This window comes from Corvus kubaryi, unplaced genomic scaffold (assembly GCF_017639235.1).
Source record: "Corvus kubaryi isolate FWS band 111438036 unplaced genomic scaffold, C.kubaryi_AGA036_p1.0 130, whole genome shotgun sequence".
Lineage (NCBI taxonomy): Eukaryota > Metazoa > Chordata > Aves > Passeriformes > Corvidae > Corvus > Corvus kubaryi.
The window spans coordinates 1741717-1813805 of record NW_024580665.1 but is presented as its reverse complement, the minus strand read 5'-3'; positions in this window follow the sequence as shown (position 1 = coordinate 1813805).

Genomic DNA, 72089 nt, shown 5'->3' with positions numbered 1-72089 from the left:
CAACCAATGCCTACAGATGTTGGAAAACCTACAAATACAGAGGTAAAAAACCAGCAGCAGCCAACAGCCTCCTACTTTAGTCCTTTTAATTGAGTTAAGACCAGCCATATGCAAGAAAATCTGTTATTCTCCCATGAGCCAATTCCTGCCTGATTAACTTGCACACCTGCAATTCCAGTGGCTCTCCTGAGAGCACAGGGCTGAAACACAGCTCAAGGCTGTAAATGGAAGTTCCCATTTGTACAGAGAAAAACACTCATTGTCAGCTAATGCCAACACAGCTCCTGCTAGTGCCAGGGGGACCTCCTCCCCTCCAGGGAGCTCCAGGGTCCTGCACATAACAGCTAAGGGAGCAACAAAGCCTACTGCTTTTTTGTGGGAGGTTTTGTTTTCCCCACTTTCAGTTTCCATGCGCAGCTCGTGTTACCCAACTGAAGAGGTGCCAATTCACTGGCAGGGGAGAGGCAAGCCACACCCTTCCCAGGGTTTTTATAGCATTCAGACAGTTCTGGTACCTAGTCAGATAGTTTTTCCAGCTATTTTTGCAATCAGTAATAAAAGGGTCACATTGCTGCTGCTTTTCAAGTGCATAAATCCACTTAGTTCCACAAATATTGGTGACAAAAGCAAGCACATTTTTATTTTTTTCGAAACTGTGTCCAGTTCAGAGTAAGAAAGAGATTATGTAAACTGTTGTTAAAGGTTCTTCCGTCATTGTACTCATGCACCAAACAGTAGTACTTTCAACTTTGAAAAATTCAGTCCATTACTCTGAAAATTTCCAGACATCTGATACAATAGTACCTGCTCTTCCTTGCTACATGCCCAAAATCCTTTACATAGGAGTCCAATTACCAGTCTTTCACCAGTCATATGAATACAAAAAGTAGCTGTAGTTCCCAAAATAGAGATAATTTTGAGCCTTGTAAATTCAGCTTATTTGAAGAGATGTCTTGCTGGTCTGGTTAGCTGATTAAGGAATCCAGAAGTCCCTGAAACACTAGTGCACAGTAACCTTGGTAAAGCTTTGTCCCCTTATCACCAGTTAAAGAATTACACTGTACCTGGTCCTATAGTCTTCCTGTACCCAAGGTGGGGAAGCAAGCATGGGAACAGACTGCCCAGGGAAGTGGCAGAGTCACCATCCCTGGAGATATTTAAAGGATGTGTGGATGGGGCACTTGGGGACATGGTTCAGTGGTGAACATGGCACTGCTGGGTTAACAGCTGGACTCAACCATCTTAGAGGTCTTTTCCAACCTTAACAATTTTATGACCAGTCTGACCAAAACATTTCTAAGAGAAGTCCAAGAGAGCAGTTAAGAGGTGCCTATGTCCACATAAGATTTCACAACACTGGCCAAGGCCAGGGTGCTGCCATTTGCCACACACACACAGGCTACACCTGCCCTTGGAAACAGAACCAAGGAGCAAAGCACTGCCCAGGACTCTTCTTCCCTTGGAGATACAAGAAAGGCTTAAAGAAACCCTAATCAAAACTTTGCATATTTCCCTAGTATTAGAAACCATCACTTTGAAAATTGCATAGGGATAAGAAAACTGTAGTGGGCTGAAGAAGTCACACCCCGTGCAAGTATCTTAGCTCGGGTACAAATCCTACATAAGACACACCCCAATCCAGTGGCTTAGTGAGACCACACACTGCTGGAGGCTGGCAAGGGAGAGGGTGCCTGTTCCCTCCACTGCCATAGTCAGTTGTAAATATTCACTTGTAAGCACAGGCCAAGGGGGGATGCTACACCAGACAGCACCTTGGTCTCACCAATATATTTGTCTTTCTGGCTCTACACTCCCTTCAGCCTTAGAAAAGGGCTTCAAAGCAAGGTTTTGCAAAATAGATTAGCAACAAACACAGCACTCTCCTTGAATATGTGAAGAAACTTGCTTGTTTATGGAAAGCTACATCCTTGGTTTCACCTCTGCCAGGAATCAGAATCCAGGGTGGGAGATCATTTTTGGAGGGAAATGCTCCCCCACCACATTCCCTCCCTCTGCAGCTGTTGATGCACCTGCATGGGCAGCCTGGAGGGTCGGCCTCCCACACAACCCTGGCAGTGCAAGAGGGACTTTGCATAGGAGAAGTGAGCTTAAGAAAAAAGCACTACTAAAGCTCCCTGACAAAGAACTACAGCATGCTTGAAAACAGGACTCCTGGGTGCCTCTGAGTCCATTTGTGGGTTTTTTATAAAAGATTAAAAAAAAAAAAAAAACCTGTTGAGAACTTTTTCTATTAAAACCTGCTCAGCAGATATCAATTTAATTTGATGTTGCAACCAACTGCTTTTACAAACTGTAGGAAGAGACAAGTGTGAAAATTACAGTTATTTATATTCAGGCAAACAGCTGACAAGACTGCACAACAGCCCAGTAGCACAATAGCAATGGCTCAGAGTGAAACAAATTAGCCTGGCACTTAAAATTTTAAAAAATTTTCTCCTTCCTGGAATGCATCAATTGTCATCTCTTCCTCCATACCATACATTAACACAGCATCTTTGATTGCTTTTGTGCAACAAACTGTTCATATACTAAATGCAGAAAAATATTTAAATTAGTTATTTTATCTTCAGAGGGGGTTTTTTTGACATACATGCTGTAACTGAAATGCTGAATGAAGTATGTTACAATAAATTGAAGGGTGGGGAAGCTTTAAGCTGCCTTTGACAGGTAAATTGGGGGGAGGTTGTTTCTTTTTCATTATTTTTATATTTTAGGTAGTCTAGCTCACTTAGATCTCACTCTGCATTTCAGATAATGTTATTCCCTTGCCAAATTGTTTTGGTGCTGCATGATGAAATACTTGCAAATGTCATAAAATGCCTCTAACTTGTGGACTCTGTTATTTTTCTTCAAGTTCAAGTTCCTGAGAGATTCTCAAGTTTCAGTTTGTTTTAAGAATCCTTTCAACTTTGGTGGCTTCAGAAAAAGGAGTTAACCATTAAGCAGTCCGAAACTGGAAAACAATCTTAAAAACTTGAGCACTCCCTTAAAACCTAAGCAAATGTTATCAGTTTCTCAGTGCCCGATGCAGGAGTTTGCAGTATTATTACAAGTCTCAAAACATAGGAGAGTGCAGTGACTTTCTAAGCTTATCACAATAATAATATCATAATAATTACTAGAAAGTCTCATTCTTTGCAAAGTTATAGTTGTCATCTGCCACAAATTAGTCAATTATTTCTCAGTTTAGGGAAATGCTCACCTGCCATTTCCGTCTACTTTTGTTTCAACACAGGCCTCGGGGGATTTAATAAAATGAGGCAGCTCACAATAGTTGTTGAGATACAAAATGTATTTATTTTTTAGCTCCACACTGAAACTCAATACATTCAGGTTGAGTTGGTGGAGAACAAAATTGTGCAGCAGCATAGCTCTCTTCTGGGAAAGCAAGTAATTTTTCTAGATCTAAATCAACTTCTTGTCCTGAAAAAACATTATGAACGTGTTGGTATCTCTATTTCTCATAGCCTATACAAAACCCACAAAAACTAAAGAAACTGTGCATTATCTTCCTTCCTCCCTATTTTAGCAGGGATCCGAATATTTTTGGGTGTGACAATTAAAGCACACATGTTGGGGAAGATAGTACTTACTTGCTCTGAGACTGTACAAACAAAACCATTACTTAAATTGAGCTCAATTATTCCACTTTCATTTACTTTAAAAAAAAATTTAGCATGTGTTGGTCTTCTTCTATCCCAAAAGAAAAACAGAGATTTCTAACCTTGCACATCATCAAAATTAATTAAATATCATGCAAGATATCCCTGAGTACAGAATTATGCAGACTGGAAGGGACTTTCAAGTGCCTTTCAGTCCAGGACATACCTGAGGGGCAAATATGGACAGAAAGTACCTGCACCTTCCAATGCTCATGGACAAGCAAATGAAACAGGGTGATGGACAGGGAAGGGAAAATTAAACATAAAAAATTAACAGAGAGAAAAGCCTTTTTCTTGTCTTCAGAATGCAAATCCACCACGGCAGTATTGCATGAACCAGTCCCAAATGCATTTGAACTTCTCAGAAAAATGAGCCAGTCCTTTGATTAAGAAATGTTGATCACCATTACCTTCTGCAAGGTAATGGAATGCACAAGGTTTCAACCACCTCTGCTGGCACTGACACAGTAGGTTTGCTACTGACGACTGACTTTTCTTCTCAGGCAAGTTGTGACTGCCCACTAAAGGCCACAAAGTTTCTTATTAGCTGAGGAATTAGGCACTAGAAGACTTTTTGGAATTTATCATACTATCAAACCATCTATGAAATGTTTTCATGTAGCTCTACCAATTGCCTGATCCACTTAGTCCCCCCATTAATCCCTCTGATTTTGATATTACACAGTAAGTTATAAACATTTTTTCTTACTGAGGCTTAATGCACAAAACTATCAAGTACAAATGAAATAAACCAGTACAAATAAGCACATAAAACATATATTGAGCTTTAACTCAAACATATCTACACATGATTTAAAGTGAGCCATGCTCCCTCACTGCTCATGAATGGAGCAATTTTCCTTAAATTAAGCACTTTATCCTAATGAAAGCAGAGGAGAAGGAATATAAAAAGGTCATCTTTTTTATCTCATTTGATACCATAAACACCAATTATTTTTATTTTTCTTACTGAACAGCATTGTTACTTTAATGTTACTTGGATCCCTTAATATTTTGTTTCCACACTTTGAAGTGTTAAGATTTCCTTTGACAGCAGATTATTTTTTGATATGTAGTACTTGTTTGGGGGATAAGTAATATCCCTCACTGAGAATTTTTTGCTCTTAAATGGTTACAAGCATGTCAGCCTTAACTCCATCTCACCACAGGAGTTTCATGTAACTATGAGCAAAAGCACTCAGTGGAGTGCTCTGTTCTGATTTTTTTCTCACAGGATGATTTTGATTAAAGTACTTGTTACTGGATTTTGTAACCATCCACACTGGATGGGGTTTTTTGCATTGTCCATGTGTTTTCCAACTATAAAACATAGAGGCAATTTTTTTACAGATGACTAGCAAACCAGGCATCAGCTGGAAAGGTAACACATCTTCAAGTTCAGAGCACTAATGAGTCCCAAATGTCCTGCAACACCATTCTGCTTGTTAGTCTTACCATTAAACAGTCTTGCTGGAAAGCCTGAATATTTACTTCCAATTACCAACAGCACATGAAAAATATGCTCATACCCCTTTCATTATCTTCCAAGACACTGTTTCTCCACCAGCATCCCAAACGCAAGCTGAAGGATGGGGCAGACCTGAGGCAGAACACTTCTCATTGACCAGTCCAGAGCATGACAAAACATGGCACATTTCACCCTTGAAAACTGAAGGTTTGTAGGAAACCTGGTGTTAATCATTTGCAGATGACCTGACTCTGCAACCCTTGTGTCAGGAGAGGCTGAGACAGCTGAGCTCATTCAGCCTAGAAAGCAGCTGCTTCAGAGGGCCTGATGTCGGTCCCCCATCCTGACACTGAGGTTGTTAAAGACATGGAGCCAGGTTTTACAACACTGTGTGCCTTTAGCAATATCTGTGATTGCATCATTGATTACCTCCATAAAATTAATCAACTTCATAAGAATGTACCGAGTGTTCAACTGAAAACTGTACTTATAACCACCCCAGATAACCAGACATGGCACAGGCCATGCCTAAAGTGTACAAGGGACAAAAGCAGAGACAGCAGTATTTAACTGCAGGCAATTTAGAGGCAGAGAAACACGATGCCATCAAGCTCAGAGCAGTGATTAACCAGGTTTAAGCATCACCATGACTGCTGTCATCTTCCCTGGTGCACTTCAGCACCCTCTTTCCTCAGCTGAGCACAGCCAGGAGATATTTCTAATAAACAGTATAGACCAGGCCACATTACTGGGCAAGGGAGAGGGAAGAGAAAATGTGTTCTGCTCTGTGCCATTTGGTCTTAGCGCTAGAGAGTGGCCATCACCAATTTTATTCACCATTACACCTGATTTGCTTGCTGCCCTGGATCAAGGTTATCCACCAGCTCATCAGCCTTTAAGTTCTGAGCACTTCCTTCTCTACCCTATTTGTTATTACAACTTTTTCTGCAGACTGGAGGAAGAATTATTAAGAGTCCTATAAATTAATTCAGTGAGCACATAAGATTGTAACACAACAATATTTGGTTTCCTCCTTACTATGAAGTTGTATTGCTTGCTGCTAATCTTCTGCAAACCTTGCTCACCATCATCCAGTTAAATGCAAATCTCGGCTCACTTTTGCTTATAAAGAATTTGCATTTACAAGAACTTTGCTATCATTCCTATAGTGAAGTCTACATCATGATTTGCATTCAAGGCTCATAGGAACAGCATAACCTAGCTCTCGATGTCATTTTATCTCTTGAATCCAGCCTTCAACCTAACTCATGTTAGATGAAAACAAATCTTAAAATATTCCATCCAGTGCCAGCACAGCATCTTTAAGCAGCACCACATTTCTATCACACCTAATTTCTCTTTTCATTTAAGGTAGTACTGTCAGCAATCATTCAGAATTTTCCTTTATTCCATCCTTTTCAAAAAAAAAAAAAAAAAAACAACCACCAGCAAATTAAACAGAAGCAGAGTTGCCAGGAAAGAAGCAAAATAGCAAGTTTGCCAAATAAATCATTATGTACTTAATCAAATGAAAACTACTTAGCCAATTCTGAGAGAACCTCCATTTTATGCAAGCCAGGTCACATTATAGCAAATTAAAACCTCCATATGGCAACATTAATGCAGTTACATCTATGTGAAAGATGAAAAGAGAAATGACTATACAAATTAGAGATGGGTGAAGTAAAAAACTTGTACAGAACTCTCCAAAATGCATCTGAAGTCTCAATAAAGAGAAAAATATCTTGATGTTCCCAGTGCTTCTTCAACCCAAATAGTCTGAAAGCAGCACCAGCAACTGGTTTCACGCAGAGGTGGGCTCAGATGGCAAGCTTCCAGTTTGAATGTGGGTGTACTTGAATTCATAGCTTTAGCTTACATTAATAAGCATATTAACACTTAGACCTCCTGTCAGAAAAGGAAAAAGAAAATAACAGGCTGAGCTATTGCAGGAGAAACAGGAACAAAGAAAGAAAGAAAGAACAGCAAAACTAAACCAATCTCAAAGAATTTAAGGGATGGGTTGAGTTGAGCTCCAAGCAGGGATGATAGTTCTTGCCACCCTCACACAGACTGTCTTTTTGGAGAGCTTAATGATGTCTTTACTAATTTGAGAAAAATCACCACTGAACTGACTCTCAGACTGAATACTCAGAGGGCAGCAGCTTCATAAGCAAGTTGCCAGTTACCTAGCAGAAAAATATAAGCTGGAAAAATATCTTTTTACATTTTGCAACAATAAATTAAAGGCTTAAAATATTGAAAAGTGTTCCCCACACAAAATTGTATATCAAGGTAGAGAGGGAAAAAAAATAAAAGTTGATATTAACCTCCAAACTCAGATGAGGATTGATGGCACCTTTGATTCTAGCAAGGATTAGGAAAGGAAGTCATATTCTGTTAAGAATGGCCTTAAACTGACTTTCTGTTCAGGCAAGTGACAGCAGCACAAGTAGTCAGGAACAAAGTGTCACAGTTTGATTAATATGCAAACCTTTAGATCTTCTTTATCTTACATCCAAGGTTTCAGTTCACTCTGGGGTGGCTTCTATTAATTTATCTCCATTTGAAGTAAAACCAAATCACTGCTCATACACTGACACCTCTTTGCCTTTGAAAATTATACCTGATTCAGCAAGAGGTACAAATAAATGTGAGTACTATCCATACATTCAAAAAGTACATTTCTTCTCAGTTCTTGCAGAGTTCAGTTTCTTGCAGAGTTCTGGTGCTCTATCCCACTAATGATAGACTACTGTGTCACAGAAAGAAACAGATGAGCATCACACTGACGAGATATTTATGTGCATAGATGAAGCTATTCAATCCTTCTTTAGGAAGCCATGTCCACTATTGAAGTCCACCAGCTTGTCAAAGTTCTCATTCAATCCTCAACCAAGTTTTTTTCCAGTGTAAATTTGGACAAATGCATGTTTGTCAATCTCACAGTGCTCATCAATACTTGCCAGGTCGCTTCCACAGCTCTTTCCTCTTCTGAAGAGCACCTGATTTTTGTTCCTTAGGCAACTTCTGCATACATTGCACTGGAACCTCCTTGCTAAGTTATAACTTGCAGTTTTGTCTCATGTCACCCTCCCAGTAAGCCTAGCCTATCCATGATCCGCAACTGTCTAGAAAACTATTTTATATGGCAACATACAATCATTACGCAATATATGAAACTTCCATTCCATCAACAGTGAATTTCCAACTTGTTTAGTTATTTTATTCTTAATTTTTAATTGGTGTTAAGCATCTAGCACTGTTAGTAGCCTGTAAAATCTCAGGATCATTATCTTTCTTCTCCTCTCCACTTGCTTTCTTCTAATATCCTTTTACCTGCATCTGATGGCATTAACTGTACTCATCCAGCACAAGACATCAGGGAAAAAATATTTTACTTATATTCCACATCATTGACAATCTTCAGTCTAAGAGTTAGGCTAAGCCTTTAACAAAAGGCTACAAACACAGCACAAGATAAATAGCCATTTCTTATAAGCCTCTTTTCCCTGCAAGGTCCCTATTATCATTCTCCACCAGCAATAAATTTCTGTGAGAATTAAACATCTCTCACACCACCCCATTGATCAGTATAACAGTCAGATGCTGCTTAGTTCTGCCTCAAGGGAGAGTGTTGTATTTCCGAAGTCCTGCTATCACCAGCAGCTGGAAATCCCTACATTTCCAAGCAAGAGTGAACTTTCAGAAGAGCCACTCTACCTCAGAGCCATATTATTTTACACTATATTAAAAGGAGCAATAGGTGACCTTCTTTTCTCTCAGTGCCTTTTTCTCACCTTCCTATTACCTTGTGCATTTCACTATATTAAACATTATCAGACAGTTAATAGCCCAAGAAAGGCTTTTACCACTCAAGCACCAGAAAATCCAGACACACTCTCTCAGTATGGCAACCTCTCTCATGTTTTAGTACACTGAATTCAATAACTGACTTATCAGATCAGAGACCTTGGGGGTTTGTTCATCATCATCCTAAAAGTCCCATCTTTCTTCTCAAAGGTCAGAGGGAGGTGCCCAGGGTGGGAATTTCTGCCACTCAAATTTCATTTCATTTTTTGCCATTTTACACCATGAAGAAATCTTGGCAAATCCTTTTTGAACATGATTGGGTTTTCTTTGGGTTTTAATTTAGTTTTGGAGAACAGCTGTAGTCAGATACCCTCATTTCAAAGACTAGTGCAGATAATTAAAGAAAGGGCTCATTTACTCCTAAGTAGCTTGCAGAAAACTTTCTTCCTAATATGTGGCCTTCCCCTCCTTTCTTCCATAATCACTATTTGTCATTTGTTATATGTGCCTAATTAAATGTGGGATGCAAGTGATCATAGGTCTCAAATTTCAGCTTATCTTGGTATTTGTACAAGATGTTCTCATTTTATAAATTAACTGACCTAAAGGATGGAGGAGAATATAAATCTTCGCTGGTTAATGCTGCCTAATATAACTACAATAGTATTCACTCTATTAGAAGAGTATTTTCATTTCATAGCCATACTTCTAACACGTGTCATGGTTTTTTCCCAGAGTGGTAAAAAATAAGAGACATGTTTGCCTCCCAAGCCACCAGGTAAGCATAAAGTTAAAAGGATTAGAGTGAAAAAAATGCTAGCAAAATGAGATGAGAAACAGTATATCCATGGCCAACTGTTTTGCCTGTTAAATCTTGTCTGCAGGGTGAAGAAAAGGCAAGAAGAAAAAAGAATTTTCCTGTTGTTTGTCTCTTCTGTACAACTTCCCTGTATCAGTTATCAGATACCAAAAAGTTTCATATATAAAGGGCCACTTTTCCAAAATTTTCAACATTTCATTGAAATGGAGTGGGGGGAAACAAAAGATATTTAGTAACAGCAAATTATTTTTTAAAAGACTCTCTTTAGGAAAACATTGGCCTATAAAAGACAAGGAAGGCATTGGGGCTGCTTCCCTCAAGCCTCCACCTCTGGCAGCCAAGAAGCAGAGAATGGGCAGAATTAGATGATATTTTGTAAGTTGTTCTGTTAGACTTTGGCACCTATACTTGGTCCAAAAGGAAAAGACAAACCCAAGTGTGTCTTTTTTGGGATCCTGGGCTCTAGTTTCTGAGGCCTGAGAAGTGGGCTGTGCCTGCAGCACCAGCCTTGAAGTTTCTCTCTTGGCCAGCCTGAAGGAAGCATCTGTCACCCCCGTGAGGTGATCCATTGGTCTGGTGTCACGACAGATCCTGAAGAATGGCAAACCTGGAAAAACCAAGCCAGACACAAAAGGGAAATAGCCAAGTCTAGAGACATTCCCCCCAGGCTGATGAGCTGACTGGCTTTGGAAGGGCAGTAATTACTCACTGGCTGTCCCTGAAGATCCTCAGAGTTCCTGTGGTCTGGTGTATGGTTAGGAAGGGGGGGAAAGACCCCTCCATCCTGCAGCATAAATGTCAGGGCTGCAACTCCCACCCACTTAGTCACATGCTATTGTTTTATCAGACACAAGGTTATTTCATCAGGGCCAAAGCATGCTCTGGCTACTAGATAAAGTAACCCAGAGCTTTGCTGTACTTCCTGATAAACCCATAGGAAGTCTGTGCTGAGGTGTGGGAGCAGAGACCAGGTGTACTGTCTCTGGATCATCACCTATCCAACAACACCCTGGACTATACAAGGAGCTGGAACACTAACTCAGGGAAACACAATGTCTTAAATACGTTAGCTATAGAGGGTACACAGCAGGGAAGCAAATCAAATCAGAAATAGTTTTTTCCTCAAATTTCAGCTGAAACACTTGAAATAATTTTGAAAGATGATTCCCATTCGTATTTGTTTCACATTCAGATTTGCTTTTGAATTCTGCATACTGTGAAATACCTGGAGTTTCTAACACTGGATTTAGCAATTACAGACTTCATGGCAATAGATGCCAATATAAGCAAACAACAATCTGGGAACCAACACATCACACCTACTTTTGAATAATATGTGAAATACTATTTTTGTATCCTTTTTTTAAGTCAATGCTGAAGGTCTCAGAGGCTGTAATAATGGGTCAAAGACTTGCAAGTGCAATCCAGTAAAAGCTGTAATTGTTTTATAACTTAATAATACATTATAGCATTGAAGACTACTCAGAAGCTTTAACAAATACACAAAGTAGCTATCTACTTATTTAGTAGAGACACAAGAATTATTAGTCATTCCCTGAAGTTTTCCCTACCTTAAAATTTTCTTCTAAATGTTGTTCAGAGAGATGATTTTTATCCTTAAAATTCTATCTGATTTGGGATAGGCTCCTGGGGGACAAGAATGAATCTAATATGACCTGCTATAAGGGAAGAATATATTTAGAAATGCTATTAATTCTGCATCTTTCTGGCCTTATTTTACTCGTTTTTACTTATTAAGGCAGGAGGCAACACTGTCCATCCAGCCCCACAAGGACCTTGACATTTCATTCACTTTCTCCCCCTCTGAAATGCAGCAGCTGAAATGTAATTAAACTATAAGCAAGCTTTGAGTTTTTGTCTAAGCAAAAAAAAAAAAAGGGGGGGGGGGGGGAGCAGAGAAAAATACCACTGTGCATTCTTCTTCTCACCTTGCATTATCTCCTGCATTAGCAGAAAGGAAATCGTGTTTGAACCATGAACCTACCAGCTTTTAACAGGCAGACAGAGGTTATCAGACTGTATTAACTATATTATTTTAAAGGTGAAGTTTACATAACAGAACTATTCCTGCCAAAACTAGCAGAGGAGCTAGTGAACACTGTTGATTTTCAGCAAGATCTTTTCCCTGTTTTTAGCTGGCAAAAATAATTTCTGCTCTCTAGTTTGACTGACTTCTTTTGAACCCATTTGATGTAGAGACTTAAAATGACCATTTTATTCATTACCTTCATGCCCTGACAGCACAGACTGAGCTGAGTTGGGACAGCAGCAGTGTTGCATGGAAATCAGGACTCTAGGGGGGACAAAGAAGTGATCAATTTTGGTTTTATCTTTCTATCATAATCTGTGAAGACAGACAAGATATCTTTATGACTGAAATCTAATTTTCCCCTCTAAAAGTAATGTCACGCATTTCATCTAGCAAGAAAAACCATATGCCTGTTAATAGATCTTGTAAATCCTGGTTCAAAGGAAGAATTCATCAAGTAATTGCCCCAACATAGCTGCACTAAAAGGCCCAACTGTCCATTGGCAACTACTCAAAGGAAGAAAAAATTTTTGCCTAGATGCTTTGCCATTCAGATTCTGTCTGTAGTGTTTTTCTTATTGTTCCACCCACAGTTGTCAGTATAAATCTGCAGTAGCTCTAGCAGGAAGCTACAGCTAATAAAGAAATTCAATTACAGAGAATATCAGGAGTCCTCCTAAAACTTCGTCTTTCAGGACTGCTCCAAAATTCAGTTGCTGTGCAGAACATACTCCCATATTGATTCTCAAACAACAAAAAGAATCTTGTTGCTATGGTGTTGCAAGAGGAAGGCTAAATACAATTATCATATGTCAGTTTAAAGAAATATGACCTAAGGTTCTCCCAGACCACAGTGTTTCAATAGATCAGATCTTCACAGCTGCCTGTAGGAAGTGCAGACTAGTGAGAACAAAGAAGCACCTGAATAGAAGAAATTACACCTGTTCTGTCATTCCTCCAATGTTTAAATCCAATTAATTTAAGCAGTTTCATATCTTAGTTTAAGATGTTGAAATTCTTAGTAATTAAAAGATGCATTCAATCAACTCTCCCGGTCTGCAAGGAGAGATAAACATATTTAGATTCTGCTTTCCTGAATGTACAGTGAACACTGATGATAGGCACCATTCTCCAGACTTACTACCTGCTCCCAGAATGCTGGCGCCCAGACCCCACAGCAGGAATCCCAGACGGGTTATCACTAATCCAGGTCAAAATGCACACAGGACAACGGACAACGGAGAAGAGGAACAGAACATGGAAAAGCATGGGGAAGAAACCTGAGCATGAAAGGATACACTTGGCTTCTTACAGTAGGAATACTTGTTTTTTCAAAAAGAGGTGTCAACCAAAAAGGGAATTGATGCCAGGCAGGCATTGCTCTGCTCCTAAGCACTGATTTTCACAGACCTTCTGGCTGAGGAGAACAAACCACCTGGGCATAACTGGGATGCACAGCTGATGTGGTGCCACTATTTTCCTTTGCATATTTTAAGCATGTTTGCTTAAGCAAGATTTAGTTCTTTATTTCAGGCCTCTAAAATACAGTAAATCAATGGGAGACAAGAGATTAATATTAAAAATAGAAACCCCAAGCGTATTTAATACTCAAAATCAACAATAGTCTTATTCCTTTTCCCTTACATATAAATGTAAGAGCTACTGTGAGGTTTCACAACCTTTGACAATTTCCCATCTTCCTCAGTCTTTAGGCATCTTCCTCCTGCTTTATTAACTGGGAAAGAGTCCAGAAGTACTTTTTGTTGGGCACATTAAAAACTGAGCTATTAAAAGTATTAATTCAGAATTATTTAACTATGCAATCTTTTGGAAACAGTGTAAAACTTGGAAGTGCAAAGCAAATAAGGGAAAGATGGTCATCCAGGTTCATTTGATTTAAAACCGTTTCTTACCTCTCCAGAAGAAATTTATCATTCCAGTAATTTAATTTATTAGGGCAACACCTCTACTTGTAGAGTTTTTTCCCAAAAAAAATGCAGGAAGCACTCAGCATAAAAAAAAATTTATATTTCACTGGTAATGGCAACCCATAGCCTGAATCTACAATGACTTTATTAATTATACATTGTTCTCAATGCATAATTATGTAAAGTGTAACAAATTTGGTCTGATTTAGTTTTCCCTTATGTAGCAAGAGTACATCCATATTTAATAAGACCATTGTAGCAGAAGTGAAAGTCTAAACAATCTGCACTGTCCACAGTTATGAAGACAGTAAATTAGAGCTCCAGTGTGGGTCCTTTGAGGAAATGCAACAATTAAAAATTGCACCCAAAAATTACTTTTTTTAGTGGAGAACTAAAAATACTAAACATCACACTCCAACATTTTTGTTACAAAGCCATTTTTGTTACAAAGTGATATTTTCAAATTTACATCAACAACATTTATTATATCTTAGCTTTCACATAAAACACTGAAAACATAATATTGTTTCAATCTGCCTGCAGTAGGCCATTCATTTTTTAAAGTATTCTACCCAGTGTTTCCAAGCATTCTTTCTAACGGCACCCTTCTCCCTGGCATTTTAAACCACATCCAGATTTCTCCAGAACCTCTTTATTTAGACCTCAATTTGTCAGTTGTATAGCTTTAGTCACTGTTTTAGACAGAAAATCTAGAAGTCCAGCCCAGAGACAACAAAGGAACAGCTCTGTAGAAAGGAAGCCCAGGAGCACAGCAAGATGTTTGTGTAGGAAACATGCCAGGAATTTACACCACAAACATGCCAGAAGGTTGCAACAAGCTTAGATCTGAGGCAATGGGAAAAGAGAGGACTGCAACACAACTAAAATAAATTTCCAAACTAAGGCTTTTGTTTCTCCCTGTAATGCTCAAATATAAAAACCCTCAGACGTCCGTCTCCAAAAACTCCTGCTGCAGTTTGTGAGAAGAGTTTCTTACCCACATTAGTCTTATCAGTCTTTCTTATGAAGCAGTGTCAATCTGTATCTCATGCATGAAAAAAAGTAAACCTATTAAAAAGAAAAAACAAACATACACCATGGAGATAATAAAAAGGTACACATCCTTCTACAGCAGATGCACCATCAGGGAGTTTGAAAAACTTTCTGTTCTAACATCAAAAATTTGATTGAATTTTCCTAAGAACACTAAAAGTATAGTTTTAGAAGTGCAAAACTTTTGCAGTTCTTCCTCCAAAAGGTACTCGAAAGCCTGAAATACTCTATTCAGTCTAATACAGCCCTATATTTCTTAAAGCTTTGCCAACATCTCAGAAACCAGTTTTGAGAAAGTTCATAGCAGTTTTTATTTTCCATGATATCCAGTTTCCACCGACTTCCATTTTGAAAAAGCCCCAGAAGAGGAGCAGGACAGAGAAGGGCTCTGATGGTTGATTTCTACTGGGCTCACTGAGCAACAGCTGAGGTGGTCTAAGGTCCCACATGCAATATTCCTGTAAGACTTGGCTTTCTCTGGATCCCTTCCATCTTTTCTATATCCAATATCTTCATGAAAGCAAGTCTAGCAATAACAGACTGACGAGAATGTAAATCTGTTCATTTGATTAAACTCAGCCTGAGTACATCAAAACAAACCCAGAAATAACTCAGTCAGCTTCTGGTAAATGATGCTTTGAAGCCATATTCCACCCATGCTTTTCTCTGTCACTTTCCAAACTAAAAGTTTATTCCACTACTGCAGGAAAAGTAAAATCCACTGTAGATTTTCTTCCCTTAAGATATTTCTCATTTTAAGCACTGCTGAGTGCATGAAATTTGGCACAGGAAATATCAGAGTGCAAAATAGTCTTCAAGGCCCTCAACATAAAAATCAAATCTAATATGTATAGCTGAAAAAAAAAAGCTGGAGATGATGCATAAGGAAAACTCAGAAGAAACCTGGAAGCATCAAAAATATTAAATTAAAACCATTTATCTGAAGCAGAAGATAAGTTGAAGGAGTTTACAAAGGAGGGAAAGCCGACAGTGATGAATATAGCAATTTGGAAACTGAGAAAAAAAGAAAAGCATGAGGAGGAGAAGTTATGGAGGAGGGAAGCAGGGAGGACTAATAAAATGAGAGACTTCAGAGGGAAGAAAGGAAACTCTGGGTAGCCCGGTATGCATCAAATTGCTTTCCATGGAAGTAAAACAGAAATGAGCAACCTCATCCCTCTTCTGACTTAGTGACTTCACTAGAGCTAAAAGGATAAAACAGGCTGCAAAATATTAAGCGGAAGTCTCTGCTCCAAAACCCTCTCAAACCATCACATAAATAGCTCATCTCCCTCACAGAATTTTCAATTCTGTTATCTAAAGGCAGTTGACATATTTACAGCTTTGACACTGAGGAAGGCAACGATCTGGATTGTTCAGGAAAGCCACAGGCTTCCAGGGATGCTGAGGTTGCAGTGGAGTTTGAGATATCTTTCTCCTGTTTTCTCCTACTGCAGCATTTGACATACAGCATCTGAGACTTTTTGGTCTTTGTACTAAACATCCTCATTATTTTAATAGACATGGAAGCCATTTAATGATTGGCTTGCAGTGGCTTAGGAGACATTTAAGAAGAACAGATATTTCTGTGAAATTCTCTCATTTCAACATCTGCTCTATAGCTGCCTGTGATTGCAGCAGAATACATTCAACGACCCACGTGTTCCCTGGCTATCCTGTAGTTTCAATCATTTCTTTCCTGCTGCAAGGTAACAAGATACAAAAAATGTAGACCTAAGACAGCAAAGAAACAAGATGCACAAAGCACACATTAAAGAATTTCTTCATAGCCCAAGGTTCATTATTATCACAGGAAGTTTCACAAAATCAGAAATTAATTGCTTAACAGTGGCAATCACTGATAGAACAGATGTTAATGTTCATTACCATATTAAAAAACTGGCTAGGCAGTTAAACACGCCTGAAGCCATATGAACATTACCCCACAAAAGTAATTTTAATTCAACTAAAATGTTCTTGAGTACTTGTGTTGCATCTTTGGATTGCTGACAGCTGTGTCCAGCCTCCAGCCCATCTAATCAATACACCTTTTCCTGACGATCTATAGATGAGTTGGCTATTAACCCAAGATTCCTTGGAAAATGGCAAAAGCAAGGCACTGCTGCAAGTACTTAACTTTGCAAGAGGCTGAAGGACATCAAAGTGCTTTGCAAATTATTCAGGTTTCTAGAACTGCAGCTCTGGTTTTTGAATGGCCTTGAATAGCATGTTGCATTTGTTTCTTCATCCAACAGCTTCTCTGTCCTGCCTATCCCACACACTTCCCACAAAAGCCACCCACCCACCTTCTTTCATGCTGGCCCATACACACCACGTGTTCTATCTGAGAGTGAAAATAGAACCTTTTCATGCCACCAAACTGACCAAGGACACCTTCAAAAAAGCAAAGACAAGTGCAATCCAAACAGGCTGCCAAAACAAACCAGTGATGCTCTGGCCCCATGGTTTCACCAGCTGCTGGAGAAATCAGACACAGTCTGAGCTGGAAGCACAAGAACCTAGGTGTACAATTGTAAGAGAATACCACATTTTTCTTCCACTCTATATTCATAAATTAAACTAACTTTTTTCACCTCCCTCCTTACCTTTTTTTGTGCGGATTTCTTGGGAGTGGGGGGGTTGAGGGTAGGTTTTTTTTTTGTTTCTGTATCACGTACATTGTGCGCTCTTCTCTTTGAGGGGTTCAATGCTTATCTTTCATCCCTCTCTTATACACTGAGTCTTCTCATATTGTTCAATATTAACAGCAACGACCTGAAAAAACAAATGGCTAATGATTAACTTTTAGCTATATCATCTCAGTAAAAAAATTTTTTGCCAGACCAGATAATGGAGCTGGTGATTATCCAGCACTTGAGAAGCGGCACTGTGGGATGAGCCACCTCAGTCCAGGTCCCAGTGAACAAAAGGCTCCTCTGCAACTGCCATGAACAAGTCACCATGACAGAAACTTTAGAAGGTTTTGAGACAGCAGTGAATTCAATCCAACTATTACATTCCTACATAAAACATGGGAACAATCAGGAGAATTTTAACCCATCCATCTTCTCACAGCCAAGCACAGACTGCAGGCACCTCTGTATTTAAAGTGAAAAGATCAGCATATGAAACTTACGGAAATGTTTTCCTTCCTTTTGTACCAAGGGAATTAATACAATAACTTGGACCTCAAGCACATTCCTAACTCACCAGACACTTCAACCACTTGCTGCTTCCTGCAAACACTGCTGGCTGGGGAAAAACATGTTCTTTCCCTTCCAGCCAAGTTAGTGCTGCACTTTGAATCCTTGGCCAAGCAAAGAGTTGATGCAGGGTCAACATCAAGATGCCAATTAGCGCATTTTACCATGGCAGCCACTACATCTTCCAAAGAACCTAGGGACATTTTTACATCTTTTCCGGGAATTGAGTTGTTAGCCAACCCCGTGCCTTCACATTCCTCTCAAGAAAAACTAAATATTCTTCCACACCAGAGATGCAAAAGGGTGGAATCAGTAATGGGTCACAAAGCTATTTTAATGCTGAGGTGGAACAAAAATTAGAAATTACCAGAGAGCAAATTAAGTCCTTGTTGGAAATTAACTCATTAATGAAAAAACACACACAGTTTGTTGCTGTTATTTTGCTTTTTGGAGGATTTGCAACATTCTTGATGCAACCCACTTGTGACTGACAGACACCTACACATGACTTGTACCTTTAAGAGGAGGAAGAATTGCAACAATCTAGTAAAAAGCAGAGCAACGTGTTACTCTTTCCAATAGATATTCCACCAGGGACATTGCAAAGGATGATCTTAAAGTAGACTGTCACCAATCATTTGAGCAACTTGTTTTCTAGTTCACAACGGTTCATAAAGCCCTAGGTCTAGAATGGAAGACAGTATCTGGGAAAAGACAGGTATCCACTTACATCTTCATGATGAAGGTACAGCACCGGGCTGAATGGCTTCAGTGAAAATAAAATAGAAATCTTCCTCCCAAGTTTTCTTAAAATCATTGAAAACATTCTGGCTTGGGGCCTCCAAGCCAAGACAAACTTAAGGGCAAGCACCTTCTCTCTGCTTTGAACCTGAGGCAGCTCCACCAGGAATTCCTGTGCTCAGCTACAGACATGCAGAGCCTCTGTTCAGCTCACAGGGATTCCTGCAGTCTTGTGCTTTCCTTGGGGTAGTGCAAAAATGCATTCTGACAGTTCAAGCATACAATAAAAGGGAAGTACAAGGATGAGAAGATGTTATCATCTAATCAATCAGCAAATGGACTTTTCCATAGTGCCTCCTGTAAACTCATCTTCCAGTGTTCAGTAGGATGTAGAGAAACATCTCAAGAATCTTACAGGCAGCAAGAACTAGCAGCTATTGTTAAGCATCTACTAAATTCTGTAATGTTTTCCTATAAGGGTTATACTGTTTTGAGCTGAGTGGCTTGAATTTAATTTCATCAGTCAGCCTGAGGCCAGGGGAGTGCAGGAGTGATCTGTCTATTATGTGTCTTGAAGTCATTATAAGAACCATTATCAATTTTTGAGGCAGTTTTATTTAATGGCATCCATCACAGCTCTGCATCCCCTCATTGGTTCTGCCTCAGCACAGCCCTCTCTCAGGCAGGATAACCAAGCTGTCAGACTCCAAAGGGCACTGGAAACATGTGCCCTGCAGCAGCACCTCAAAGGTCAAGGTTTAAAATTAGGTTTTGCTGTTTCACTTCATATGAGCAATTTTGGACTAATAGTTGTCCCATCTCTTATTAGCTCTGAGTGGTAAGTCATACTGTGAAAGCCCTCCAAGGCACACCTAACAGTGGTTTCATTTATTACTACTAACATCTTCAGCCATTCTCCTTGAGCCAGCACAAGAATATTATTTATGTTACAGTTAGGAAGTAGACAGACACTGCATTTTGATTGGTTTCATGTATTGTATTTCTAGGATTCAGAATTTGCACTCAGCCAAGTGGCTGAATACCTCTGGGACTCGTTACTAAATACAGAGTGATCTAGACAAATGTTACTGTTCTAATCATTTGTACTTCTCAAAGGCACCAGCCATGCAACCGCAGAGCAACAGTTTCAAGGTAGATGTAAAAGACTTTTCATGCTTATCAATTTGCATATTGGAAACAGCAATACTCTTCCTTACAGTTAACAAATGAGATGCTCAATTTACTGCTGATGTTTTTATGGGTTGGCATTTGTAATTCACTACATTCAAATCAAAATGTAAAGGATGGCCTTATGAGGTCTAGCAGAGAGGTTTCCAGCACTATATATATCAGCAGTAATATCTTTCCACCCTAAATAACCACTGTCACTTGCAACAGTAGGCTCAATTCTGACTTCATCCAGATGCGTGGGAGTTTATGCATGAGCTCCTGATTATGCCTAGATTTTTCACTTCAAGCATAGAATGTGTGCACCTCCATATCATCAGATAGTGGCAGTCCTCGTAATTATCTTGTCTCCTTCAATTTTTCTTAGGCTTTCCAAAGATTATTCTCCCTCTCAGAAATTATTACACCCAAGAAAATGATATTCATTAAATACAGTGAGGCAATGCTAATATCAAGGACAAGGAAGGAAAATGGGTTGAGCTTTTATCCTTTTCGTTCAAGAAAGCTGAATGAAATTATTTTTATTGTAATCCTGGAATGGGAAAAGATCAGTCTCAAGTTTTAAATTCTATAAATCTCCAAAGCACTATTTTTTTCCACAGACTTCTTAAGCTTATCTTTAAGATTTCAAATTTCTTCACTGAATGAAAATTTATCTGTGTCTTCCAAAAAATATGATTCCTGGGCTAAACAAGTACCTATGTAATACCCACTCAATGCATTCAAATATCCAGTGAGATAATTCATACTTCTCCCCTTTGCCATTTGCATTTAAATAGCCTGGCATTTTGCTGGGGAGAAAACTTCATTTAAAAGGCTATAACCTGTATTAGTTATACTTTTGTGAACAGAAAATTAGAATTACTAAAATAATTATACAAAAGCTCTTGAGAAGCCAACAGACACCAACAACAAAGGCCAAAGCTGAGCTAATGCAAAGGTCTTTGACTCCCGAAGATCTACCCAGTATTATCTGCAACTTTGGAAGTGATGTTATTCCTCTGTAAGTCCAGTAGCTGTATTAAACTGATAACACATGTCTATATATCTTAGGGAAAAGCAATAAACCCTGCTGTGAAACACTATTTCCGTAGTATCTTGGAGGAAAGATAACTTTTTACACAAACTCATTTTTCATTTTCACAGCATTGTCTTCTCTTTCAAACAGGATATAACATGATTCCACAGACAACTTCAAAAATGAGTGTTTATCCAAGCTCACTTTTTACACAAAAGTTGCCCATCTCAAGAAATTAATAAAAACAGAAATGCATTCTATTTCCCCAGAAAATGAAAGACAACACTGAGATCTGCAGAGCTAAACTATTTAAAGTTCTTTTCAAGGCAGAAACATCACCTCCTATGGGTGAAGAGTCTAGCTGAAAAATAGCATTTTTACAAACAGTCATTTTTATTCTCACTTTTTCCTTAGAAAAAAGTAATTTGTAATGCTAACTGCATCATAAGACCTTAGGAATGGTGATTTCCCACTTTTTCCCACAGCAGTTGTCTTTCCACCATTGCTCAAACACAACTTTCTTACTGTATTTTCTCCACCTTCTCTAGAAATATTTAGAAAAAGCTTTATATATGGGTTGTAATGGTGCAAAGACAAAGGCAGCAGCTTCCACAATGCAGGGAACTCTTCATGGCAGATGAGACCCTCCAGCCTTCTTAATGCTATAAGCATCACTGAGGTCCACAAGGACAACTGCTTACCGTACTTCTGCAACTTCTTTTTTATTTAATTTCCCATCAAAGATGTTTTTGAAGTATTAACACTACTGTAATGAGATAATATGTTATTATAATCCTATTGAAACAGAATAACTCAGAAATTATTGCTGTCAGCAGTATAATTGCAGAGGTAATGCTACTCCTCTGTTGCTGGGATGGGAGGGAAGCAGAAGTGCTCAGCCCCACAGCCCATCCAAACTTCTGCTCCAGCAGAGAGGGACACACCAGATTTGGTTTGGGCTCCAACAAAAGCAGTAAATAAGGTCTTTTCTAGCCCAGCAATAATCACCTTCTGCTCAGCACTTGGAGTACTCACCAAAAGCAGGGTCTGTGGTACTGCCTGCACATAGGGCACATCCTTGGATTTGCTACAGAACTGTCTGGAGACTGGGAAGGCTGGGGGAGGTCTGTGTCCCTCAGACTGAATATCAGGACAATCCCACACAGTAAGTGAGGAAAAGGAAGAAGAGGAAGGAGTTCAAAGAAATTTCCAGAGTGAATATAGTGAGGTCCCAGGTTAACCACTTAGTTCTAATAAAGGGGGAGACTAGTGAACTGCATAAAGTCAAGACTTAAACAAGGGTTTCCTGAGTGTAAGGAGTGTCTGAGCTAAGTTTCTGCTGTGACTGGTTCAAGCCAGGGATTTGAATGTAGGCCTGGCACAATCCAGTAAGTAATGTAATCCAGTTATCAGTGCCTGATAGGGACAGGACTCCTTTGGAGCTGTGCTACTTTTATAAATAAATGTTTATTGAAGGCAAGATACAAAGATAAGTCATGACTTAGAACCAGTTTATGACAGATTACAAGGTTCAGTGTCCTTTCCACGAAGTTTTAATTTACTTGCATGAAGAAGAGCTGCAGCTGCAGAGGTTGAGTCCAAACCCTTAGAGTCCTAGAGCACAGCCTTCCTTTCTTTTTACCAAGAGTCTTAATCAAAAAGATATCACCAAAAAAAACTAATAAAAAGGTATCTAGAGGAAAAATTGATAGCAAGCTCACAACCTTCACAAAATGCAAAGAGATAGCTAGTTTACAGAGTGTAGATACAAAAATACTGCTAGCAAGGATTTTCTTGCTATTTTCTAAGTCCGTGAGAGACTTTTCTCTCTCACAGAAGGGGTAGCAGAGTTATGTAAACAACCAAACACCTGCAACCTCGAAAAGTCTTGTTTATAGAACAGTAGAAAAATATTTTGACAATGGATGTTTTAGGATTTTAGCCAATCACCCTAAGGGGTGGCTGATCCTTTGTCCAATTAGACTATGTAGAAAAAAGTCTATAAAAGAGTTTGTAAAATAATTAAATCAATCAATCTTGCTGCACAATTCCTGCCTGCTGGATCTTCTCTCCTCTTTCTCCCTATGGCTGCAGGACACAGTGATATACCCTAGGGCAAAGGCCTGCACTAATAACAGAGGGACAAAATAAAGCAGAGAGTTCCCAAAATCTCTCCAGATTTTTAGGAAGCTGGACATGTTACGATGATTGTAATTCTGAAAATTACTGTTAAAGTTTAACAACATTAGATACTGCTTTTTCTGAAGGCACTGCTGAAATAGAGTCCTGAGATTCATGGCATGACATACTCTGAAAATATACACATTTGCAAGCTACTCTATGTTCAAAACCTGGGTAAACCAAAGACAGAACCAATACTCTTATTTTACTATTTGAAATAGTTTTATTATTGTATCCAGGAGTTTTGCTTTAGTTATTCACTTTCAAGGACACACTGAAACTCAGCTGGTTGCTTTTCTCTTTTAAAATTGTAACACTTACGCAAATGGGGAGAGCTCTTAATACTGGGGATAAAAACTAATTTATGTTTTTCAGCCCATTTTCCAGGTCAACTTCTTTTAACCAGACCCAAAAGTCTTGGCTCAGTATTGTCCTTAGCCAGGTGCCACCAACCATCTGCACGTCCTGCCTGGATGCAGGCACACATAACAGGGCGGTCTGTCCTACATATACATTGAACAAGCATGGAAGGACCATCATGGACATAAATGGTACAGCCCTGCTGCAACAAGGGCTGCACCAAAACAAAATTCAACATTGACGTTAGGATGGAAAGTGGTCCTTGTTGCACTTGGGCAGATTGAATCACTTTACTGCCTTGGAGAAAAAATCATCCACTCTAATCTCTTGACTCAGACAGATTTATGTTCTGAGGACTTCAGATATACTGTATACATTAATGCATGTAATCTTCATTTCAGATAATTTATGTTTTACAAATCATGCTACTGGAACAGAAGTCCTCAGATACAAACTATAGTAAGAGAAATAATACCTTGGAGAAATAGAATTAACATACATAGAACAGTCTGTGACCAAACCCAGTAACATGAAGTCTTTATGCGCTAGGAACTGGTTCTAGCAGTCTTAAGGAATAAGGGCACTGGGAATCTGTGTAACACCTCAGTATATCTCTCACTTCTAATGTCTCACTACCCACGTTTTGAGCAGCTCTTCACTCCTCTTTAACCAGAGTCTGCGCTGTAGCAGCACTGTGCCATTACCAAGATGAGCTTTCCTGCTGCCTGCCTGAGTCCCCAGTTTTATTTTTTCCAAGTAAAATGGAGATGCAGAAAAGGTTATATCCATCTCTTTTTTAACACACTTCTTTTGCCAAGACCTTTCTTGCAGTCTGGAAAGTGAATGCAACAGACCCACAAGACAGGAAATAATGTGTGTAAACATGACCTGATGCAGGCCAGTAACCTTGCAGTTCAGAGAAACTAATTTCTAGCTCTTGACATATTCAAGTACTAAGCCTGCCTTAAAATTACTTACTTTCATACTACCTGGACTGGCAACCAACTGTTCCAAATGACAGCTTATCAGAGAGGCATTTTTCACCCTCTAGGTTGACTTTGCTTATAAACAAAACAAAAATCCCAACCTGCTGTATGAAGATAAACCTTATGCCTAAGGATCATGGAATGGTTTGGATTGGAAAGGAACTTTAAAGATCTAGTCCTACCCCCTGTAATCAGCAGGTACATCTTCAACTAGATCAGGTTGCTCAGAGTCCCACCCAACTTGACTTTGAATGTTTCCAGGAATGGGGCACCCGCAACCTCCCTATGAAACCTGTGGCAGTGTTTCACCACCCTTATCATAAAAATTTCTTCTTTATATCCAGTCTAAATCTAACCTCCTTTAGTATAAAACAATAACCTTTGTCCTATTACTACAAGCCCCACCTTTCTTATAAATCTACTTTAAGGCTGCTACAAGGTCTCCCCCAAGCCTTCTCTTCTCCAGGCCAAACAGCCCCAGATCTGTGTCTTCATAGGAGAGGTGTTCTATCCTTTGATCATTTTTGTGGCCTTCCTCTGGACCCACTCCAACAGGATAACACAATCTATTTAATTTTAAACCACACCTTTATCTCCAACAACTACAACAAAACTGTGTGCTGTAGAATGAAAAATAAGAACAACCTATCACAAAAAAAAAAGATAATTTGGCATGATAAAAGAGAAATATGTATAAATGCCAGCCAAGAGGCCATGCTAACAAATAGCTTTGAGACAAATTTGACGTAGTCATTAAAAAGGTATGAGGGGGGACACAGGTGGTTCCACAGACTTGCATGAAGAGCCACCTCTGTAAATCTTTGGCAATCCCTCTCTTCCCCAGAAACCAAGGATGCATGCAAAGTCTGCATATATATGAGACAGCAGTTCACCATGATTCCTGCAATGGAGACTAGAACTAGGAAAGTTAGCTCTGAGAAATCATCCATAAAACACTGCTGTACCTGCATGACTAACCCTAGCATCCCTTCCTTCCAGAGGGCAGAGGAAAACAACCTAATAAACATCCCCTGCAGCAGTGGTTAACCTTAACCCTAACTCAAGACAGAAACTTCACGGAGGGTGAGGGAAAGACAAAGTGTAATTTAGCAAAACAGTCAAAACCAACTATGACCACGGTTGAGTATATCAAATGGGTAAAATATACTCCACTTAAAAAGCACAGTGGTGTGTGGTGATGACAAAAAAAAATCTCCAATAGGCTTACAGATAAAATACCCTGCTGAAAAACCTGGTTACCAACTCAACAGCCTCTACTAGAAATATGTGATGGTCATAACACTCAGAATGCACAGACTCACACTGAAAAGGATAAAAAAAGCCCACAGCTCTTTCAAGTCTGCTTGAAAAATACACAACACAACATCCAGGTCTTTAAATTCAGCACCGTATCCCTTTTGCTGCCTCATGCAATACCTTACATAAAAACAGCACAGGGATACAATGAACAACCCCTCAGGCAGGGCAGGTGGAAGGGATAAAATACTACAAAAAAGCACATGTCACTTATTCAGGCTGCTGGGACTGAAAAGGAGACTAGCCTGTGACAGCAGCCTCGATGCCTGCAACACACTGGAGAGGCAGGATTATTTGAACAAGCACCTTTTTCTCTCAGAGAAAATAGCAGTCAATAAGCCTCGGGGGATGGGGCAGGTTTGAGAGAAAAAGAGCAAATCCCTGAGGAAAACAGAAAGGGACCTTTGTGCCTGTTCCCCTTCTCAAAAAAGAAACAAACAAACCCAAAACAAACAAACAAAAAAAACCATCAAACAACACCCACACCCACTAAAATACACCCCAATTCTTTTTATTTGAAAAACCTAAGCTATATTTTCTGGTAATGAGGACAGCTCATCTTCATTACAGGCAGTCAGTACCTAGAACTTGCTGAACCTGTGTGGTCCATCATCCATGACCTTATTCTCTTCATGAGCGTTTGGTGTCCAGACACACTGAGACTGGCAGAGGAGGGGGAGCCCAGTTTACCCCAAAACAGTTGGTGTCCAGGAGAAACTCCTACCCACACTTCTGGAAAAGCCAAAACCAGGAGACAGCCCCATCCAGACAGCTGCCACTCCTTCCCATCTAAGGTGTAGTGACAAACAGCAAGGAGGGTGTGGTGAAGCTGTTCAGGTCAGGGCTAAGAAACCAGCTGGAAGAGAAGCCTGTTGTGAGGGAGTGGTTCAGGGCTGCAGCTGATCATTAGCAGCACAGACCCCAAACAGCCAACAAGCTCCCATTTGGTATGAAATCTGTTGGCCCAGCACACATAGCACCAAGAAGGAACACTGGACGCACAGCTTCGCAAAGCAGACGTGGCTTCAGACTTCCAGAGCTACACTTGAAATGACAAAACATGAGAACGGCCAAATGGGGTCACATCAAATATTCCACCTTCCTTTGTCTTAAGAGGCATTATAAGCAGAGGTCACAGGGAAGCTAGAACAGGATAAAATTGACTAATGCCTCCCTCAGGTCTCTCTTAACCTTTCAGATCCCGGCCCAGGCATTTAGTAATACTCAGTGTTTTTTCTGTCTTCACCAGTGAACATGACTGTCTGGTCCAGACTCGAGGGATTGATGAGTTTGGTCACACCTAAAGGCTACTACCAACAGGACCTTCAGGTACTCTTATTCAAGAGCAAATCAGAGTTGAAAAACCTCACTGTGCCTTGCCACAGACAGCCAGAAGTAAAAGAATCGTCCCCTCTGTTTTATTTGGTCAGATGCAGGATTGCCTGTCTGAGGAGATACAGGATATCTCTTTCCAGGTCACCCACCTCTTCTAACATGATCCAGATTGGCCCTATGAGATTAAGGGATAGGGAATGCAAACCTCATTTACAGAGCCCTGCCAGCAGCAGCTGATGGTGACAGCCTGTGTCCCTGCTCTGTGATGCAGCTCCGCTCTCTCAGCCAGACTCTGAGCAGAGCACACCAGTGATTCAACTCTGATTCACCAGAGTTAGAACAGCTGGATCAAGAAGAGACCTCACTGGATGCTCACTCTTTTCTGTCGAGTCATTTCAGCAGTTTACAAGGTACAATCCAAGGGAAAAAGGCAGTTAAGCTATAATGCTAATTTGACAGAGAACACAAGACACTTGCTTTAGCCTCACCAAAGGCAGCAAATGCTTGCTTGGTTCAGTTTAACTGATAGCAGGTTCTACACGCTGCAGATAAAAATGACTTTCACGGACTTGGCTTAGCACCTAGAAAAAAGAGACATCTAAAAGTAGAAAGCTATTATTTGTGAAACAAAATTGCATCCTGTATTTATAAACTCTGTGCTATGTCCACACATCAATGAGTTTAGCAAAAAGCAGCCTTAGTTCCAAGTTTCTGCAACTTTGTTTTATTTACTTCTGCTCACAATGTTCTCATAACAATGTAAGCCCTAATTTTATCCTAAAGAATTAGGAACAAGGCTGAAATAATATTTGCTTTTGTTGCCTAACCTATACAATTGTCCTCCCCAGTAACAACTGTCACTAGAGATTTTGATGTCCTGTACCACTGCAAATATAGCAGGAGAAAACTCCCCTCCCGCACAGTGTTCACTTTTCCAATAAATTAAGCATCAAAGGCAATCCATGTACCAAGCAGAGTTTTTCACCTGCAGCAGCCTCCCACTGCTTGATCTGGAAAACTTCACATCCTAACCATAAACCTCCCACCTACAGTAGAGCAAAATATAAAGGAAATGAGTCAAGAACATTTCTCAGGCTTAAGAACTTAAAGATGAATTCACACATAGAGAAGAAATATAGAAAACTGCAGCCCAGCTTGCAGAAACATCACTAAATTCTGTATGGCATAATATTTGGTTAAGAGTGAAAGAAACTACTAAGGATGGAAATTTGTTCTCATAAAATGTGAAACAGACTTCTTACTTAATAATTATTGTGTAGCTACAAAATAGTAGTCCTGTCACAGGTAGAGTACCACTAAATACAAGGAAAAAAGTCTATAATGATCAGCTTAGTCATCAGCCCATCATAAACTGAAGCAGGGCAAATTCAGATTATAGACTAGAGCAAAAAAAAGGCCCACTGAACATTGTGTCAAATTAACAAAAAATAAAACCAAAAGAGAAGCTTTGTAAATGGTCAGAGCACAAGGAGACTACTGCAAGGGCTGATCCAAAAACTGTGTCACTAAGTCCATCATGAGGTAGGGAGAGACCAGATGGACCAACAGAAGATGTTCAATCAGATGGTCTCAAGTAATTATATAATCCATGGTTTAAAACATACCAGAAGTGATAGAGATCATCTTGCTTCTATTCCCATCTGTCCCTGGCTCACTCAGACAAAGCTTCAGAGCCTCTTTCCGAAGGGAAGTACTGCTGTTCCCAGGCATACAGAACGTACCAGGTAATAAACCTGCACGGCTTGAGCTCACCTCCACAAAACAGTTTGAAATGTCAGAATTCTTGAAATAGAAACTTTACAGATACCATCCCAAAAATTTGGGTTCTAACACCATTCCAGCCAAGGCAAACATGGATTTCGGGCACAACTGAAGGTCAGTGTAATTCTAACTAGCACACTCTGAAAAAAAGAGCAAATGAGTCACTAGAAGTGGTTGTTTCCAACAATTTCTTTTCAAAAAAAAAAAAATCATGGCTACAGTGATTCTCCTATAGTTTTCGTGGCAATTTTGTGCTCTACTCACATCCTCTATCATGTATCAGACACAGCCAGTGGTACTCTTACTAATAACCCAGATAACCTGGACTACCTACACTACTAACGGGCTGAAACTAACACCCATAAGCACAGCAGGGCTCTGACATACACAAGACAGTTTGCTTCCTGCCAGCCACAGACCACATAACCTGTTTCTCAGCTCGTCCTCAGCACACAGCCTCCCTTCCATAGACTTCAGCTGCTGGCATTCAGTGCAGAACATAAAATGTTACAGTCCTGTGGCCTAAGGAGCAAGTTGCTGGAAGGGAGAAGCAAAAGGAAAAAGACCAGAAAAGAAGCATCAGGATGACTGTCCTGCAAGGCTGCCTGCATCAACTGGGCTGGACAGAGAGCAGTCAGCTTTATACAAAATATTTGTATGTGGACAGTATGTGTAAAAGAATGACCACCCACATGGAGGCAGTTACCTTTTTTCTTATGTCCCCAAAGTCCCAGACCAGCAGGAATGCAGCCTGTAACCAGTCACCATGCAAGTGGGATATCTGAGGAGACTGTTGATGAACAGGAATTCTATTTTGAGGGAGGCCATCAGTTTTAAAGATGGGCATTGTTCATTGTACGCACCATCCAACAATACATCCCATACAGGTTTCTTTAATTTTTAAATAACTTGTGTTAAATATTGTGTTTGTTGTTTCCATCTCCTGCATTCAGAATTCCCTTCCCTTCAGCAGTTACTGTGGCCAGGCTATTTGCAATGCTACATGATCCCTTCCCCCAGCTTTCCTGTCCTACTTCCTTGCAGACTGAGCTCCCTCACCTGCAACTGAGCCTTCCACTATGATCAGCTTCATCGGGGATCCTGCCGCCTCGCTGCCTAATGAGCTTAGAGAAACCCTGAACATCTTTTCATGGTTTCACTTTAACAGATTATTTTTCCTTAACTGAGATGGGCAGAAGGCATTACCTCCCATAGCTGCCCTTCGGATGCCAAGGCTGAGCTGCTGACTTCAAAAGCAAGGTTGGGGTGGATCCCTCTCCCTTTCCATTTCTACGGTTTTGTTTGACATTTTGGAGTTCAGAGGGTTCTATATGCCAGCAAAAGAAATAATTTCTCACATGGCCAGCTGAGGGTTCCTAACAAGAACAACAAATTAGAAGTAGTAATGGATTACAAGAAGTAAACTGGGTTTTGCTCATCTGCAGCAATGCTCTGCCCCCAAGGGACAATTTTTATAAATACAATATTGTTGATATTCAAACGTTTCCCCTCAAATCCAGACTCTCACCTTTTTATCAGTGGCAGGTACTATTGTCAGTGTAAGTGAACCATCACAATAATCCAAGGGGGCAAAGAGCAGACTGGAATTGGAAACAGCTTGCACAGCAGCTCCAAAGCAGGCCTTATGTAATCTGCAAGTTTCCTATCCATCTTCATAAAATTCTGATTTTATACAGCAATAGTGTAAAGTCAGTTAAACACAAGAAAGATTTTATAGGTTTCCAAAGAGCTGATGTCATTTGGGAACAGTGTACTCCATTTATGCATTACATCTGAAAAAAACAGAGATACAAATCACAAAGAAACACAGTGAGTGTTTTACGAGTTCATAAATTTAAGGGTATGGATATGCAGGGACCAAAATTTGAATCTTTAAGCACCATAATTTATGAACGCAAAAAGATTCATTTTAACTTTTCAGTATTTTGAATGTGAGCAAAACATGCTGCAGCAGGAGCAAATACATGATGCACTAGAATAGCCCTAACTAAAAATATTTTATTATCATTGCTCCATCACACAAGTTCAAAGGCAGTGGCCTGAGCATGTAACAGTGCACATTACTAAGAGATGCTGTGAGAACAGACACACAGCACACGTGCAGTCCCTAACATATGCTCTAGTTTAGCTGATTATTCTGTAAATTTCTCTTTTCTCTTCCCCCTTTTGTTCTCCATCAAGAAGGAGCAGGAAGAATGAATGCACAACACAGGGTACCAATTCCCAGCTGGTGAAATGCAATGTTATGTTCTTCGTGACTGTACATTCTTCTGCTGCCTATCAACACAAGAGCTGCTCAAATGTGTAACAGCAGAAATTTAATCAGCATTCATCTGCAGCCAGGAAGAATGCAAGTACACAGAGCAGCAAAGATAATGTGCTTCCAAAAACAAATTTTAAAAAACAGACAACATGGACATAATTTAACTTTTTTTAACCCAAATTTTATCACTGCTCCCCAGCTGCATCTGCCCTGCAGCAAAGCATCTCTATGTGACAGCAGCTGAAAGCTATGTCAGCCATGCTTCAGTGGGGCAGAAAAGTACCTTCTGTTTAAAGAAGCAGGACTTGAGTCATCTTAACAGGCAAGATTTAACACTAAATTTCCCACCAGCTTCTGGGGTGACATACGTGACACTACACATGGAAATGTTGTCAATTATGGCTAAGGCTCAAATACCAAAAGTACTCAGAGGTACTTGAGATATGGCATATCACAGGATTCCAGACACACCTGTACCTGCACACTCATACACACAGAGAGAAGGCACCACCAGTGGTTTAGAGGAGATTCACACTATGGCCAGAACACAGATCCCTGGTTAAACAGAGCAAACACACCTAACATGAAGGTGTAATGACCACAGAAATTTCTCAGTGCATCAAGTGGATGCTTAGGTGCTCTGCTGGCTTTGGTTTAAACCCTAACCCAGTTTCAAACCTGAAGGCAATGAGAACACAGAAGACACACTCAAGGCCTGACCATGCACCAGAGCAAGGAATCAACCCTGTAAATCCCTCACCTTGGCCTTTGCCCCAATCCAGTTTCACTCATCCCGAGTGCTAATACTGCCTCATAAGCTTACTTTGAGAGAGGTCAAGAAGAAATAATGTGTAATCACAGAACCTATTGATCAGAATCCATCTTTATTCAGCACTGCACCACTTGGAGTCAGCAACACCTGGGCATAGCTCCAGATTTTCTGGGTCTGAACTGAACTTCACCACAACACACAGAAACATTCTTCCTATAGGTCTACAAGCTGAGGCACAGGGTATTCTCACATGCAGGCCTAATATCTATTTTGTAAACAAGAAAAGTGAGACACAGATGAGTTCATGCTTATCTCTCACCTCAGTGGTATCACAAGAAGCACTTTCAACCACGACTCCCAGCTCCTTGTTGTGGTCTTGCAGTGCAATAAAGTACAAGTTTCAAGCAAAGCCAGTTTCAAGTAAAGCAAAACACAGGGCCTTAGCTGGGACCAATTAGCAAAGGCTCACTAGCTCTGTAATGACCAGGGCTGGGCCACAACTGGCAATCCTCCCTATAAACAGAAGAATGTAGATATGATCTGGATAGTTCCAGCTATTTCCCATCCTTCTATCTTTGTCCCACATTGCTGCCAATTTTGCTCAGTTTTAGGAGGTGATTCACATTTTCCTTACTACCACTTTCATTGTAATGCCTTATTAATAGCACTTGGACAATCATAGTAGGTTTTCCAGAAGAAAGATTTCCATCAGGAGATCACCAAGCTTCAAACAGCAGTTTGCATAATCCCCTGTTTAGAGGTGGAAAAACAGATCCAGAAGAATAAAGTGACTCATGGACCATCCAGCAAACTAATAGCAAGACTAGATATAGAAACCTAATATTCCCAGTGCCCCGTACTGTGCTCTCCCAGTAAAGCAGCAGCTTGCTTTCTCTTCTCACAAATTAGACTACCCCCAGGATGCAATAAAGAGTTTTCTCTGAGTTCAAGCCTGTTCCAGTCACCACTGTAGCATGTTTTGGCCCGGGCCTCCGTTAAGTTTGAAAAAGCAATTCGCATAAGGAGTTTAAGAGCTCGCTTAGGACTGAAAATAAAGAAGCAATATGGACAAAATGCTAAAATAAACTACAGTTGGGATCTTAAGAGAAAGAACATACACACAGAAATAAATTTAAGGTGGAAGAAAACTTACCTATATATCACAAATATCAATGCATGCAATCATACCTACAGTTTATTTTAGCATTTGCCCAATGAAATAGGGCATGAACCATTAAAACAATTGCCCTTATTATTTCAAGGGCAATTCTGCTTTCCAGAGCAACATATTACAGAAATTTTGTGCAGCATATTCAAAGCTACTGTAGTTAAAATAAATTACATGTTTGGATTCAATTATGAGACCCTGATGAGTCATAGTCCTCATGTGGCAATTACTTAGGAAAAAAAAAAGTGTTGGAAGCCTCTAGCACCACAAAGAAAATTCAAAGGGAGGGTGAATTCAAGCATTTGAAATAAAATGAGAGGTGCATTAATCAGCAGGCTCAACCTCCCAAGGCAGGAAAAAAATTTATTGCTTGTCTCAGGCATCCTTCAATCTGACCTGCAAAGCAAGCAAATTTAAAGTAACATCCAGTGCCTTACTGAGGCTCACAGGCTGTGAGTCTTCACTATTTGCATTTCCCACACACATATAGACAAGTGTTTTAACCATATCAAGGTCATTCAATACCGAAACCATTAAATTAAGTTTTCTTCCAAAATGGGGACTCATTAACAAGACTAATTAAAGGATGACAAAACCTTCTGAATAGTTCCAATCCTCAGCAAAGGCTTATTCATGACTAGAGCATTCTTTAGAAATAAAGTTGAGTCAACTTACTAAAAGCTGTTTTAGTGTCTGTGTGAAAAGTCTCCTGACTGCCAACATTAGAACTGTATAAAAATGGTCAGATGTATGATTTTTCTATCCACACTTCCACCACATATTTTTAATTGATCTTCTGGACTCACTAGTTCCCTGGTTTGGGCAATTATCCATCAATGTTTGGAAGTCAGAATATATGGGGAAAAGGCAGGATGCTCCATTTTTTCCCCAGGGCCACTGGGATATTCACAGGGGCAGACTGGATTACAGGACTACTTACAGGAGCATTCACTAGGAGTTTATATTTCTGAACCAGATATGGTGTCAAAAACATGTTGAGTGGCTCTCAGTGCTAGAACAGAAACAAGCTAATTTCTCAGTGACTTGTACAGGTAAGCATAATTTAGACAGCACCAGACACACAAGCATTTTTTTGTGAGCTCATCAAAGATCTGAATCTCCCTTCCCAAGGATCTGATGGAACAGAAAGAATGTAAAAAGACTTGCATTTGTCTCCAGAGAGTCCACTGTTAGTCTTAGACCTCAGGAAGAGGTTTCTTAAATTCTATTTTCCGTCTCTATGTGAAATAGAAGCCATTCCCCTTCCTATCCACAGTTCCATTAAAGAAATGTCTCCCATGCATTTCCCCTCCTCTGAACCTCCCACCCATACTCACAACACTGAGATTTCCATCATGTGTTTGAAATGAGATTGAAAGTCCTGGACTGTTAAATCATTTCCAAGATGCAAAGAGCTAAGAAACTGTGATGCTTAGGAAAGCACTCAAGCTCTTGTAAGTTTCTTCCTTTTCAGAGCAAGAATGGACTATGGGATGCATTTACAAAGAACAAAGAAACCACAAAATCCCCTTCACATCAAGACTGTAAACAAGAATAACCAGCTCCCTCCTAGCTCAGGCATCTCGTTCAGACTTTGCCACGAGCCCCATGTCCCAGAGGGGCTCTCCCTCCACCTCCTCCCAGGCCTCTGCTCACCACTGAGCTTCCACATCCTTAGCTTTATCCAAGAGGCAGAACTCAGCCCCCAGGCTGCTGCACATCAGTCCTCTCAGTCTAATTGAATTAGCCTTGCCATATACACGTCCCCAGGCCTGAAACAGCAACTTCCCAGCATTTCCACCATCACATGTGGGGTGAAATCACCTCATCCATTCAGGCTGAAGCAGGAACGGCTATCACATCCATCTGCTCTAACCAGGCCTTTGAGGAGTGGCTACCATTAAGGCCTTTTGCCTCCAGACAGACAGACTATTGCTCATTGCTCCTCACTTGTCAGCAGAAAACATTGGTGGAACACCCATGTAGCTCACAAGAGCATTTCCACTGTGCCTAGGGAAGCTGAAAGGAGCTGGAAATGCTACATGACAACCTATGAAAGATTTCATGCTGCATTTCTCAGACCCATGTTGAGGGGATGGATGTGGTCTGTTTTCCATAATCATATGCTCCTATTGCCTTATCAAGAACACAGGGATAAATCAATTTAATTCTCAGAAATCACAGCTTTCAAAAGAAAATGTATCAGTAGAGTAATAGCAATGGGGTTCTTAAGTAATAAACCTGCCCATGAGCAGTGAAAATGCTGCAGAAAGGAAGCTAATCCAGAGCAGCAGGCACAGGGATATTAAAGAACAGCATGCCCAGACATTTGTAAGGCACAGCCCCATGGTAGCGATTTGGAAAAAGGTGCAAGTCTTCTAGGAAGAGATTTTTTCACCTGTTCTCCTTGAAGGGAGATGGTTCCAAGAATTAAAAGAGACTTCTTAGAACTCTGAAGAATCTAGAAAAACTTAACTCCAGACCACCTTCTAGCACATGAAAATTAAATTGATATATTTGCCACCCAGGATACTTTTTATACAATGCATGTCTCTGGAAGAGGCTCCTTTACTTCATCTTTTTCTTTTCTTCTGCTCTGCTGGATCTCTTCCAACCTCACATAAACCTCTCTCTCTGCCTGTCCCTAGACTTTAATTCTTCTGATGAACTTCTCTTTGCTTAACACTGACCTGTAACACTGACCTGTCTTTCTACCTTGGAGAAAAACATCCCATAGAGGTACAACACAAAGAAGAAGACAGGATAGTAATGGGCTGTCACTGTTAAATGTATTTACTCCATTCTCTATGCTTTACATCAAAAATTCACTCAAAATCCAAGTCATCAATCAATTCTCCATTATTGCAAAACATATTATAATCCACCTGCATGCTTTGCCAATTTTAAGATTAAAATTACACTGCCAAGACATTTTTATAGCTTTTAATTTTTTTTTCTAATCCATGTTTTAATACTTTCTCACTAGGCTTGAAAAGCAAATGTCTTTCCCTATTGATTCTGTTCTTTCCCTTTGGCAAACACCGATTTATTTTTTTCCTGTGTTACAAATAAATCAAGAATTAACATGTCTGTTCTGTTCCATGATAACAGTTTCTCAGTATCAACTCAGCCCACCCCCCCTCAGTTTGCAAAAAACTTCATTCATGACTCAGCACTACAAAAGGTGACTAAGCACCCCTTACAACACTACTTTTGCTACAAAGACTGAACAAACCAATCATCTGAGACAGTTTATAAAAAATATTACCTAGTGTTTGCTTCAGTTAAAATTGTGATTGTCTAAAAGACAAAGTCCTTTGAAAATCTGTGTGAGCTCCCAAGAAATGGCAATATGACCCAGGACAGCAGTTACCATCTGGTTTGCCAAGCCTCACTTGAGACTGTTCCAGGACCTTAAACATTAAAACCACACTGATCTCAAAAGCTGTGTGCAGCAGGAATGCATTGAACACAAGTGTGCACACATTCATGTATACACCTAGTTAGGGTTGGGTCAGGTCCCCACATCTAGAGTGATGAGCAGCCACCTAGTGCTGTGCTCATCTGAGTAAATCTCAGGATGTTTTAAGGACAATCCTAAAACAATCCTATGATGTTTTTTCTTGCTGTAGTTGCCCACAAGAAACAACAGAAGACTCTGGACAAGAAGAAAGGGAAAATGTAAAATTAGTATTGTCCCTCTTCTGTCATCCACTAGTTTGCCACCAATAATTTTCTACCTTTGTTAAGCAACTTGCTTTCGGGTTACATAGGGATCCACAGTACTCTGACATTGTGGGGATATAGCTAACAAGTGAGGAAGGAGGTGAAATTGGCCGGGTGTTTCTGAAAAGACATCAGGAATTTGCTAAAAAAGCAAGGTACTGTTTTGTCTTCAAGTAAATCTTCAAGCAATCTTCTGTACACCTAGGGAATCCAGGAAGGTAAGACTTGGCAGAAAAGTAGTAAGAAGAGAAAGCAGATATTAATGACAAGCAGGAAGGGTTCTCTCCAAAGCATCTCAAGAGGTAAATGTCCTTTACCACACACAACAGCAACAACTTCCCCTAAAAGGGGCCGAGGGTGCAAGTCTTGAAAAGAGTAATTATATCCTGAACAGCTGAAGAGATCTCTGTGGAAGTTAGAGTTGGGGAAGATCAGAGACAACATAGCAGGTGTGAACCCGCCACGAGCAACTATCAGAGCTGATCCCCTTTGGAAGCATATGGACAGATAGGTGGCAACAGGGTGGGTTGGGGGGAAAAAAGCACAGTGGGGTTTAAACAGGTACACAAACAGGCTAAGTCAAGCTCAGGGCAATGCAGTGGAGGAGAGGAGCTGGGAGACAGCCAGGAAGAAGGAAAAGACAGGAGCTGGGCAGGGATTTTTAAGTACTAAATTCTGGAATTGAGTGCGTAATGCAGCACTTTGATGAACAAATCTTCAGAGTTCTGGGAGTTTAGGGAAGACCAACTCCATCTACTTTCAGGTTAAACTTGAAGCCTATGGAAACCACAGGTCACGCCCATCTGACACTTTGAAACACATGTCTGAACTTTACCGGTTTCAACCTCAAAAACAGCCACAATCCTGTTAGAAATGTCTCAGAGACAGGCTCACTATCTACTGTCTCCCTCAAACTGTGGCTTGGTTCAACATGGGAAACAGATCACATCCATCTGTAACTGTGTAAAAAGTACAGTTGTCGCCTGGCTAAGCACAAAGAGATGATAATTCAAGAAGGGATGGCGGGGGGGCAAGTACTTTCACTGGTCACTTCATGAAACAATTTATCTTGAATAAATATGGTGCCAGACTGTCCAAAGCATGTCTGCCAGGGAGCCCAGAATTCTTTCAGAAGATATTAAACAAGCCAACCAAGATGTTTATACAACACTTCATACCTGAGGTAAGACTCAGAGCCAATATTAATGCTTTTCATATGATGAACAGGAAAACCCTCCACAACACAAATTGCTGGAGGGAATATAAACAGTGCCAGCAAAACTGGTCACTGGCTTGCCTGCTGTTAAGGAAGACATCCTCACACATTTTGTACCACACTTTACATCTCCCAGGAATTTCAGAGCATTTCACTCCCTGGGACAGCTAAGACTTTGAGATGTTTTACATCAGTATTTTCAGATTTTTGTTTTTTCTTTCTTACCTGCTCTTTCACCAAAACCAATGTACTTTTTATCACCCGTAGCAGTCCAGCTAGCGAATTCTTCACATAAGTTACTGCTGACAGGTATCACTAAGAAGCCAAGGAAGAAAAAGGTATGTGGGAAATAAGCATGAAGTCTTAGGCAAATATACCAAGGGCTAGTGGGAAAAAAAACCAAACAAACAAAAAAAAACACCACACCACACACACTAACATAACACCACACACTACTAGTTTGTGACCTTCACTTTAGATGCTGAGGATAAACACTGGTCAGTTACTGTCCCAATATTTCAACAAATCAAAGATATTCCTCATAACATAATACACCAAGCTTTACACCATCAGTCCACAGAGCAACGTCCACTTCTTTTAGGCATAAGTCCACTGCCTTTCCAACTGCCTTTCAGCTTCACAGCAAGCACATTCTCAACTCTGAAAGGTCACACTGTATGTGGAAGTGTTGAAATGAAAGGACTGTGCAAAGAATAAGGACACTGAAGCAGAAGTTTGGAAAAATGAGCAGAACAGCCATGGGGAAAAGCAGCAACAAAGCCTGAGATGAGTTGGGTGTCCGGGCAGACTCTGATCTTTCATCCCACAACATATTCATTCCCCAAGAAATGCCTGCTCTGACTGCAAAGACCACATAACCTTCCTCTAAATGACACCAGCCTAGTTTGGAGCCCTGTGTGAAAGCACAGTCCTTCTGCATATGTGTCTTTCTGGCACGATCACATACAAACCTACTTTTTGATGGCATTCCACTTGGACAGAGGTCTTAACATTTACTATATCACTCAAATTTCATGAAAGATAAACAATCCACTACAGGAAAAATGTATGTTAAAAAAAGGTGTTATGGTGAATAAAGAAGTTAAGAGAGCAGTATGAGCTCAGCCTTTACTAATTAAGAAACCTTCACGGGAAGATCTTGCTTTGAGTGTCCTAATTGCTGAAAAAGCATCTCTCAAAAACTTTGCAGTTATGAGACATGAGAAATTTTAACTTTTATTCACATTTTTTTGCTACTATGAACCCTCCGAAGCTCACTGTTAGTTATAAACTCACTTCAAGTTCTTCCCATGGCCAAAATACTCTCTTCAACTCATTCCCACTTTTCGTGAATTTTCTGATGTCTTATAAATCTCTACCTCACTACTGTAGCTTTAGAATAATTTAGTTAAAAGGCCAGTCATCCATGAGACACAAAGCCATAGGAAACGAGTTTTCATTAGTTCTGCTAGTCACAAAAGTACTTGTTTATTATTATAGAAGCAGCTGGAATGTATTTGGTTTCTGTACAATGTCTCTCAAATTTTACTCTCAAAACCAAGAACAGCTGGGACATAAGATTACTGACAGTTGCCTCTAACATTATTAGAAAAAGAATAGCATCAAAAGATAAAGCCCCAAACTGCTGAGGAAAAGCACACTAGGGGTAAGGCAAGAAATCTGCGAAAAAGCAGGCTGTAATTTTGCAATCTTTACTGGCACTCTAGAAAAAGAATACACATGTTAATGAAAGCAGGCAGGTGATGAGTGCCAGGGGCATGCTGTCAACAACAGAAAAATCCAGAGGAATCTCAGAGCAGAGCAAGGAAAATGCTATGAGAAAGTGTCCCAAGTTATCACTCATATCTTCAAAGTGGCTCCTTTTAATGTGGCTCTCCACAATGTGGATGTTGGAAGGTTGAGCTTTGCATGCAAGACTACCTGTCTACACTCTGCTATCCCTATGTGAAGCAGTCTGTTCTACAGTACAGCATAATAGAGTAAGACAAAAGACCTTTCCAACCCCCTTCCATCAGCAAGTTAACCAGGACAGAGAGCAAGCAGTAGCAAAACCTTATTACCAGACAGTCAGAAAATGTCTCTGCACAAACAAGCAAAGTCAGTACAGAAAATATCTCCTCAAGGGCCAGAGACAGCCTGCATGACTGAACAGGCTCTGTAGAAGGAAGGGTGATCCACTGTGAAGACACCAAGCTGGAGTTGCTTAATGCCCTGCTCCAACCCAGATTTCTGCAGAGCAGTGAATAAGTCATCTCAGCACACAGTCTTGAATTAAACAGACATCTAACTCCCTTTCAAGTCAACTGAAATGAAGGAGTTGAGTACTTCAGAAGTTGTCTCCATATTCAGATTGTCATCCGTGAAAGGGTCAGGTAATAAGGAGAGACAGCAGAAAGGTCCAAGACATTCACTCACAGCAATAAGTGACTGGGGCTTGCTGTACACTTGGGGCTCTGAGGTTTGGTGGAAGGACATTCCTAGCTTCCCTAGGAAAACAGACACAGAGAACAGTGGAAGAACCTCTAGAGCACAGAAATTAAGAAAAGCAAGGGTCAGCATTTAATGCTGACATGCATTTCTCTTTCACTATGGAAGATGTCCAAACTGAGAAATTCAGATCTGCCATATTCCCTGTTGGGGTCCCTCCCCTGCCGTGTAGCCCTGGGAGAGGGGCCCTGAGGGACAGACACGGGGATTCCCTGCCCCTGCTCAGCCTCGTTCCCAGTGGTTGGTTTGTGTTCCCTGCACGGGCAGAAGGACCCTTGGTCCCATGACTGGAACAGTTCCTCGGCAGAGCTCCGGCCATGCGGCTGGAGAAATAAACATCTCTGAAACAGCTATCAAGAATCTGTCTGTCCATATATATTTCCTTTCCACGGGACTCCTGGTGTGATATATGCATGTTGCAGGATCCCCACTGCAACAAATGGTGGGAATGCAGGCAGAACAATCCCCGATCCCTAAGCGACTGATTTGTGTGAGTAAACCCTGGAAACTTTGGATTCCTCTTCTTGGTTTTGCTTTGCTATTCCATATCTAAACTATGGAGGAACCGTGGGAAGACTCTTGGCTCTCAGAGCCGCATATGGACATTTATCTTAAAATGATTCTTGAACAACGATTTGTAAATTTTAGCTTGATTCAAGCTCAAAAAGAACTGAAACACTTCCTGGCATGGCTGTTTAAGAACTTTTTCTATGTTTCTTGGGATTTAATTATTACCAAGGGCTTTTGGAAAACCGTTTGGACGCAGTTAATACTGGAGTCAAAATATATGCCGATGGAAGAATATTTTCGTGAATATTATTTAGTTACCGAGACTGTTGAGCAATGTCAGCTGTGTCCTGGCGAAGGGAAGCCTGGCGCAGGGACTGTGCGGCCCAGGCCACGTGCACCGAGCGCTCTGCGAGCAGCAGCGAGGCAGTTCCCGCGCGCGGGTGGAGCCCGCCCGGCCCCACGCAGTGCGTGGTGGAGCGAGCCCCATGAACGCCTGACCGAGAGGGGCGGTGCGCGGGCAGCGGCTGGCGGCAGTGCCAGTGGAGCGGAGCCGCGCCCAGCCGAGACGCGCGCTAGAGCAGGGTGTGGGGGGGTCGTCGCTCGGGGGCCCGGCCGAGACGTGGGTGCAGCACCCGGCATCGGCAGCGAAGCTGCGACCAGAGGAGGCGACGCACGGAGAACTGAGCGGCATGGCCCGGCCCGGCCCGCGCAGCCCCGAACGTGACCCCGGGAAGAGCGCGCAGGCACGAGCAGCCCCGACAATTCCAACACGGGAGCGACCGAAAGAGAGGGCAAAGACGCAGCGAGACAGAAAACAGCAGCCACTCAGAAAAAGGAAAAGATCATAGTACCTAAGGTCTTTGGGATAGTAAAATGGTATAATGTTAAGCAAAATTATGGTTTTATAACAAGGTGTGACAACCAGCAAGACATATTCATGCATAGAACTGCTATTAAAAAGAATAACCCTGAAAAATGCATCCCAAGCTTGGGAGATGGAGAGGTGGTGCAGTTCAAAATTATACAAGGTAGAAAAGGGTTACAAGCATCGCAGGTCACTGGGCCTGATGGTGTTCCTGTAAAAGGCAGTATATATGCAAAAAATCGTAGTCATGTTAGACAATATCTCCATTGTAAGCCCCCCCTACAGTCTCCCTTTCCTAATCCCACCTTTCCCTTTTACCCTATGTCCTATTACCCCCAGTGTATTCCTAATCCGTTTTTTCATCCATGGTTTCCCTCACAAAACCATGCTTTTGCCAATTGTTTCCCCAAAAATCCCTTTCCAATGCTGAGTGGGGGATGAAAAGGGGGAGGGAAGAAGTTAAACCCTCTCCTGCCTCAGTTTCCCCACAAAGCATGCTCAGAGTTCTGTCTCCCTTCTGTCAACCCTAAGATGTTCCACAGAATCTGATTGGACATTTAAAGACTCAGGAGGGTGGCTTGTTTTGTCTTGAAATTGTTCTTGTTATGTTTATCCAGTTGTTTTCATTCTCCTTTTATTAAAATAAAACGGGTGAGGTGTTGGGGTCCCTCCCCCGCCGTGTAGCCCTGGGAGAGGGGCCCTGAGGGCACAGACACGGGGTTTCCCTGTCCCTGCTCAGCCTCGTTCCCGTTGGTTGGTTTGTGTTCCCTGCGCGGGCAGAAGGACCCTTGGTCCCGTGACTGGAACAGTTCCTCAGCAGAGCTCCGGCCACGCGGCTGGAGAAATAAACATCTCTGAAACAGCTATCAAGAATCTGCCTGTCCTATATATTTCCTTTCCACGGGACTCCTGGTGTGATATATGCATGTTGCAGGATCCCCACTGCAACAATTCCCTCTTCGGGAAGATGATGCTTCTCACAATGGACTCTGGCCACAAAGAGACAAGGGATTATTGCAGCTAAGACTTTTTTTTCCCAGGGACCTAAAGGTATGTAACAACCTTAGGTGCCTACAAAAGGCTAAGAAAACCCAAATCTAAAGGGAACTACTGATAAAATCTGTCAGGTAATATCACTGTTGTCACATAACTACTATGACCTAAATATCCTAGGGACAAACTAACCAAGTGTTACTCAGCCAAACCTGAACTTTGGCAAGGATACCACTAGCAAGGAAATCTTACATTTATAGAATATCTCAAGTTGGAATTGACCCATAAGGACTATCAAAGCAAATTCCTGCTCCTCACTGGATTTACCTAAAACCAAACCATGTGACTAAAAGTGCCATCCAGATGACCCTTGAACTCTTAACAGGCTTGGTGCTATGACCTCTTCCCTGGGCAATCTTCTAGTGACCAACCTCCCTCTCAGAGAAGAGCTTTTTTGTACCACATAATCTGGACTTCCCGATGCAGCTTCATTCCATTTCCTCTCACCAGAGAGCATCTCTGTCCTCCTCAAGAAAGTTGTAGACTGCAATGAAGTTGCCCCTCACCCTTCTCTTCTCCAGGCTGAACAAGCCAAGGACCTCAGCCACTCCTGAGAAGTCTTACCCCTGAGGCCCTTCACCATCTTGGTTGCCCTTCCCCTGATCACACTAATAGTATGATGCTCTTCTTATTTTAATGTAGCCAAAACTGTCCTCAGAATTTGAGGTGAGGCCACCCCAGTGCAGAGCAGGGCGGGACAATCCCCACCCTTGCCTGGCAGGCAATGTTGTACCTGATGCCCCCAGGACAAGGATGTCCCTCCTGGCTGCCAGGGCACTGCTGACTCATGTTCAACTTGCCATTGACCAGGACCCCCAGATCACTTTCCACAAGGCTGTCCTCCAGCCCCTTGCCCCCCAGTTTGTATGAATAACCAGGATTACCCCATCCTAGGACAAGATGGAATATTACAGCTGAGCCCATGTGAAGGAGGCAGGAACATGGAGGGAATCATACCATAGCTTCCTGGAGCTTTATGTTCTCTCCCAAATCACAGAAAACAGGCAGAAACACCACTATGTTTGTTGTTTGATGAGGTTAGGGGGGGTTGTTTAAGGAGAGTGAAGCTAACACATTACACTACATCTTGGTAGAATTGTCTGGACTTGGAAAACAGCCTAGGAAAAATGTTTATTCTCATTATAACTAGGAAGTAGAAGCTAATATTCATCCTCATCCAACAGAAGCTAATAGCCACAGTTCCTAAGCAGGGGTGCTGTTCCTCATACTGTTTTCCTCTCTGAACAACAAGTGCTGTTTTTCTCTGCCAAAGCAGTAGACCAATAAATTATTTTTACAGGACTACCCTACCAAATGAAAAAAAAAAAAAAAAAGCAACAAGGAAAGCCTTGGATGATAACATCTACAGCTCTCCTAAAAACCTGAGCAGCCTTGTGTCTACAGAGTCCCAACATCCCATACAAATGAATTTTCTATTCCTGTATCCCATGAGATAGAGGAAGCTATTGCTTTTGCAAATGAGAAATGAAGCAGTGACTTATTCCTAGACGGCTGGTGAGAGCTCATACCTGAAATGCATTTTGCTGCAGGGTAGTCTGGCAGGACTACAAAAAGCAGAAAAAAAAATAAAGTCATCATTTTGAAAAATCCACTGAGCTCACAACAGGGGCATGGAACAACTCAGCAGGCCTGAGCACAGCAGAGAGAATGAGGCAGACATGAAAAGGGAAGAACTAGGAGGGACAGTTGTTGGGACCAGGAGGAATTAAAGTTTACAGATACGGATTTTTGGACTTTTGCAGAACAGCAGCACTGGTTTTGCACAGAACTTGAGCATCCCTTGTTCAGTCTTCCACAATTTAAAGGAAAAGGGATTGTCCAAATATTCCTATCACTAAGCCATTTCTTCCTCTACTAATCACAGCCCTTGTCTCTCCAAGAGTTTAAGCATGAGAAATTAAGGCTAGAAACATTTAGCTCATCTTAAGACAGGAAAAGGATTCTAGGTACTAGTACAAGAATCCCTTTAACTATCAATAAACCAGACACCATTCAGGCAATAATAAATACTTCCAGTTACTACTGCCCGGCTCAAAGAACCACAAATCTCAGGTCAATGTTACACAGAGGAAAAGCAAGTTACCAAATTTAAAAAAAAAAACAGTCTGTCAAAGTTTGTCGTCTCTGGTTTGTTTTTCTGCATTCTCCTTCCTCTGCTTCAGAGAAAACCAACAAGACTGCAGTTAAATTCTGTGCATTCCAGACAAAGAGGAAACTTAATTGCAGTCTTCAGGAGACTGAATTCTATTGAATGAGATAATGAAGCATAACCAATAGCATTTCAGTGACAAGGCTCAGAAGGCAATTTGCTAAGATGCAGAGGTGTAGAGCAATCTCCTCAGCAGAGTGATTCACTGAAGCACCATAACTGGCAGAGACAATCAGTCAGATAGAAGAGTTTCACGGATGACAGTATGCTTGAAGCTTGTAAAAGACTCCAGCTCAGGTAAACTTAGAAAGATGTATCATCACTGAACAGGTAAGTAATAAAACATTATTGTTAAAATTAGCAACATACATGTACAGTATCTTTCCCATGAACATTGAAGCAAGAAGCTTTACTGTTAGCATAACCACTGAACTAGTCATGCAGTGTCTAAGTACCCCCTGCTGTCAGTAGTACCTGGATTCAACAAAACAGGATGCTGCTCAGTACAGAACTGTCCAACTCTAGCCCTGAATAAATGGATTCTTAAAATGCTTACTAACTCACTAAACAATACCTAGTACTATATCACTGGAAGCCTCATTTTCTACTGCTAGAAAAGACCAGCTGAACAGCTTTATTTTTCAGTGTATTTTTGGAATGTGCTTCTATGAGCTTAAATTATGGCCTTGAGTCATAAGCTCTGGGATTCATCTATTCAGCCCATGCTCAGGTATCTGGAATGCAAAAGGCTGGAAAAGAGAGATATGAGCTTTTGGTTCTTTACCAACTTAGTATGTCCTATATTCCACCAAGTATATTCTCCCTCCAAAAGCAATTTACAGAATAACTTACGCAATCTATAGAGATACCCCTTCATCTTACGTATTGCTGTAGAAACACCTCACATACTGGGAAATCCAAAATGAGCTCTGCAAAGATAGCTGATTTCCCACCAATTCTTTTATCATTGGTGAAGAAAATACAGTTCTTCATTCAACTTGGAGTCAGCTCCAAGTTGTGCGAATTTGGTGACTCTGTCACTCAGGAACACTTTTCTACTTAAATACCAGATGAACCAAATGTTTACAAACAAAACTGAGAGCAGAACCAGCACTGACAAACTTCTATAAGCATGAAAAGAACCAGTCAACCTACCACCTAGATGAGACAGCTGCTCCTTCAAGAATACCCACCACATTTAGGTTCATCTGTTCATCTGACACCGCCACCTCAAAAAAAAAAAAAAAAATTCCTAGGCTGAAAGTAGGATGGACTACAGGAAAAAGAATTCACATTCTTCTAGACAACTGTCTAGATAGACCCAGATAGTGTTGGGTCACATACCCCTCTCTTACTAAAGCAGAATGTGAAGAGGACAAGGGAGAAAGATATGACACTTCTGTCCTTCTCTGTGATGATTTTTTTCAGACACTTCCTGGTAGAAGACAACCTGACAGAGCAAAGTCTCAAACATGTACTCCTCAGATTGACAGGATCTGGAGAAGATTTAAATCAGGGAAGAAATTGTACAGCCTTGGTCCCAGACCTCAAACACAACGTCCATCATCCAGTAAAGACACCTATAAAATGGAATCTCACTGGATGTCAGGAAGAAAGGGCTTGGGATCCGTAGCAAAAGCCAATTAAACAACTTCCATCTCAAATCTCCAAGCATGTGAGATTCCATCCAGAAGAGAGTGTGTCTAACCACATCCAACTATGACAAAATACATGAAGCAAAATATTCAGTTACTCTAACTTCATGGTGCTAACAGGAAAGGGAACTAAAATCTACACTTCTAGATTCTGGTAACTCTGAATTACCATGTACAGAAGTTTATAGTCCATTCCTAACCAATTAAACAACAAAATAAAGACCTTAAACCAAGAACTACATATCACAATATTCCTGGGGTTTGGGGAGCTTCTGTTAGAGATCTTGTCTCGTTTAGCTGTACAGATGTAGTACAGAGTAGCTACACAGAGCAAAAGATGGGTAAAGACCACACGTTGTTGTCATTAGCAAATTCCCAAATAATTCAGTTTCTCCACTCTTTTTATACAGAGCTCCTTTCAAGACAGAACAGAGAGTTTCTGGACAGCATTATTTTATATGTTACAAAGCATTGGAGGTTTTTTAATGACATAGAAAAACAAGTTGCTGTCACTAACACTTTGCACATAACTATCATCACAGATTGTGCAATGCCATGTACTTGAAGTAGTATTTGTGGAGGACGGAAATGTGCCAAATTCTAGTGTCATGGAAGGAAAAATGACATTAACAAGGATTGAGGGTTTGTATCTTTGCACCCACATTTCAACCCCAAATGAACAGCATAAATACTTAACACGCTGCTGCCTTGGCACAGAAATCTACCTTTGCCCTGCAAGTGGCCACAGGCCAAAGTCAGCATTCAGAGGCACTCCAGCACTGGCATAAGCATGTTTCCACTGAAATCAATGGGAATTTCCTCACTGACCTAATGAGAGGAGACTGTAGCCAACACCAGGCCCATCTGTACTGAGTATAATCCATCATTCTAACAAAGTAGAAAATTCATTCATACACAAAACAAATGAATACTCAGCACAATTATACACGACATTGAGTCCAGTAGCATTATCAGCTCTATGACAGACATAAGTGGGAAAAACCAGCATTCTTACGGGTCTACACTAAGTCTGAACAGGCAAAAGGTACATTATTTATTACCAGTCTCTGAGCCACGCAGTCTCTTAACAGATGTTTTTAAGTTTTTTACTTTAGTGAAAATCTCAGCTATTGTTTATCTGTCATCCTCATCTACTAAAACACTAGTTTGTTTCCCCCAGCTCTGACTGAGAATGTTGCAACTTCTAATATCATTCTCTTAGCCCATTTTCTAGCTGGAAGATTCACCCCCCAACATACTCATTTTACAGAGAACTAAAGCATGATTTAATCTGTCAGATTCTTTGAAATAAATTAAGGAATTTCTGCATTCCCATAGGGTCAAAAGTCTTAAATTGATTAATTGCTGAGAGTATTCATAATAGGCAGAAGACTGGAGTATATTTACTTTGTTGTTCCATGTATTCTTTCCATAGGCATCCTCTTTTGCCACAGTCAGACTGCTGTGTCAACAGAAATTAGGATCTGTGTGGAAGTATCCATGTCCCACAATGAGTCTGAAATGAAAGGCAGCACATACATGTTTGCTTATATTGCTCGTCTTCTGCAGTGACCAGGTGCACCCTCTATTTTATCCTTCCATTCTGTTCACAAACACTATATTCAGTGCCATGTAATTGAGACAAAATTGTCACATATTAATATAAACCGAAGTGCTAATTTGAGATTTCACAGGGCAAGCACCAGAAAACAGCACTAAACCTGCAAACCTGCCCAAAACAATTATTTGCTTCTCTTTCCAGTGAAATTAATAAAACAGTTCATCAACAGTGTTCAGGGAGAAAATCCTCAGAAAGAGAAATAATCATTCTCCAATTTCAAATATTTTTTACTTAAACAGGTGGTAAAAAGCAAAGTCAAATCTGTCCACAGATCTCTAGAAAATTTCTCCTATAAGAGATGTCATGCAATACTTGCGAACTCCCACCATTTCACAGCCAATATCTGCTTCAGCAAGAAATTCTCAGCCATACAACCTCATAATTTCATCCTGGCTGAGTTCCCTGTGCTGTCCTTATCTCCAGCTGCTGAACCTGCCTCACCTTTTCAGAATCTATTTATATCACACGCCAGAAGGCAGCAGGGATTGTCAGCTCCCACCTGCATGGGACACAGCTCTGTAGAGACAGAGGACATGATTTTTGCAATGGGAAAATTGTTTGCTCCTTCCAGAAGCAAAAGCAACAGAAAACTTTCATGTTAAAGGGTAAACCAAAGCAAGGAGTAGTTGCTGATGTAAGGCAGTGATACACACAGGGGAATACTTTTGCTAAGAGCACTGCAATGAAACCTTAGGATAGTGAGAGTGCTGCAGAAAGCCTGCATGCCATGGCAAGGGCTGTGCCACAGACGGGCGCGCTGAGAGACCCACTGCAGAGCCACACACACAGAACAGGCTTTCCTCCTCTCCCTTCACACACAGGGGCTTGCCAGGGTGAAACATGTCTATGCCAGTCCTAGACAGCATCCCAGACACCATGAAAATCAAAACAGCAGCCATATGAAGCTGTCTGTACCTTTTACCTTTCCTCTCCCTACCTAAGCACAAAGTGATGAAGATCCATTTGTTATTATGTGCTTTAAGTAGTTTAATACATGCCAAGTAACTGGTTAAACACAGTAAGAAAATACATCTCATTAAAGCCTCAGTATCAATAATCAGAAAGTAGGAGTGAAAATTAACTACCATCAAGTATTCAGCAGATTACAGTCTCACTGCTTCAACATGACAAATACACATTGTTCAGTGTCACCCACTCCTCCTAAGGACTGCACAGTTTGCCCCAGCTGCCAGTATGATGGTAACATTTTCTTCTCAACTGTATGATCCATTTGCAGAACTGTTGCTTGACAAACAGGGTTGAAGAAGTTAAAATTATAGAGAAGTACTTATAGTATATATTTTGGCCTGTGGTGTGCAGTGAATTGATAAGTCATCTATTATGCTTAGTGATGGCCTTATCTTAGTGATGACATTCAAAATAAATGTAAAAATAATCCACTGTAAATACCAAAAAACCCCACTCTGCTTTTCAACAGCTTCACTTGGATAAAACCAAATTTCACAATTATGAAACTGACCCCAAGGCAGCAAGAGATCATAAATGCTTTTGTGTTATGCCAGGAGCATCCTTAAAGGACTCTCCGATCTGATGGCTTAAAAATGGCTTATTCCCATAGCAGGAATGCTCCTATGGGAAGAGCAGCAAGTCAAACACACTCAGGGGATGTGTGCCGGTTTGAGACAAATTTAGAGGAAAATATCCTCTGATAGAAGGCAGGTTACAACACCCCTCCCCCACCAGGTTCAGGAAAAAAACTATTCCTTGGAGGAAAGTGAAGGAAAAAACTATTTGTTTAACAAATACATGGGAAAAGAATAATGCTAAATAATAGAACCTCTCGCTGTGGAGAGAACCTGGTAAAATTCAAAGTCCTTCTGTAGGTGTGGCTGTTCTCTCTCCGGAACTGGGGCGTGGCCCCTCCAGGCCATGGCATGGGCCTCCCCGATGATGTTTTGGTGCTGTTGCACAGTTCCAGAAGAAAAGAAGTAGAAGCCAAAGTCCCAGGGAAACAAAGGAGTTTAACTCTCCATCTCTCTCTGAGAAAACGAGCCAAGAGCCGGGAAAAAAGCAGAAGATGCTTTCCTCTGCTCTGCTGCAGACGTAGCTATCTGCGTGTCCTCCAACACAAACTGCTTTGGGAAGTTCATCTGACTTTTTTTTTTTTTTTTCTTTTCTTTCTCTCACACCCAGTTTTAAAGACACAGAAAGGCACCGAATTCATTTCTAGGCATAGAGGGGCAATAGGGGATACACATCATAAAGTCACCCCAAGACGGGATGCAAGCAAAAATCCCCACAGGGGACTTTTCAGCATAGACAAAGAGTACAATGCATAATAGATGCTGTGTTAGCAAGTGAAACACCCTGTGCTAGCCAGCAAGATTATCCTCTCTAAATCATCCATCTGCAAAACACGCTTTGTCCCACTCAAGTCACACATCCCAATTTTGAAGTGGATGGTGAAGAACAGACCTTTGGCTGAGCAATGATCTGGGGGAAAACCCATGGAGGAGACACATCTTGGGCAGCAGGAAATAGCAGGCAGATACATGGTGGACAAAACAGCATTTTGCAAGTCACTGATGAACTCTGTAACAGCAAGAGAAACTCCTGACAGCTTTACTATATGGCACAGATCAGGAAAACCACTGTGCACTTGTGCACACCCTCCCTCACCTCACAGATCCAGCACTATGGATGGCAGGAGCTCAGCTCTCTTCCAGCACACTGCAGCTCCATTACTCTCAATTTGACCTAGGTATTCAAGAGTATTTAAATTGTTCTTAGATCCAGCTCTGATCTGATGCCAGGAAACTCTGTCAGGAAACAGTTTGGAAGTGTGGTGTGCTCAGTAATAAGGAAATCTACTTTTTTTTTTTTTTTTTTTTTTGCTATTGAGTCCAAACAGTAGCAGTTTAATCTTGAAATTCAAAACAGCAGCTTTCCTTCCCCAAAGAAAAAGGTAGGAAAGACCTCACTAGGGATGCCACTTCTTAGGGAATCAACACATACTAGTATTTTTCTCTCTTTCCTACTGTCAAACAACTTTGCTGCCCAATTTTAGTAGGAGTTACTGGAACATTCATTTTCCATTACTCAGTGTTTGTCTTCATGAGTTGCAATGTTAATAACAGTAACAAAAATAAACTGATGATCTCCCTATTGAAGTTGTATTTCACTAGAATCCATCAGAGTTTATGAATTTATGAGCTTCAATTGGCTACAAAAATATGGAAAGAAAACACTGATATACAGTATTATTTTTTGTTGTCCTAAAACACAGCCACTACATTGCAAGTAAGCAAACAATTCTAGGGAAATATCTCCTACATTAACAAGAAGTATTCACTACCTTATTACTAACAATCCAAAAGCTTAATTCATGTTCATATTCACATGTCTGCCAGGAATATTCACTTGCTCTTTAACAACAAGAAGTCATTCAGCTGCTCCTGCTTTTTTCCCTAATTATGAAAAATGTCATCCTTCTAATCTTGAATTGTAATAAAAGGACTGCCCAGGGTTGTTCAAATTCCCTTTTCTATGTGTGAATTGTCCTTGAACAAATGCAAGGTAGCTAATGCATAAGCTTGTGAAAAACCTTCACAGGTAAGCACCGAGGGAACACATCTGCACGTGTCCTTGAGGCACACTGGAACACCACCTTTCAATGAGAAATCTGTTTGCAGCCTTAGCTGATGAGGCACAGAGTGCATTTTAGTACATATTCTGCCCTAGTCACTTCCCCTTAGTATCAGCAGAGAATACTCACTGCAGATATTCTTCTAACATTTCACACATTCTAACTTTTAACACACACATTTAACTTTTCCATACATGCGGCAGTGCATTAGGGGAACATCTGAAGCCTACCGTCTTACCACGGCCTGTGGTTGGGAAAGTTCTCCTTGTATTCAGTGACTTACAAAGCACAGACAGCTTCACATCACTGCTGCTTTGCACTAGGCAGAGCTTCACATTTGAAATTATCTATACCACCACAAACCACAGCACTGAAACACTGAGGAGTTTTACATCCATGACTGATGATCATGGTATCTTCTCCACTGAAACCTCAAAGTTTTACACACATTTACTTCAAGAGGGTTTACATTTACTCTAAATTCAAGCTTATTACACTTCACAACATTTGCATTCAGTGAATTCAGGGAGGGCTTTTTAAAATCTTGGGCCTGGATACTGAAGTCATGTGCATGAAGAACACCCACTGCCACACAGGATATTTTAAAGCAGGGAACACACCCTTGAAGAAATCATCTAGCCATCAGTGAAAAGCAGATGTATTGGGGATAAGAGGATGAAAAAGGGACAGAGACAAGAATGATTGTAACTGCCAACACAAAGGACAAAAAGAAAGAAGAATGTTGTATTTGTATTTAACTGCACAGAAAAGTCATTTCATTATACACTAAAGATAAAGTAGCTGTTTTTTTTAATGCTTACTGTGGCAGTTTAATAAAGTACAAGTGGACAAAGCCTCCTCCCACATGACTGTTCCATTATCCCAGGCTGTCCCTGCACAGTGGTATTCCAGGGGAATGTTCGTCCCAAACACATATGCTAAAGTCCAGGAAAATATCCAGGGAATGTCCACTTGATGCAGCCAAGGTCCAAGAAGGCCAAAACCTCTCCAGTCATATGCATGCATTGCTGAGTCCAAGTTCTCTAAATTCTTGCCAATCAACATTTGTTCACCCACTTGTTAGAATTTGTTAGTGCAGCTACAGCATGGTATCCGCCACAGCCATATGATTTTTTTGTTGGAACAAAGCCCAGAGGGGCTCTCATCCACCACAGGTTTCTCCCTCACAGTATATTTATCAGAACAGTCTGCACATCATAAAAACAATTTCTAAGTTCATGTTGCTTTAGCTTTACCTCATATTTTAGTGACCCAGCAGACATGCTCTGCTAAGTTAGAGAGGTGAGTCTCATCTTCTTCTGTCTCATTCCTTCTGCAAGGATTTTTCTCTCTGCAGCTTGACTGTGATATTCACCCCTGGCCATCACAGGAAGCTGCTCACTTTGTCAAGAGAAAAGTCTCCAGGCAGACTGACAGAAGAGTGTGGTCTCATCTAAGGAAAAAGTTGTACCTAAAGAGCCAACCCCTTCTGCAGCACAGTATGGATTTCTGCAGTGACTCAGGTACAAGTACTTAACTGGGATGCCCCTGCTTCTTTTGCCAAATCACAGCCTAGGACAGTATGGCTTCAGGCACTTGGAGAGATCTGGGGTTTTGCTTGTGTTTGATTTTTGCCTCATTTCTGACACAGGTTCATGCTCCCAGAAGCAAGTAATTTCATAAGCCCTTCTACAAGATAGTAAGTAAATACATTATGGTTCTGCATGAAGGAACTGCAATATATACTGAAAATCAATGCCTGCATAATTCTCAGGGCAAGAACTTCAAGATGTAATTTTACTTCAATACCTTATGTATTTACATGCTCTCACTGGGTACCAATAAAAGCTTAACAGCCTTCAGTTTGAATACAGCTCTGCTATGGGTATGTACATTTGACAAAAAGTGTACTATTAAAGCAGCTTTGATCTATTCACTGTATGACCTGTTCCTGTTTTCTACCTAGAGAACAAAGTCAGAATCATAGAAAATTATAGTCAGCAGATTCAAAAACACAAGCAACTGTGGGCTATCAGGCAAGCAGCCTGTGGCTGGCACAGGAAATGAAGTGCCACAGGATTCTTACCTTTCTATTTTATCTTTACATGGTAGCCAGTCCCCATGATGGTTTTGACCTACTATACCACAGCAAGGGCCCTTGAAAGGGGCCCCCCAGCTGAACAGCAATAAGGTTTCCATGCAGCAGAGAGGAAAAAGAGCAAGTCAAGCAAGAGCAAAGAGCAGCAGAGTCCTGAACAGTGCTCAGGGTCTGGTGCTGGAGCACACAGACCTTGCTGCCCAATAGCTCTGAAAGACCAAAACCCAGGGAACAGCACTACAGACAGACAAGCAGCAGCCAGCTTGAACAGCCCTCCATGCCCTTACAAACATCCCTCTGGGTGTGAGCTGTATTACAATCCACTTGGCTGTTGCAGTTTTACTGCCCGTGTTTCGAAACAGGTACTGCAAAGCTCATTTTCTCTGACTAGTGTTATATGTAAGCAGCAGAGATGAGTCATTTTTCCCAGGAAGCACTTGCTTGATATATCTTTTATTTCAAATCAGATTCAAAAGCTTTGTCTTCAGCTTCAAAGATACTAGACAAGAAGCATAAGATTACGTACAAGGCTTAGTTTACAAGAGACTATGTACCTGTCAGCCATCTTTCACAGCAGATTCCCTCTACTGCATCTAAACTAATATATCTAAGTGAAGGCTGAAAGAATGAAAAGCAATCTCTACACTCATATGTCACTTGCAAATCAGTGCACCAGTCAGACTTAAGGAGAGACACCGCCATAATGAAAGGAGATCCAATTTTAATATTCACTGACTTCACAATTAAGTCCACCTGATAAAATATCAGGAAGAGGACAACTAATAAAGAAAACTAAGTATTGCATTGCTGCCTTTGGGTTTTATGAGATTTGAGGGCTTGTTTTATTTTAAAGTCTGAAGTTAAATAAGGCCTGGAAATTTCTGATGGGGATTTTACTGCAATGAACCAAAGACAGACAAAATCTTGTATGGTTTCACTGCAACTGATACAAGAACCATAGCACACTACTGGGGTACAGCACAGTTTTGCATAATAACATGTAATATCGGGAATGTGCTATTGCCTGTCCCAGAGGATATTGCACAGAATTTACTCATAAAATACTGAAATAAATGTAAAAAAATAAAAAACCTTGGGAAAAAGTAAGTTTTAACACATCAATATTTTTAGCAGGTTTGGTTAGAAATGCATCATTTTCCTTAAAATGACAAACTAATGATTTTTGACATTCTTCTAGTAGAAAAGCAACTGCTCCCTTCTCATAAGCTTTGCACATAAGCCTTTGAAATCTCCCTGTTTGGCATCCTCTGAACAACAGGCAATTTAAAATATCTCATCAACTAGGAAATGCAGGTGGCAAAAGAGGGTTGATCGAGAACAGAGATTGAACTGTAACTCTGAACAGTTTCTCCTGTGAAGGAGACAGAACAAATTGCAATACAGTTCACATGAGTGAAGCTGTATAATTGCAAAATGTAATCTCTCTCCATGGATGAGAACAAAGTTTCCCTATCAATATTTATAAGCTTGGTATTTCAGAATCTCATTAGAATATGTCTGATACCTCACAGGTTGTGTAGAAAATTTTAAAAAATGGCATATTTGCCATGGTTTGAGAAATGCCAACTTCTTTTTAAATAAACACCATCCTGCATCCACCACCCTGTGCTCATGGAATGTTCCGTCTGATGTTCTGCTTTAGGGAGTGTTTGTTGCTGCGTGTAGCAGAGCATGTCACAGTAAAGTTCATGCTTCAAAGAAGTCAAGCCTGCCTAACATATGTTGTTTCTCCAACCTAGTAGAAATAAATATTTTAGTTACCTCCCCTCTTCTGCAGTCAGGCTGATGCTTTTCTTCTGCTTCCAGACACAGTCTTTTCCTGTGGGCCTCTTTCATTTACACAATTTGATAAAAGAAACACTCTTCCAAATAACTTCACTTTGAATGAAAAGATTGGTTGGCATTTCCTTCCCTTTTGTGCAAGATCTCCAAAGCCACCAAGGAGATTTCAAACAAAAAATTTAAAAAGGCATTTGAAACCACCATCCAAAACTTTGTATAACTTGGGGCTGGGGGTGGGGGGGGAACAAACAAACAACAAACATTTTTCAAAACTATAGAAGCTTCAGAGGCAGGTCACAGATTCCTGAAAGGGAAATGTACGGAAGTGTACACTTGCCTTTGCACATACAAATCAACTGTGCAGGAACAAAACACTCTCCCTTACATCCCTGCATTAATTCAAGTGCAAATATCATAATCTAATAACATGCACAAGCAGTATTCTCACACAAGCAAATGATCTCTACCCTCTATTATTCTCTTCATAACAAAACCATTTTTAAAGCTCATTTTGAGCCCTAAGAGTGACAGAGAGTATATTAAAGGCACTAAAATGATGAAAATCCTGCATTATTAAGGCAGATATATCAATACAGGCATCTCTCTATGTTATCACTCTTCCTTGAGCAGATCAGAACAAATATGAGCATTGCACATCATTCAGCATGAGGATATGGTTCAGCATGTTCAAACCTGGGCAGGAGCAGTAATGAGTATAAGGGAACTCTTATAATAGAGAAGTCTTTACAACAAATTCCATGTTGAACTACTCCATTGTTAAAATAAATCTTGACACAGCTTTACATTTTCAAGTTCATTCTAAAACCTTATCCCTGCTCAGCTAAACACCAAGAACTCCCACTTGGATCTCCAGGACTGCTTGGTATAAAATACAGTCCTCTTCCAACTTTAAAAACAAATATTCAACTACTGCTGAAGAAAAGAGAAGGATGAAATTCCTCTAAGAACAAATAGCACAAATTACCACTACTGAACACAGAGAACTACTCCAGTTATTTGTAATGTATTGCCAGAAATATTTCACATCTCCCTGATATAAAAACAACAGCATACAACAATAACACATTTTTCTCCTTTGACACAAGTGCTTACATATAAAAATCCCTAAAAGGCACAACAGAAATCTAAAACAATTCAAGAATAGCAAAATGAAAAGTAAATATGAAAAACTGTCATTTTAGTATGATCTTTCCTAATTAGGAGTAAACAATAAAATTTTATGTAAAGAGCACTATATTTTCCTTCTGTTAGTTCCACAGAAACTGAGCTAGAACAGGAATGTTTCAGAGATGTGTCAGCTTCTTTCTTTCCTTTCTGGAGTTGCTCCAGGCAGTAATTAATGCTACTGTAGGGACTCAGTCATTCCCTTTCACCAGTGAAATCTCAGCACCCATTCTCCTTTTGAGGCTCAGAATCAATCTCAATAAAGCAAATCAGAGATCCACAGCAATCAGAGGTCAAAATCCCACCACATTAAGTGAAACTTGGCTATATTGTAAGGAATAGTTTGCCTGTCTAAATTCACCTCCAGAACAAGATTAAAGCAACACTGTAATGACATTCAAAACCTTCCTACCACTTTTAATATCACAGCTGCCTCACAGCAAACTCTTTCAGAAAGGAGGAAAAAAAATGTATACATACATACACATTTCTCCACTGTTACAATCAGGAAGTTTAAAAGACTATGAGCTTACTTGGTCAGGAAAACAGCATATTAAGCTAGTACAATATTTAGTATTAATTATAGACAAAAACATCCCTCAGCATATATGTGTGTTTTAAGGAGATATGACTACACTAAAAGGCATTTAACTCTTTTACTACCACCCTGAAATCAAATTACTCTCCATTATCATCAAATGAAGAAGGGTCCAGAAACTCTCAATATCATGTTTTCTTCATAAAAATAGCACACTCATGCAAAAAACTATGCATTTGCAACATTACCCATGCCAACACCCAGGATGTTCACAAGGGCCTGTAAGATGATATAGTCCCAAAAACACACTCACAAATGGCCTTCTCCCCCAGCACGCTAACGAAGAGGTAGCAAAGTCCCAGAGGCTTGGATAAGACTAAACAAAGAACTTTTTTTAAAAAGCTTAAAAGATACTTTTTTTCTTTCAGAATTTTCCAGACAATTACTGAGGTCAGCAATGACAAAGAAATAATTAAATGCCTGTGGTGTGACAAAAGCCAGATTTGAAGGCACAGCAAGGTGGAACAGAAGATGCCCAGTTTTAGCACTAACCCACTGGGAGCCCCTGATTTAAATCCGTATGTTACTGGTGGTGTCACTTGGAGGAGACAGAGTTCCTCTGTGCAGCACTGGCCCACTCCTGGGGACAGCAGCAGCACTGCACCTTGCAGAGCACTAAGCAGATAAATAGGTTGGACACAGAAGAAAATCAATACGGTGTCTATGGGGCACAGGAAACCAGCGCAAGGATGGATCCTGGAACAAGTCAGGAGGTGGTGTTCCATCAGGCAGCCTTTCATCCTGAAGTTAGAAGTCAAAATACAGCTGAAGCCACAGTTGACAACATTTCCCCCTTTTTTAACCTTTTTATTATGCCCACGCTGAGTCATTCCCACACAAGCTTCTCAGCATGCAAGATCTGCAGCAGAGAGGAGTTTGTCCCAAAAGTTTAGGGAGGTATACTGGACGATGAAAATGTAGCTCGTTGGAAGCTGTATTTCTGCTCCAAAATAAGTATGCACAGCCCCCAGGTGCCAGAAGGGCAAGTTTGCACTGGACTTGCAGGTACTTAACAAGAGGCATAGAATGAAACCCTTCCAGCACAGCTCACAGACACCACAGTTCCCCACGGCTTCTGGGTGCCCATGTTTCTCAAAGCCCAGTAATACTTGTCATTTACAAACCAAAATACTGCTAGCCACTGTCCACCTGTCTTGAACAGTGTCTGTGACATGAAACAGTGTCTGTGACATGATTGAAGTGACATTGTATCTGAAGAAGTGAAAATATTTTGCCTCATTTTCCTTCCCAAAATTCAGGTAGCAAAGTCAGGGCACCAGTCACATAAACCCTGCTCTTACCATTTAAGAACACGCTAATAACATTGTTCTGTAAAACATGACTTTGGGCAAACTGCACGTGCAGTAAACATCATCTTTATTTTTCACTCAGTGGTAAAATAACTGCCTTGGAGAAGGCTCTGAATGGAAATGAAACAGAGGGAGCTGCATGCAGGTCTCACATACAAGCTGTAGCCGAAGGGGAAGGACTAGCTGAACTATCAGACACTCGGTAAAAACCACACTGCAAACTCCTTCCACCCCTCACCACAGGCAGGGTTGAAAAGAAAGGGCTCACCATCAAATAAATGCAAGCAGCTAAGACTAGTAATGTATTCCTTTGATATTTAAGTGCATAATCTCCACAAATTAGGCTTTTACCTTAGCACCTGCTAAGGACAGAGGTGTTAAGCACCAACAAAGCTGCTCTCAATTGCCTATGCCACATGTGACCCTCTGAGGTCTGGGGATGGTTTCCAAGGGCTAAGGATGGATATGAACGTTACATTAAAAAAATACTTATTTCTTTTCTGCAGCTTCACAGTAAACTCCTAGCTTCAAACCCCACTTACCAGCAAAAATAAATACATCAAAACATTTAAACTCTCAAAAAAATTCTCAAAAAAGCTGAAAACTGCAGGGACAATTCATTAGAAGGACAGTTGTTCAGGATTTTCACTTTGGCATGGAATAAAGCTCTCATATCTCAGTTCAGTGTGAAACAATTCTACACTTCTGTTCAGCCTCTAGAACTCCAGTTACTCACAATGCTTTTGCTGGAGATTGGCACTGTAGGCTGCCTCTCTCAAGGCCAAGACTCCAACAAACCATTTCTCATGCTCTGCTGCCAAACACTGTTCTTTGTGGCTGGCAAATAAAGCAGAGAATTTCTAGAGAGAATTACTGTGCTGGTAACCTGGTGAGTTCATAACTCCTGCCCTTGCACACCATGTTGATTAACACTTCAGTCATGCCTAAACTGGACTGGTCTGCATGCACATCATCCTGCACCCTGATTATATCAGCATTTATTCTCTGTCACAACAGCAGTCATTGGAATGTTAATGCATTCTGACACATACCCTATCTATTGCCAGCTACAGCTTCAGAGGAAAACAGGTAATATTATCACTCTTTGGAAATAAGTAGACGGTGAGACAAGACTTGCAATATCTGAGCAAAAAGCTTTCCTGTACAGAACTTCTCATTTTATATCATTCCAAATATGACTATATAACAGAAGGTGCAAACCTCAATCCGTTTTAATTAACAGTTACAGTGTTTTATAATGGGCATACCACATTTGGGATGACTATCCTTCAAAAAAAGCACTTCAGTAGGAAAGTGTTATTGATCTAATGGAAAGAATGACTATCCCTAAGGATTACTGCAAGCAAGTCTAATAATATTATATCAAATATACATCCAACACAGGAAAAAAAGTCTAAAGTAGCTAGGAGCAAGCCACAAGAAATTGCTATGTTTGTCTACAGGGTAAAACCAACACATTTTTTTCTGCAACTAACTATTCTTTTTATGAAAATCAGCATCATATCTCTGAAGTTATCCACTAGCTGAAATTTTAAAGTTATTGTTCCAGCATTTTAGCAAGGTGGTGAGATTGTATGCAAGTATTTCAAGAGTACTTGTCCAGGCTTAGCCAAGACAAAAATGTTATGTAAGGTCAAGTCAACACTGATTTGCATCATACTGTCCTGCTTACCAGAGAGTTGACCCAGCAACATAAGTCAGGTTACAGCTGTATTTCAAGCCTGTCCCTATCACTTGATAAGGAAAAACTGTCCTTGGGATTCAGAGAGAATAATTCCAGAAGTTCTTCCCCCCACTAGCAAGATCTTCAGGGTGAGGATAACCCAAATAAGGGCACCATTTCTTTACTGCAGATAAACTACCCGAAAACAAGCATCTATTGAGCTACCCAGAGGGCAGAGGCACCTAGAAGAGAATGGTTTAACAGACAGCCTGCCTGCCGCTCCTACAGTCACCTGCTCAGGATGAAGCCTTTCACTGCAGAAGCACCTAAGCACTGGCACAAAATGTGCCAAGACATTTGAGTGTACTTGTTGCAACAGACAGTACCTGAACACAAAAGGAAAAGAGGACAACAAGTCCAGAGGCTCTTCTGCCTGCCTTTGGGACTGGTTATACTCCAGCAGATGATTGGAAAAGTCAAAATGCTTGTAATGAGAAATAACTGCCTGTGGGCACTCCACTAGTATCAGTCACAGATTTTCATTCAACGTTCTCCCAGTACAAATTGTAAAAGGCTGAAGCCATTCTGAAGACTCAGACTGCCTTTTTTCCGTGGATCTTTTGTGGAGGAGAACCTGACAACCATTAAGCAACCCAATGCCCCCACAAGGCAAGCCCATCACTACCAGGTAACACAGCAGGAAAGCTATGAAGCCCAGAAGAGCTCTCAAACTAAAATCTCCTTCCTAGGAATTAACATCACACAATTCACTTGTAGACCCATCATCACCTTTTGCTGTCCAACAGAGGGCCAAATTTAGCCCGGATTTTAAGTGGGTATGCATCCAGAAAGCATGTAAAGCTTAAAAAGCGATTCCATCTGCTCTTCACAACATATAAGCTGAAAAGACCACTGGTTTTCCTTGATTTAATTCTTAAAAAAATGTCTTATTCCCTTCTATGTCCTGTACACTGGTTATCCCCTTAATCCTTTTTGACTCTTCTAGATTTCCAGACAGGTGCTCCAGAGGCTTGTCTTGAACGTACTGCAAAAGAACTAACTGGACATGGGAAAGATAATTACCCTGCCCTGTGACAGCTTTTATATTCACTTCCATTTCAGAAGCATCCAGAGGTGCGAACCATGGGCACTCTCCTGCTACTAGAGCCCGTAGAACAAAACATTCTCTCCAGAAAAGCGCCCTCTGCTGACACTGAAAGCAGAAAAGATAGGAAGAGAAACAGAAGCAAGGAGCAGAAATTGCCCACGGTCGTGAGGATGTTCATAGTAATGAAAGGTGAGATCTTACCATTTCCACTTTGGTGGTACCCTGTAAGATGAAGTGTTGCGTTTTGCCAAGTATCCTACTGCTAACCTTCACAATTCATGAGGACGAGACGTATTTCTAGATGTGCTGAATACTTAAACACTGAAAAGCCTTTTTGAAGAAATCTTGAAAAAGTTCTGTGCAACCAAACCTTCCACAGAGGTGCCTCAGAGTTAACATATTTAAAACAATGGATTGTCTACCAACAATCTTCATATATTCCATAGGATTATATTCTTGGCACTGAAAGAATTCCTGCCTAAGAGAGGTTCTTTGCCACCAGCTCTGAAGGGCTCAGGAAATATGCCTACTCTGACAAGTAGCAAAGCACAATGGGAACAGATCTACAGATTAAATAGATGGTGTTAAAGACCAAATAATTGCATTATACACATTTCTGAGAGATTCCACTTCAGCTCAAATCTTGTTAGTCCCACTGACAAAAAGGCCCATTGTTGTTCAGAGCATATTAAATGGAATTCTAGATTGGACAAAACTGAACTGCAGAATATAAAAAAACCCTAGGATATATGTTCCAAGACAGTCCCATGATGCAAACAAAGGTACTCTAACCAAGGACAGCTTACATACAAAATTTTAAAATTCACTCTTAAAGCTTAAAATGCTAGTGTAGAGAAAGCATTTGCTCTCCTGCAGCAAACACTTTCAAAATATGCAGCATACCTGCCCTTTGGACACCAATTCTTACAAGAGGCAAAAAAAGTAGAGAGGTAATGGCTTCTTGAGCCTCGAAGTTCTCCTGGGAGGCACAGGTTTTGACTCTCCTAGCAAATTTCTTCCATGTTACAGCAACCCTAAGAATCCAGCAGATGAGATCCTGTTTCAGCTGAATCACAGCCATGGAGACTGTGCAAATGAAGGCCTGACTAGGAGTGATTGTAGGAGGCACTGAATCACAACCAGCTCTCACAGATGATTCACAAATGCAGAACAAATTCTTCAATGCAAACAGGATGCAATTAGTGTTTTGGGATCAAGATATCTCTTCAAGCAATACAGTTAACTCAGCGGTGTCTTTGCAAAGCAAAAATATCATTCCATAAGGTGCTGAAGTACACATGACCCTCAGGCTAAAATTAAATTTCAATTCAACATGGAAAATTGGACACATCCTTCCTACAGGGAACAGGATCTACAGTGGTCCAAAGCTTGGATATAACCCAGAAACTCTTTCCAGAGAGACTTTTCTCTTTATTTTTCTCTTTGTTGTGAAGCATTTTCTCTGGGAGTTGCTCTGTACAGATCTCTAAGTCAGCTTTCAGTTGAAAGGGGCTCCTGGTGACAGAATCTTGGCCTAGGTAGAGTTCAGGGTCTGTGTGCAGACACCCTCACAAGGCAAAGCCACTCCACTTAAATTACTGGCAATTAGCAGCATGGAAAGAACAGCCTCTACACAGGGGCTCTCCCATGGTCCATTTTGAAAGACCTGCATCTGCTTTATGCTTTAGCTGCCCAGGTTAGACAGCAAGGCAGCACCCTACAAGTGTATTCCATTTGTCAGAGACAGAAAGGTCCTTGTGCATCATAATCAATCTGGTCAAAGGGCTAGTCTACCCCCCTCCCCTGAAACCTGCTCTAAAGGATCATAGGCCCCTTCATTTGTCAGTCCTTCACTGATTGATCACCACCTTCAACAACGTGGTTCATGTCCCACCACTGCCCTTGGACAGCAACACCAGGGCTTTCGCTTTCACAGCCAGCAAAACAACAGGAGTTTTATACCCTTGCAAAGGCAACAGCCATTACTAGGAACTAAGCTTTAGCTGGTCTCCAGCTAGAGCCTTCCTTCTCCCTGCCTGATATTTATCTCCTAGATAAATTTATAGGCAAACATATCCCCCCCCCTTGGCCTCTACAATACTACGCTAAGCAAACAAGCCAACGTCTTCTAGTCTCCTCTCATAAAGTAAGCTGTCTGTTTTCCTTATCATATTAGCAAGCTTTCTTTGCACCAGTTTATTTTCCTTGGACACAGGTCATCAGATTTGTATGCAACATTCCAGAAGAAATCAATTCAGGTCCTTGTTAAGTAGCATTTATGTTCTCCACTGGAAGCAACTTCCAACAACTCAGTCTCTTGTAGACACTCCATTCCCATTTTCTGCACTCATATCCCGCCAAATGCAAAGCCCACAGCCACCATTTCCACACCCAAGGCACAAGTCTCCAGAGAGCAAAGTGAGAATCTCAGGGAAGGCAATACCCTTCTGACATTCCCCCTTCTGCAATAGTCAGGGATATTAGGACACAGGTGGTAAAGTCCCACCCCAGCTGGAATTCTGCAGTGTTTGAGAGCACCGTATGGCCAAATTTGGACAAATCTTCCCCAACTAGGAACCTTGACATAAAAATTGCAACCAGATGAATTTGGTTTTTCTACATTTCCCCCACACCAGGCATAGAAATATCAAGACAAGTTAAAGGACTGCCCAGTCTCACCTATAGCATTTTCAGGGTTTCTTATGGGGAATATTACCAACACATTTCTTTCACAAGACATCTTCCCTATAATTCTTTTTATTGGAATTCTTCATCTTTTTCAATTACAACTGGCAATATTATTGATGTGTTTAAATTTTAACTAGAATGCTGAAAAAAACACAAAAGTGAGTATGCAACAACAAGCACTCTGCAAGGTTTTACTTCAGGCACTGGCAGTCAGACCATGTTGCATTCAACTCCTATTTGCACCCTGTTCTATTAACTGAAAGATTTCACTGCAGTTGCCTGGAAGTCCAGTATAAAATGCAATGCCTGCTATATTGAAAAAATCAGACACAGAAGTATAAATTAACTGTGTTTCACATTGTAATACTAGCAGCATACCTATTTTGGAAATAGGATGTACTTGTTACATATATTTTAACCAGCAGCCTTCACATAACAGAAGAATTCATCTCCACAACTGATCATATGCTCCCAAACTTGATAATTTTACCCCACCTTCATATTCAAAACATATTTTGGGTCTGGCAAAAGAGAATCTAATTAGAATGCTCAGTGTCCTTCAAATCAGACTTTTAAAAAAATCAGGGCTTAATGAGATTATACAATTAAAGATATATCTATTGCTCAAAAATCATCATGTTCTACAGTTACAGCCTTCTGCTATTAACAGGAGCCTTCTCTGAGCTTCGGTTATCCCATTAAGAAACATTAATTGAACCATACAAGTCCCTGGTCAAAATACTATTTCCAAACTCAGGAAATACTAAAAGCATGCAGAACTCATGAATATGCTTCTCATGAATACAATTTGGAAATACAGTATGGCCACATGTCAAAAAGAACCCGAAACCCAGAGTTTCAAATCTAAGCCTGTAATTGAATTTGGAGGGGTTTTTGTGGGAAGATACAAGGTCAGAGAGGGAATTTCATTAAGAATGAGGAAAAACTGGCTATAAAATCAAGCACTATTTCACTGAAGTATACAAGACCTCTCTTTTCAGACCCCAAGTCCCATTTTGGAAAGCACATTTCTCCCCTTGCAGTGAAAAGCCAGAATCAAATGCTGACTGAAATTCTCTCAGCAGGGCAGTCAGTAGCACTGTGCTAGTTAAACACTGACATCTACAGTCGTATCTTGGGAAAAAGAGTAGGATCTGGAGTAGGATCCAACAAAACCATCAGCCGGTACTCACACTCAGGAGGCGCCTCCCATTCATAACCACCTGGTGTGAAACTCACTGCACAGGGTAAGGTCATACTGTGACATCAGCCCTGCTACTGTTACTGTTTGTAGTAAGAGTGAAAGGACAGACATGCACAACATCACACGCAGGAGGCAGGAAAAGCACATGGAACTTAAAGCCAGGCCCATGGCTTGGTTTTTCAGTGCTTGAACTTCCATCATTTCAACTGATGTTCATTGTGTGCTGGCACTACCAAGAGGAGTTTCTACTGCTCCAAATGGGTGTGGGGGGTTAATGATACTATTAATTAGACCAGTAATTGCAATTAAAAAGAAAAAAGTCAATTTGATAAATTATATTGTAGCAGAACCCCATACTGCCAACAAACAGACCAGGATGAGAGGTACAATTTTGGCAATATTTCATGCTGAAAAAAGAAAACACAACATTCACAGCCAGATTGTATCTTTAAATTAGATAACTAACACTAGCTTGACCTTGACTTTTCCTCAGGTGAGACCAAATGCCTGGATCTGCACAAGTCCTTCCCAGATGCATGTCTTTTGTTCTAACTGCTACAGAACAAGCTCTCAGTTTTTTAAAATATCAAGGAAAAATAAAGCTCTAAGAAGTCCAGGGCAACAGTTATTCCCAGGCTCTCTGCATTCATCCCAACGCCATATTTTCCCTCCACTGCCAGCTCACCATTCCTTGCTTTGTCACTCCAGCACACCACTGGAAGGATCACAGAAGCATCTCAGAAGTTCACCTCTGCTAAACTCTGGTAGCTGACAAAGTTGTTTTAAGTATCTCTAACAGCCAAAGATGCTCCAGGATGCTCTGCAGGCATCACCACTCACTTGACCATTAGGTCAGGATTTAGGAGTGGGAGTAATTGACTGGGGGGTGGCATTTGTAGCTTGACCAAAGTCCATGCCTTTGACCTTCAAGTCTTATATCACAGCTAAATCTTCCCTCTCAATTGTTTTCTAGCTCTGTTTATTGTTTCTTAATTTCTTAACATTATCAAGGCTTCCTCCTATCCCCATGTTTTTTGCCTGCCCAGCACTGTGTCCCTCCACAGATACCTCCCTTATCACCTCAAAAAGTAGTCAAAGGAGCAGGAAAAACAAGTATCCTTTCACAGATCATACAAAGGAGGCACAACATTACTGACAAAAATTAATACTAACACTTCTATGTGATTTGAAGACTTGTATTGCCAAGCATCTCAGCATGTGCCAAATAAGCTACTTGCTGGGATACTTCAAGAGCACAGACTGCTGACATGCAGACAGGACACACTTGGAGGTATTCACCTTTGCTGCACACACAGCAGTTGGCATTATTTGGCCCAGATATTTGCATCTCCTACAATTTGCCAGGCAGTGATTGCTGTAGCCTCTGTATCAGCCTCTCCATATTGCTTCCTTGAGTACCCTCTTGGGGGTTACATGGTCAGAAATGGCACACAGGAAAGCCATTATCACTGGGAATGCTTTAGGGGAAACACATTAAATTTGATCCGAAAAACAAGTCCTAGGAAGGGTTACCAGGTAGGGTCTTGCTCAAGATACCTGCCTGAGAACCATTCTCTACCCGCACCTAACTTTAGAAACATGTAAATCCAGCAAAAGGGTCTAATCAGCAGTCAGGATATAATCCCAGAAGGCTACATCAGTCACAACAGTGCAGCCAAACCTGCAACACCTGACAAAAACCATTCCAGCCACCATAGTAACACATCACTATGATCTGCCAGCAAATGGATAGCACTTCTATTAGGACACAACAGTATATTTCACATCCCACTGTTATTTTAATAGCATTTATTAAATACAGAGCTCAACACCCATGACAAAAAAAAAAAAAATACAGCTTTGCCTGCGTGCTATAGGGTACTTTTTATTGTTTTAAACAAAATGTATCTATTGCTGTTTTTCTGAAATTCCTGAAGGTACAAACACTGAGATTACTGGAGCTCTAAAGATGCCCAAGTCCCTCCCACTCTCCCTGGAAAGCTGCCCAGGGCTGGTCAGTGGAGCTGCCCAGCACAGCCCCCCAGTCTTGACCAACAGCCACACCTGCTAGAGCTCACCTCACCAAAAGCAGCAACAATCTCCAAATTTTTGCTGACATTGGAATAGTAACTTAGCCTAGCACTAAATTTTTTTTTTTTTTCACAGTGCCATTAAAAAGCCTATTCTTTAATACATCCTCATATATAGCTTCTTTATCTCAATTAAACAGTTTCAGTAAACCAATGGCATAATGGAAACCCATCTGCTGGTTCATATGTGTATTTAAGAGACCAAATCGGGCACATTTGGCAATAATACTCCCTATTACTATCACCACCCTGACTGTTACATATAGTCAAAAGGTATCTTTGAGGCTGCATCAATTTTTACTTTCCATCAGCTATGAGCACAAGAGGTTAATCCTGCGACACATGATTTTTTTTTTTTTTTTTTTTTTGCCAAGTGCTATGGCTACAGCTCATAACATACATATGACCTTATTAATGCTCAAATTCTAAATAGAATTATAAGATTATTCATAATCTTAGAACTGAAAAGGAAATGTTTCCAAAGGAGAACCAGTATTGTATGCACAAAGGAAGATCTAGAGTACAGCATTATGCCAAGATCTAGAGGATAGTGAGAACACTCACAAAACTAGCACCGTCAACAGTTTGGATAGAGTAAACTACTCTCTGAACACACCAAGTCTCATTCCTCCCCATCCAAGTACAAGGACCCAGCCAGCAGTCTGACTCTACTGCAATACTGGCTTTTCCAGGAAGTCCTGGAAGCATTGTAGCTTCTTGAGATGGGCTATTCTCTTCCAGCCAGCTTCTACTGCCTCTTTCTTCTCATTTCCTTCCGGTAACAGCAATAGCTTTGGGCTTTTTACATCATTCACCACAGACTCTGATCCATACACTGAAGTGAGAAATGCAGAAAAATGAAAAAAGCAAAACACCCTCAAAACAGTTTTGAGGGGACAAGAAAAACTGTTATCAAAAATGATGCAGGATCTAGAGGGGTAAGCTTAGAAACCATTACTCTCTGAGCAAGTCTCCAGATGTATGAGGAGGCCAGGCACTTACGTTTAGTTCTTGACTGATTAAATTGGTATGCACAGCAAACTCACAAGACAAACTATAGGCAAAGTTCTAATTGCCCTGATTACATAGCTCTACAAGAAGCTTCCAACAAAATAACATGCAGCAGTTTTCTTTTATTTATATCTGACACTGAAGAACATCACAGGCAATCCATTTTTAAAATCTCCCCTGAAGAAGCTATTAGCAGAAGCAAAGAGTAATAAAAACAGGAGATGAAAAATCAGGGATCTAGTCACTACCTTGAAGTATACTCTGTCTGCTTTAATGCTGCTATTTTGTTTTGTTTATGAAGGTGTAGGTTTCCAAAAAAAATGTGTAACAATTTTAATGACAAAATAGCAATTTATGATATAATTTCTCGATGACAATGTAGCATGAAAATATCTTTCTTCAGATAAAAAGAAATGCCTTCTCTCAGTAAATAGGCTCACAAAGCAGGGTGTGCAGAACAAACATTACCTCCAAGCTGAAATTAATTTCTCCCACTTCTACTGACATGAATGTCAATTTATTCAATAGCTTATACTGAACTGTCGAAGTCTTTTCTACACTTATTTTTCCTTCCTCTCCAAACAATTGAAGAGCAAGAAAATATATGAGCTACCTAAACCAACATAAAGCCAAATACAAGAGAGAAGGGGGGGGGGGAACATCTTCTAGAACCTTCAAAGATGACATTCTCTAGCAGCTCTCTTCATGCTGTTGTGCAAAGGAGAGATGTGCAGGGCAGCAACATTTTCACCCCAATCCCACATGTCCAGCAAAAGCAGGACACAATGTTATGTCTTTGCACTAAGGAAATCCTTCCTCAATCACAACAGCCTGTTTCATCTCTGGCTCACAAAGTGCCTGCATGAAGTAATTCATAGGTGCACATGGACCAGAACACAGAAAGCACTGACATCTTTAAATTTTCAAAACTATTATTCATATATCCCAGTTACCAGGTATCATACATCACAAATGGGAATGTATTGTCCTAAAAGTCAGTCTTCTCCTGCCACTTCAGAAGCTTCCCAGTACGAGTACTGACCATTCCTCTCACCAATAACAATGGGTGGATTTCTGCTTCTTTCAGATATTTGTGATCTTCATATTTAATTAGGTATCTTACTCGCCAACATTACTTGGCCTATGTAATCAGTCTTCATTAAACACCATCACTTTTACCATTTTAACAGACTGACCAGAAATACAGCCTGACATATGCTAATCGCTTGGAAGGAAATAAAAGGCTAAAAGTGATTTTGATCAATATGCACATTATGACCCTAAATCAGCAAGCCAGAGCTGGCACAGCCTGACCTCCAAATGGAGGAAGTCACCAGCTAGAACACAGAAATCTAGGTGGAAATTCCTGCTCCACTCCAGCTTCTGTGTAATTTGGAAAAATGCATCTGGCCCATAGCTGATTTTCCAAAATGGTACCTAGGTACTTATTGCACATTTCAGACAGGTAGGTCACTCCAAAGCCCATGGCAAGGAAACACAGCCTCCTTAGACATTTGTAAATCCACATGCATATTGATCTGCATAACTAAGTATCTGAATACAGCTAGTCCTTAGTTTCCCTGTCTTGACAGTCTCCCACTGAAATGAGGGAGACTGAATCAGAAATTCTGCTGGCATATATCTGGCATACATTTATTTGGCATAAACTTGGTCCAGCAGATTTGTTGCCTCAAAGTTTAAAATAAACTAAAAACAAAGCTGCAGATTCAAAGCTTCATACTTCATCCTTGGAAGCCTGAGATAGTTCTGGAGAATAGCTGTGAAAGCTACAAATAGCAGTAATACAGTTTTAATAAAATTGCTGTTTTAAATCACTTGTTTTTAACATCTATTTTGCAAGTCTCAGAGGAAACCAAAAGCCATTTTGTGGCAGCTTCCTCATTTTTATATATTATGAAAAATCTCCAGATATAAATATATGTTATGAATGGAGCTTGGTACTGAGGACAATAGCTGGAAAATAATGCCTGGGGAATGAAAAATGTACTGAGTCTTTGATATAATGCTAACAGGCAGAGGCCCAATGCATTATTTCAGCATCAAGGTAAATTTTCTGTCCCAAGGACGATATTTTACACAGTGATTGCTTGAAAAAAACACCAATATTTCTTTTATTACACTTGTCGGTATTTTTCCCCCACACACACGCATACTGAAATACTGTAAATCCTATTTGCTCAGGAGAACATTACCCATTTCATTCATTTAAGTTATATCCTCTTTTTTCCACTCTTCTTCCCAAGTTTTCCAGAAAAATCTGCATATTGGGTTGTTTTAGCCAGTTAAGGTACAGGGGAGAGACATAAGATGCTCCCAACACAGATGTAATGATCCTGACCCCCAGAGATGATGTACATTTCATGTACAGTGCATGAAATCAATACCCTCCCCAACCACATTCACGAATTCTGCATGGGATATAGGCCCTGTGCAAATTGCCAGCTGCAGACAGACAGCTTGTTGCGCAGCACAGACTCAAGATACAGGCGGGAATTCCTACCTTTCAAGAGACACTGGGGGGAAAAAAAAAATACAGACATACTCTTTTAGCACACCACCTCAGCAGTGCTACGGTTCCCCACAACGTCAGGACATGACACCGCTAAAAGCAGCTCACTTTGTGCCCCAGCAGGAAACCTTTCAGACACATGCATAGAGTTCCTCCTGCAAAGCTGCACAATGAACAGCTCCAACAGCAACTGTGTCAGGGTCAGCGTACTAGCTCAAAGAGAGCGCGGAGGTCTAGCCAGAACCCGACTGGTCCTAGGTGGTCCACGCAAAAAGAGAGCACACAGGAGGGGACGAGCTCCTCACCCGAGGGGGCCATCTCTGAGCTGTGTGTGAAGGCACGCAGGTGGAGATGAAGGAGAGAGAGAAGGGACTCTCCGTGTAAGTTCCACACAGGAGGTTTATTTAAGCGAAACCATGGTGGAGGAGACGAAGAGCCGAGGATCTGTGTGGTGTCCAGGGATTTTATAGTGGGGATAGGAAAGGCGGGGATAAGGGATACAGCCAATGGGATACGTGACAGGAGACAGGGTTGAGGGCAAGGGAACCAATGGAAATAACACAAAGGAGGGATTTAGGGAAAGAACCAATGGGGTGTCGAGTACTCCAGAACTTTCTAGAATTAATACTTATTAACTATGGGGAAATGAATATTAACAAACTTATACATAAAACAGGGAGGGGAAAACACGAACCAATC